We start from the raw sequence: 72,089 nt of genomic DNA, 5'->3' as shown, positions 1-72,089 counted from the left end.
CACATGATCCTGTGTCATGGTTTTGTCATGTCAATTTTTATGAAGTTGTAAAGACAGTCAGATCTAGCTAGGCACCACTTTTGTCAAATGTTAGTAAGATATACCACTCAACTATCTTTAGTAGTACTTCTCCTTAACAGAAAGCATGCAAGAAACAGATAAATTGGTGATAATACACTAGAGTTAATATTTAGATATATTTTCTAATAAGTTTTACTAGTTTGTATCACACAACGTTAAAAAATGACATAGAAACCACAAATGCGTACACACAGTTAAGTTAACTCATAGGGAAACCTATCACATTTAGACAAAAAATACATGATCAACTTAAGACAAAACTGTGATGTAGGCAATTTTGTCTTCTTCTATGCAGTCTTCCCCTGCTCTACTAGCAATTTCATTTCCCCCGCTGCAAGTGTCTGGTGGGCTTGTGATCTTATTCACAAGTATTCCCATCTTAGTGTGGTACCTGTTCAAGTTGTCTGCATCTTTACTTAGGTTTGAGTTAAAGACTATCTCTGCATAGTATCTGGCATCCTCAAGGGAGTAAGAAAGACGTTTTGGAATGCAGTGAAGCTGTCTTCCCTTACACCCTGAAATCACTCACATGTGGGTAGTTTTCTGTTCTACTTACGCATAAGGATTTCTCTACAAGAAAGATACCCTTTCTGCTTGTATAACTGAATCATTCTCCTGAATTTACAGCTTCAACCCCTCTATCAGTCATTGTGACAGCACTTCACAGCAATACAACAAGAGAGATTGAAGACAAAGACAACTGATCTGCCCACCAGTCAGATGTGATTACAGCTCTGCACATCAATGTTTAGACTACAAGGCAATGTATACCATCTTTATCACAATCAGATGAGCCACTTACTGTTCATTATCTGGGGAAAGCATAAAAGAGAACACATAGTACCAGACATATTGTGTCATCTTTCTTTCATTGAAAAGTAAAACTGGAGGACAGAAATGAAAATTAACCAATTTAGGGATTCAGAACTTAGCTGAATTTGTTATTTAACATCAGAGATATATCACCTTTTTATTTTAGTTCTTTGAAGAAAAGATCTAGCTAAGAATACAGGGAGGGAGAGAGGACATTGCAATGCCTCTAATTTTGTTTCAATTTTTGGTCATGCTCAGTGTCAGGTAGGAAATACTGAGATGCAATAGAAAGCTGCCCTTTCTTAGGTTGAATCTTTCAGAGAAAGAATAACATAAGGTTAGCAAGATCCTGTTTGAAGCACACCTGGTTATGTAAGAGTCCCAGAAAGGGTAGTATAAAGTCAGTAGAGGACATAAATGGAGTTGATAATGTCATCTAAGTAAGTTCTATTACCCATCTTCCCAGGAATTTGCCCTAACTGTATTATCAACAGAGGTATTATTTAAAAATTGGTAGTTTTATACAGCTCAAGTCATCTTTTAATCATGATGTTCTATTGATGGACTTTTAATGGCAATGCAGAATAATTAATTGACTACACATTGTACACACCTACTTGGCTTTTAAAATTAATGGTAATAAGTAAACAATGTGATATTTTGTATATTTTAATAATTTAAGTCAATTAAATTTTTAGCCTAGGTTTATTTATTTCTTTATTTTGAGACAGAGTTATGTCTGTCTCCCAGGCTGGAGTGCAGTGGCACGATCTCGGCTCACTGCAACCTCCACCTCCCGGGTTCAAGCATTATCCTGCCTCAGCCTCCCAAGTAGCTGGGACTACAGGCACATGCTGATATATCCGGCTAACTTTTTTTTTTAATTTAGTAGAGACAGGGTTTCACTGTGTTGCCCAGGTTGGTCTTGAACTCCTAAGTTCAGGCAATCCTCCCCGCTTGGCCTCCCAAAATGCTAGGATTACAGGTGTGAGCCACCACGCCCAGCCTAGCCTAGGTTTATGAACAATAAAATAGTACCATTTTCCATTTATTTGGCTCATGTTCAAAACCTTATTCTCTTGCCTTTGCACCCTACATGTAATCCATCAGCAAGTCTTAAGAGTTCCACATTTAAAGATACCTCAATCTACCATGTCTTACCACATAGCCACCTTCACAACTTTTAGGTTCTTCTAGGAGCCTCCTATTGCCTCTCTGAGATTCCACTATTGCTTCACTTCTGACAATTTTCTGCATAGTAACCAGAGTGAATATTATTTTTAATCACATTATTTCACTTTCTTACTTAAGACCTACCAATGTCTTCTCTCTTCTCAGCTTATTCAAAGAAATTTCAAACTCTTTATGATGGCCTGAATGCCTAGTATAATCCAATCCCAATGACTTATTCTATTCAAGCCACACTGACTTCTTGTTCCACTTTGAATATGGCTTTCTCCTTAACAAAGTAAGGTTTATGTTTCAGAAGAAAATACAATGATTCGATATGACATTAAATCCTTCTATATGATATTCCCCTTGAACAAAGCCAAGTAATACCTCTTCAGGAATGAGTGGTGGGCAAAGTAATGCCAAGTTCTCTTACTAGGTGTATTAGTCATGGTTCTCTGGAGAAACAGAGCCAATAGCAGATAGATAAATGATAGGGATGGATAGATAGATGAAAGATAGATAGGTAAATAGATAGATAGATAAATAGATAGATAGATAGATAGATAACAGAGATTTATTATAAGGCAATGGCTTATGTGATTATAGAAGCTGAGAAGTCCCGTGATCTACTATACACGAGCTGGAAACCCAGAAAAGCCAGTAGTGTAGGTCAAAGGCCTTAAAGCTGGAGGGTCATGGTGTAGAGTTCATGCTGAGCCTGAAGGCCTGAGAACCAGGAGTACCAAGGGTAAGAGAAGATCAGTGTCCCAGCTCATGAAGTCAGGAGTCAGGCAAAGAGAGAGAAAATCTAGTCTTCCTCTGCTCTTTTATTCTATTTAGGCCCTCAAAGGATTGGATGACACCCATCCACATTATGGATAGCCATCTGGTTTACTCAGTCTACCAATTCAAATGCTCATCCTTTCCAAAAACACTCTCACACATACCCAGAAATAATGTTTAATCAGATATCTGGGCTTCCCAGGGCCCAGTGAAGTTGGCACATAAAATTATCACATTAGGTTACGAAAATATGAATGAGAATCTCCTATGTATCAATGAAACCATTAAATAGGAAAAAAAGGTTTGAAATCAAATTGAATGCACAATTATTCATATCAGTTGGCATCTAATTGGATTACAGCATCTTTTCCGAATCAATCAATACTTAACTTCATATCTAATCAATTGGTTAGCATAATCAAATATAAAGAAAAATGAATTAATTTTTTAGAGAAGCCATCTAAATCTCACAATCATTTTATTAAGTCCTTTGCTTAATAAGTAAAAAAATGCTGAACAGAGAATATGAACATTCATCTTAACCTTACATCAGAAAAAGAAATTAGGCATTTGAAAATATCCTTATCATACATTATCTATTTGAGCAAATCCTTTGAAGTACAATGGGATTTCCATGCATGAGGAAATGATTTCCTTGTAAGTATTAAATAGAAGTGGCTTAAAGTCTACTTCATGATATGTATGAATAAAATGTTCAACATATATTTTTACTTTTTACAATGCTCAGTGGTTTTTAATTCATGGGCTTTACATCATAATAGTAAATCCTCATTGTGTATGTTTTTAAAATGCTACCTGTTTATTAAAGTTCTAGTCCCACTCTGACTACTGCTCTAAGATTAAAATGGTTTCTTTAACTCAAAAGAGATATTTTCTAAAAAGCTTTAAGTATATAGTATTTCTGAGAGAAAAAACTATAATTCTAGAGCTGATAAGAATTGGAGAGATTTAGTGATAATCAATCCAGCTTAAAATAAAGTTGCTGTCCTGTCCCTTCCTGTGGCTTATGTCTCTGACAGCAAACATAATTAAAGCTATAGAGAGAGGAATCGCCAGTTGTTCTGAATCAGTGAAACTTGACAACCAAGAAAATAATGCAAAGCTTTTTTTGTCCCAAGTACTGATTCTGCCCACAGTCTCCTTTGTCTCTGTGTCATTCTTAACAGCAGATATAAATACAGAACAAGCATGAATCAATAGAAAAGACTAGGGAGAGAGAGAGCAATCTGGGGAATTTTGGATGCATCATAGTTCACACACTTGCAACCATTCAACAAGCCTGATGTCCTCCACAGCTCTGAGATGCTGGCACCTGCTTCATTCTTCTCATCAGCTCCACGGTTTCCTGTCTCCTTCACTCCCATAGACGGAATGTCAGTTCAGATACAAGAAAAAGTCGGGCTGATAATTCAACACCTGTTTCTTACTAAAGTCAGAAAAACTGTTTCTCAATTGCCTCCTTTTGGGTCTTTCCAGTAAAGGATGAATATAAAGAAGGAGAGTGGTACAATTGGAGGAAGCAGTTTTAATTTTTGTCATCATCAATAAATATGCCTTTCCCCAAAATGGCCTATGGAGTCATTTTGAACCAGTTTCTCTCTGGCTAGCATGTTTCTGATTCACTCGCATTATCCTCCTATACATCAGGAACATGGCGTCTTTAAAGCAATTAGAAAGAATTCTCACCATGAATTCAGATTGTGTTGTAACTATTGACCATATATAACATGTATGTTTGAAACAGCCATGAAGATTATAATTTTCCAGAGATGGTTTCAGCATGCTGCACAATGCCTTGGCAGTACCTTAGAAAGCAACCTAGAAATCATCAACATGATCCTGCCTCTGGTTCTTGAGTGCAGAAGTGGGCAGCTTTGTAGCGCTTTCTTAAGAGAGCCTGCAAGTCCACTGGGTTTGTTAACAATTATGCCCTCCTGTAAGTCACAGGCCAGTGGGATTTTAAGGACTTTAAGGACATGCAAAGAATTATTATTATACTATTAACTATTATTAAGTCCATTAATATAAGTAACACACAATATCGTGCCACCTTGTTACCTTTTAACACACTACAGAAAACCTAAATGCTGCATAATATTGTAATTCAATTTATAACAACTGAAAAAATATGCCATTTTTATCATCATTGTTTGTTTAAGAATATGAAGGACTATACATCTTCCTGATTAGATGATTTAAGTTCAAATCTTCCTCTCTTCATAGCAATTCCAACAATGATTTGTTTAATTTAATTTGGTTTGTTTTATTATGTTTGTGTCTGTGGTGGATGAAAAAAAAAGAGATTTAACATCTAGACTTGAGTCTTTCACTTTTTTTACCATGGTACCATCTATACATCACCTTAGTTTTGTTTTCTTCATCTATAAGATGGAAATGACAATTCCAATCTCACATAAAACACAAAATATAAAACTGTAAGTGCTAGATAGATGTAAAATGTTTGCATGAGTTAAAACACATATGAATGAGTATGTGCTTATAAAATATGCATTTTACTAAAAACATGTATGTTAGTAAAATAAGTGTTTTGGCCAAAAGCTGGCCCATGACCACAGACTCATGCTCCAAATAACGAACACCAAGTGGTTTGAGAAATAACTCACACAGGATTCACATACATTATATATGATGGTGAATTTTATGTGATAACTTGACTGGGCCATGATACCCAGATATCTGGTCAAACATTATTCTGGATGTATCTGTAAAGCTGCCTTTGGATGAGATTAACATTTAATTGTATGTGCTTGAAATAAAGTAGACTACACTCCATAATATAGGTGGGCTTCATCCAATTAAGTGAAGGCTTGAATAGAACAAAAGACTGACCTTCCCCAAGCAAAAGGACATTCTGCCAGGCACATGGCCTTCAGACTTGAATCCAACTTTTACTTGGATCTCCAACCTGATGTCCCACCATGCAGATCTTGGATTTGCACATCCACAATTGTATGAGCCGATTCCTTAAAACAAACCTCTCTTTATATATGTAAATGCACACACACGCACACACACACACGTGTATATATACACATACACATACTGTTGGTTCTGTTTCTGTAGAAAATCCTTACTAATACATCCCCTCACATCTGTGTGGGGTCATGTGACTAATTCTGGCCAATGGAATATAAGGAATGTGAAGTGCATCACCTCTGCATCTGCAGCAAGGTATTTAATTATCCGATGTGCTTTCTCCACTTTCTCTGTCCCACCTGTGGTAAATTGGGGAGTCATATATAGAGCATGGGCACATGCAGACCACTAGATGGACAAACCTGAAGATTGCCCCACTAAGAGATATTTGCATTAGATTTCGTGTGCATGAGAAACAATTATTGTCTTGGGCAATTGAAATTTTGGGATGGTTTGCTACAGCAGTTGGAACTCTGTTACCCTGGTAAATACAGATATAATTTGTTGTGCACAAATTGAACAAAAAAGGAAAAGTACTGTAGTATTTGGAGTGAAAAAAGCAGTCCTGACACCTGGAAACTGTCCTGGTACACACAGCTGGGCCATGATGTTCTCCTGTTAGAAACCACTTTCTCACTGAACACCAACATCAACCGGGCATTTCTATGATCATGATTGATCAAGATGAAAACAAGACCACTTTGTAATCATGTCTGAACACAGACAACAAAGACAATAACGTCAACATTGTCCACACCAGAAAAAACACCAAATATCTCTGTCTTGGGTAATAGAAGTGGGTGTTGCTATAACTTTGGCCACACTCTAGTTTTCCCTTCCTTTCAGTAAGATTTATTAAGACAATCATAGAATTATCCCCACATACACAGCATCCAATCTAGAACAAAGCCCACATTGTTAAATGCTCCCCTAAATTGTAACAAAAATCAAAGTCCTGTAACAAGCCCTTTCTAACACTCTTCTTGAGATTCCCTGCAGTTTCTCATAGCCAGGTGTATTGTCTGCCTCCTTCCTTCACTACAATGAGCATACATCCAAATCATTCAGCTACAGGTGTGTGCCTAATGGTCTTTGGCTAGAGGACATTGATATGAACAAAATCTTACCCTTACAAAACACAAGAATTGGGAAAAAATGATTTTTATTTGACTGTAACTGCCCTTGGTCATGCTGATTTTCAGAATAAGCAGATGAAACCAGCTTTGCTCTAAACCACATAGTGAGGCAATGTAATCAGCAACAACATTGGATTTATATTTAATTGCTATTTTTAAAAAACATGTTTGTTCTGATTTTTCACCTTGGGAAGTCTCCAGATATTTGTTAAAGCTTTGTTACATTAGTATTTAATCTCCTTTCGCTAAAAAATCTGTAATGGAATATCTAGAGAGCTAAAATTTATATTATGACAAACCAGTTCTTTACTTTTCTTTAATAAAACTGGAGGAATATTACCCTTCAGGAAACTTTAAGTTGTCGAGTTTAGAATGAGAAGTTTGAGGGGAAGTTAGAAAAGGTTTGAAAAATAATAAATTTATGCACCAGATACATCTGCATTAATGTTTATCTCAAAAATATCATTCTTGACTTTTTAAAGTTTTAGTATGAAAATTTATTACCTATATCTGGAAAGCTTGCATATATATGCCAGAGTGTTTCACTCTTCAAAAATGGCTTTCATATCCTTATAACCTATATTCTCAAACTGTAACGTCACTAGAAATACCTGGTAAATTTCTGTAATCCCAGCACTTTGGGAGGCTGAGCCAGGCAGATCACGTAGTCAGGAGATCAAGACCATACTGGCCAACACGGTGAAATCCCGTCTCTACTAAAAATACAAAAATTAGCTGGGCGTGGTGTAGCATGCCTGTAATCCCAGCTACTTGGGAGGCTGAGGCAGGAGAATGGCTTGAACCAGGGAGTCAGAAGTTGCAGTGGGCCGAGATCGCACCACTGCACTCCAGCCCAGTGACAGAGCAAGACTCCATCTCAAAAAAAAAAAAAAAAAAAAAAAGAAAAAAAAGAAAAAGAAAAGAAAATAACCTGGTAAATTTCTAGTGTGACTAAAAAGTATCTGGTAAACTTTTTAATAATTTGTTTGACGACAACCAAAAAGCCCTTTGGCTAATGATAAAATTGAATTTGCACCTCACATCACACACCAGGTTAAATTTCAAAAGAATCAAATATAAAACATAACATTTCTATTAAGTGGAAAAAGAAATGGATGAATGCCTTTTTCAATCCAGGATTGGGGAAACCTTCACAACTACTTCAATATCTAGTTGTAATTCAAGTAAAAAGAATAAACCACTGACTAATTGTTAAAAAGTATTCTGCTCAGCAAAAGCATTGTAAACAAAGTCAAAATGTAAATTTAAAACTTGGAGAAATTATTTGTAACTTATGTCACAAATTATTTGTAACTTATGTCAGAATAACTAATAACAAAAGAGCTCCAGAAACTCCCATAGAAAAAGACCTGTAATTCAACAGAAGTATAGGCAAAAGATACAAAGGTAGTTCACAGAACAAGAATTTTAAATGACTCTTAAAAACAACAAAAAATGGTCAGTCTAAATTAACAAGAGAAATTAAAAGCAAAACTATAAGAAAATACCACTCACCTATTAGATTGGCAAAATCTAAAATCTTCATTATAATACATATTAGGGAGAATGTTAGGAATGGAAACTCATAGATTTTGGTAGGAATGCAAACTGAAACAACCACTGAGATGATAATTTGACAACATATAGAAAAACTGCAGATGCATATATTTTTTGACGTTTCTACTTCTAGAAATTTATCTTACATATACACTGAAAGAAAAATGTGAAATAATTTGTGAATAAGGTTATTTATTGTAAAAATGTGTATTATAGCAAAAGTTTACAAATAACCAAAATATCTATCAGCAAGGAACCAGCTCAATAAACTAATGCATTCACACAATAGAATACTACACAATAAAAACAAGAATAAAATAGATTCCTATATGTGAATATAAAATTGTCTCCTAGACACAGTAAGTGAAAAAACAAAGTGCAGAAGAGTATGAATATTGTTTCCTTTACGTGAGAATATGTGTGTTTATTTGCTTATATTTATAAAAATAAAAACTTATTAAATATTATTATTCATGGTGATAGAGGGGGAACAGGAAAGAGAACCCAGGGAGAGAAGCGCGATTTTTCTAAATCCACCTCATAAAATGTTTTGGTTTTATTTGTAGGAATTTAAGGGGTACAAATGCAATTTTGTTACATGGCTATATTGCATAATGGTTAAGTCTACACTTTTAGTGTGTCTATCACCCAAATAATGTAGACATTATACCCATTGTACCTTCCTGCGAACCCTCGGTGCTTTTGAAAACTGGGGTGAAGGTATGTTCCAGGGACCCAACAAATGTTTCTTCTAAACCAGAAATGCCAATATTCTCAGCAGAACCATGAGTCAAAGAACATGAAGGTCTAACTACATCTTTTGGATACAGAGGGGAAATTTTACAGTGACAAACAAGAAGCCCAAATCAACACTGTGTATATAATTTAAATAAGTGACACAGCAATAAATGTACCCTGAGAAGGCAGCACTGTTAAGCAGCAAGAACACTGAGTGTGGAGCTATCACACACAGATTTGAATCTTAGGCCCGCCATATGCAGCAAGATGACCTGGGCAAATACTCATTCTTTCTCACCACTGGGCTTCTCTACTGTAAAGTGGGAATGAAAAAATAACCATTCTTTTTTTTTTTTTTACCAAACCAGGGAGTGGTTTTAAAAGTTCCATCACGGTAGATATGTGAAGATACTTTGTATATTGAAAAGCATTTAAACAAATGTAGGCGATTGGATACTATACATATAATAGGAAGTAAGAAATCAGTGTGTGTTAGAGTTGTCAAAGAAAACTTCTACACTACAGGGCTATAGTAACCAAAACAGCGTGGTACTACAGGAACAAAAACAGACACATAGATCAATGGAACAGGATAGAGAATCCAGAAATAAGGCCACACATCTGAAACTATCTGATCTTCGACACATCGGACAAAAACTAGCAATGGGAAAAGGATTCCCTATTCAATAGATGCTGCTGGGATAACTGACTAGCCATATGCACAAGATTGAAACTGAGCCCCTTCCTTACAGCACATACAGAAAGTAACTCAAAATGAATTAAAGACTTAAATGTAAAATCCAAAACTATACAAACCCAGGAAGACAACCTAGACAATACTATTCTGGACATAGAAACAGACAAAGATTTTATGATAAAGACACCAAAAGCAAATGCAACAAAAGTAAAAATTGACAAACGGGATCTTATTAAACTAAATAGCTTCTGCACAGCAAAGTAAACTATCAACAGAGTGAACAGACAACCTACAGAATGGGAGAAATTTTTGCAAAACATGCATCTGACAAAGGTCTAAATATGTATAAGGAACTTAAAAAAATTTACAAGAGAAAAATGACTCCATTAAAAAGTGGGCAAAAGACATGAACAGAAACTTTCAAAAGAAGACATACATGTGGCCAACAATCATATGAAAAAATGTTGAGCATCACTGATCATTAAAGAAATGCAAATCAAAACCACAATGAGATACCATCTCATGCCAGTCAGAATGGTTATTTTAAAAATTAAAAAAAAAACAAAAAACAAAAAACAAAAAAACAAAAAAACAGGAGCTAGCAAGGTTGTTGAGAAAAAGGAATTGCTTCTACACTGTTGGTGGAAGTGTAAATTACTTCAACCATTGTGGAAGACAGTGTGGCGATTCCTCAAAGACCTAAAAGCAGAAATACTCTTTCACCAAGCAGTCCCATTACTGGGTATATACTCAAAGGAATAGAAATTGTTCTATCATAAAGGCACATGTACATGCATGTTCATCGCAACACTGTTCACAATAGCAAAGACATGGAATAAACCTAAATGTCCATCAACGGTAGACTGGATAAAGGAAATGCAGTATATATATATACCATGGAATACTTTGCAGCCACGAAAAAGAACAAGATCATGTCATTTGCCAGAACATGGGTGGAGCTGGAGGCCATTATCCTTAGAAAACTAACGCAGGAGCCAAAAACTAAATGCCACATGTTCTCACTTATAAGTGTGAGCTAAATGATAAGAACACATGGACACATAGTGAGGAATAATAGACACGGGGGCCTATTGGACAGTGGAGGGTAGGAGGAGGAAGAGGATCAGGAAAAAGATCTAATGGGTACTAGGCTTAATACCTAAGTGACAAAACACTCTGTACAAAACCTCTGTACAAAACAGTTATGAACAAAACCTCCATGACACAAGTTTACCTATATAAAAAACCTGCACTTGTACCCCTGAAGTTAAAAGTCAAATTTTTTTAAAAAAGAAAACTTCATGAAAGAGATAGAAGCTGAGTTAAATGTTTTAGAAGTGATAGAATTATACGGAAAGAAAAGAAAATATTTTGTAAAGAAACACAAAGACAAGAGTAAACAGGGCCCTCCGGAAGAGCAGGGCAGTCACCATCCTTTAAAGGGTGTTTGTACTTCTACCACTGACCAGTCGTAGATTAGGGCTTCCCCTAAAAAAGGGTCAACAGCTAAGGTAAGGAGGTATTCTTTGGCCTAAACAGGACAATTCCTGCAGAAGGATGCGAAAGTGAGCTATCTATTTCTAAAAAATGCAGATCGAGGCAGCCTAGTATGGTATCCACCTCAGGGATACTTGTACTGAAAGACATCACTGAGCCTGGTATCCTGAACCCTAATGTTCGGTTTTCTGTTGTGTATGTGTGTGTGTGTGCATGTGTGTGTGTGAGTGTGTGTGTGTGTGTGTGTGTGTGTGTGTGTGTGTTTTAATGCATGGACTTAATATCAATAGCCAGTAAACAAGAGCATCTTATTTTTCTCCACTGAAAAATGAATGACAAAAAGAAGTTCTATATTACCAAAAGCATATACAAGTACCTATTTAATTTCTATGATCAGTATTGATAATATTCTTTGCCAATAGTAGAAAGTAATAAAAATAAGGCCAATAATACAGAATCAAAGGCAAATGTTGACAGTACTAGCACAAGAGTAAGTGAAGAGAGAAAAACGTGTGATTTCTTTCCTCCCCTAAGGATTTTCATAAATCCAGAGAGGCAACAGTTGGCATCAGCTTGTTGTTTGATTGCCACAGGAAAGTAAGGGCAATGAAGGATTTTGCTTTTACAGCCTGTTCTCTGACTTACTGTTTATTTGTTTTACACAGATGCATCAGCAGTGTATGCATCAACTTATGAATGCTGTTTGCTCAATTTTAATAAAAATAAATGTCATCCAGCAGTCTAATTCTCTTTGCCAGGACAGATAAAGCCGAGAAATCAGCTTCATAAGGAAAATGTTACACAAATCTTCTTTGTGTTAGCTCATTGGTCAGGCGTCTGTCTTGATGTGTTCTCTCACATGTTCCACTGTCCTCTAAACTGAAAGTGATGACTGTGGACACACAAGAAGACAGATGGGGACAATGTCACCATTAAATTTCAGAAAAGAACATATTGTCAAAGTTATTGTTTCAGGTGCGGTGGAACAAGTGGTAGTCCCAGCTATGTGAGGGTCTCTTGAGTCCTGGAGTTCGAGACCAGTCTGGGCAACATAGCAAGACTTTCTTTCCTAAAAAATAAAAAATATATATACTGTTTCAGCATCTGTGAATATCTCTGTAGTTTGATAGAATATGAACAACAGCTTTGTTTTGCTTTGTTTTGTTTTAAGGCTTATTTGTATTTATTCTCTGTGGTGCTGCTATTATCTGAGATAGTTTTGCAAGTGAAAATGTAGACCGATAGTCTAACTTTTAGGAGAAAGCTCTGAATTGTGCAAATACAACATTGGAACATCCTCATTCTCATTGGATAGCTAAAATGTCAATCTACATTTACCTATCATTGCTTTCCATTATATAAAGTATTTGTGATCTATTTTGGTCACTGATATACATCAACATTACTATGCATTAAATTCAGCAGTCTTGTATTATGTGAGCTTCAGTTCATATATATTCCTACATATGCTACATATTAGTTCCAAGAGTTTTACTATAAAGATAGCTATATAACTGGGCACAGTGACTCATGGCTCTAATCCCAGCACTTTGGGAGGCCAAGAAAAGTGGACCACTTGAGCCCAGGAGTTTGAAATCAGCCTGGGAAACATGGGGAGACCCATCTCTATATAAACAAATTAGCCAGGCATGGTGGTGCATACCTGTAGTCCCACCTACTTGGGAGGCTGAGGTTGGGGGACTGCTTAAGCCCAGGAGGTTGAGGGTGTGGTGAGCCGAGATCACACCACTGCACTCCAGCCTAGGTGATGGGAGTGAGACACTGTCAAAAAAAACAACAACAACAACAACAACAACAACAAACAAAAAACAAAAAAAAAAAACCCCAGCTATATAAGGCTGAAGGTCAGATCCTCCATGCAGTTTTTCTTTCCTCAATTTCTGCACCAACAAATTTTCTAAACTCACATTATCATAATGGCTTCTATAGCTGCAAGTCTAATAGTAAGACAAGATAAGAATAGGACAGAAATGTTTATGCTTTCTTTTTACATCTGGATCCATCTATAAAATGTTTTTAAGTCAGACGCTGTCTGAAAGCTTCCTTTTTATCTAATGGTACTGTGACTATTCAATAGGAGCACAGTTTGCTTTGGGTGCCTTTTGGGCCATAGCCGTATACATTAGCTCACCTTATCAAACATACAGAATACACTAGAAAACAGATGGTAGCGATTATCTCCTTTCTATGACTTTGTAAACCTCATATAAGAGCTGGAAGTTCTGGGAAGCGTCAGATAGGGGATTTTATCTTTCACAAAATAATCACAAACATAGTTAAACCAACTACACTCTGGAGGCCCATACTGATTTGTAATGGGAACTAAAAGTCACATGGCCCTGGTCAGAATGTGGCTTTTTCAATCCCAGGATAGCTGATCAATGTAATAATTTTGGCAACTTAGGCTATCTCAAAATAGCTTACAGCAATGTGGACTGTAACTAACATCCAAATTTCTACATCAAATAAATGAAACTGTTTTCCCCACCTCCTTTCTGCCTTCATTACTTCCCTCTCCCTCTTTAAGTCCCCCTAGGGATTGTTTGTCATCACTCCAAACCCAAATGGCTGACTATAAAAATATATGTTTATAAAACACTTGTGCTATGCTCTGCATCTTAGACTCCCTTGAAATAAAGCAGCCATAATCCCCATGACAGTTGCCACCATTAATGCTGATTATAAATGCTGGTAAAGAGGCAGAGATGCTGATTTACCACACGTTGCTATGCTTGTGCGTCCTTTTTCTAATAAAAATGAGCGGAATTATTACTTTCTGAAAGCTGAGACCCTCAACATTTGTATCACGAACCTCGTCTACTGGGAGATTTCACTGCTCCCCATGCTATTTTTTTCTCCCCAAAAAGCTGCCAATGTAAATGTGCCACACTTGAGCTCCATGGCAGACTGAGCTGAAAGAGCATATGTCCTATATCTATAATGGAAAATTTGGTGTTTAGGGAGCAATGAAGTAAGTTATAACTCAGACTTAGAGATAAATGCTATTTGAGGCTCCTATTCTGTCTATAGATATAATTTGAAAAGCTTAGAAATCTTTCCTGTAAGAACTGTTACTCCCAAGATTTAGGTAAAATGAGTGGTGCTACAATGTTTAATATGAATAATATCTTATTATTTTTTGCTTTATTTTTTATCTAACACATTAATATAGATGAAGTCAGATAGCACTAAAGGTATACAGCAATAAAATGTACCAAATGCTAGAATCATTGGCATATAAATCTGGATAAGATGTAGGACTCCAAGAGTATATGGTATTAATTTTATTTAACTTTATACTTTATGTGATATTTTCATTAAACTCAAAATTATTTTCCAGAAACACTACGAGTTTTAAAATAAGCTTTTGGCCTGGCCATATTATCACTTATAAAACTGGTCTTCAGAAATCCAGAAATGTATTCAATGGAAAGTGATTCCTGGGTATCATAAACACACACACACACACACACACACACACACACACACCCCAAAACCAACAAAAAAATAAAATAGATATTCAAATAAGTACTTTGATTCACATTTCTTCAATATAATCATAACCTCCCCAAGAAAAACAGTCATAAAGTCCATTTCACAGCTAGTTTATTTTTCTTTCCTTTAACAAATGTATATTGAGTACTTACTATGCAAGGGTCACTTTGCTGATGTTACAGAAACAATGAAGAACAAAACAAATACAATATATTCTTTTATGTATTTTATTTTCTAAGAGTATAAATTCACTGTTAGAATTTATTCCTAATAGTGGAGATAAATAAAAAGCAAAGTTAAATAAAATTGTCTTAAGAATCATAAAGACAACATAGAGTATTATTTGATTGATGTAGTCTGACTGTGTCACCACCCAAATTTCATCTCAAATTGTAATCCCCACAGGTTGAGCAACAAACCTGTAATCCCCACATGTCAAGTGAAGGAAGTGATTGGATTGTGGGGACAGTTTCTTTCATGCTATTTTCATGACAGTGAGTGAATTCTCACGAGATCTGGCAATTTTATAAGGGTTTGACGTTTCCTCCTACACACACCCACTTTTTTTTCTCTCCTGCTAGCAGAGCTTAGTTCCCCTGCACCCTCTGCCATGATTATAAGTTTCCTGAGGCCTCCCCAATCATGTGAAACTATGAGTCAGTTAAACTTCTTTCTTTACAAATTACCCAATTTCAGGTATTTCTTTATAGCAGTGCAAAAATAGACTAATACAGTGATAGACCACACTGTCATATTCACTGCTACTTGGTCTCACATTATGTAAATATTGCATGTGTCATTTCATCTCCCCAGTAAATTCACCATCACTGCTCCTTCCTAGTGATCAAACTGTTAACAATTAAAGCCATTGTAGTAAAGCTTCGTACTCCATTCTGTCTAAAATACCATGGGAAGGGATGTGGAAAGAACTGAAGAGTTGTGGAAGTGGACTCAGAAGACCAGATTGTAAGGAATTTGCTGGGAATGAGAGTGAGTCTTGAGTGGTGTCAGGCACACAGCACACATTCCAGGGTGAACTGATCAGGAAAAGAAAGGAAAAATCCTGAATTTCGACACAAACAACAAATGCTAACTGCTTGTCTACTGTGATCCATGGAGATAATCAGAATTCAAAGCCACACAATAATATTAGTATTAGTTAACACTTACTGAGCATTTACCAAGTGCCAGGTACTGTGCTAAGCACTTTTACATACATTGCCTCCTTTAATATTCACAGCAATGTAATGTGGTAGTTAGTAATAGCAACTTCATTTTGCAGATTTGGAATTAGAAAGGATTTTTCAAAATTAAATTGCCAAGGTCACACTGTTAACACATAGGGGTTCAAAGATTAAAATCTGAACATTCTGGCCATTCTCCTAAAGTCCTATTTTCTTTTTTTTTATTTTTATTTTTTTTTTTTATTTTTGAGACGGAGTCTTGCTCTGTCGCCCAGGCTGGGGTGCAGTGGCACGATCTCGGCTCACTGCAAGCTCCGCCTCCCGGGTTCACGCCATTCTCCTGCCTCAGCCTCCCGAGTAGCTGGGACTACAGGCGCCCGCCACCGCGCCCGGCTTATTTTTTGTATTTTTAGTAGAGACGGGGTTTCACCGTGGTCTCGATCTCCTGACCTTGTGATCCGCCCGCCTCGGCCTCCCAAAGTGCTGGGATTACAGGCTTGAGCCACCGCGCCCGGCCTAAAGTCCTATTTTCATAGCTGTCTTATCACTTTATAATCTATTGAGGGGAAGGGTTCTACATAAATATAAGTTAGTCAAATGAAAGTAAACACCATGATATGCTATAAATAAAGTTATATGTTGTCTTGTTGAAGTAAACATTCAGTGATCATACTCACCAACTCATCCTGGGTTCTACAAAGCTTTTTCTTTGAAAAAACTTACTCTAAACTTCTATCAATTTTTCAACTAAAATACACTATTTCTCTTTCTTCTTCATTTAAAATGCAGAGTTAATCTTTTACTTCTCTGTTTCTGGAGTTCATTGTACACAATTTTTTAATTATTATGTATTATGTACTTCCCCCAGTAGATTAAATTCTAGGCAGGTAAGAACAGTATACTTTCTCCCTAACCTCACTGTGAGGAACTGTCATATAACAAACATCCAATGAAATGTGCATTCAATAAACTGCAAGGTTCCTTTATGGCCACACAGATGTGACACAATAGTATAGCCTCAATTTAAATGCAGTAAATGGAACTTGGATACAGATTAAATGACTTCTTAATGAACAAAGACTCTTGAGATGACAGACTTTCAGGTATTATTCTACTACAGTTGCAAATGGACTATTATTGTACTATAATGAAGAGAATGATAGAGCACTTAAAACCACTAATATTTTCTCAACCGTTATGTGTAAATCTACATGGAGCCAGACTATAAGTGGCAAATATACCACTACACCCTTCATCTACTCTGCAAGAGACACTGCTAATCAATCATGACATTTGCTGCTTCTGTGCTTGGACTCATCTTTTGCATCAATTTCAGCATGACATTCTAGCAGTCACTACCAATTGACAGGCCTTCATCATCAGTTAATGTGCACATGTCATGCTTGACCTGGATCAATGTCACATAATTTTCCTATGTGTAACATTTTACCACTTGGTACTTCTTCTAGGGATGAAAGAAAGCATATGGGCATCTCAGGGAACTCTTATATGACTAGAGTTCCAGATTTTATTTGAGCCAGCTGGGTCCCAAGAGCCAGGCTATAGACCATTACTGATCTGCAATTGATTTTCTCACTACCTCATGAAAAAAGAAAAAAAAAGGAAAATAAAAGAAAAAGAGAAAAATAGTCCAGATACTAATCTGACTGTCTGTGTTAGAATCACCTGGAGAGCTTTGTAAATACTGCTTATAGATCCTCAATCTATAATCAACATCACTAGAGATTATGTCTGAAAACTATGTGAATATATGTATATTATGATGTACAGTCTGGTTTAGGTACTGCTAAATTTTTGTGTCCATAGGTATAACATTTCAATTGTATGTCTTTGAAAAAGAAAATGTTTTTCTTTAAACAATGTCATTCTTACTTTTAATTTTTAGTTTGAAAATATCTTTCATTTTTGAAATAATGGAAATAATAAACAGTAGTAGTAAGAGTATTTTTGGTTGCTTTTTTTAATGCCATACTTGAGAAAATAAAGAGTTGGGAATCCTATGGAAGTCTCATTTTTCTGAAATGGTGTCTGTCCTTTCAACAGGCCTATTGGTACACAGCTCTCCGATCAGACAAGTCTGAGCATTCAGGCTAAAGTGGCCTGTGGAATAAGCAAGACAGAAATCTGCATTCATTCAAAACTGAAGAACCTCCTAGGAAATATCTCAGGCCAAGAGGAAAAATGTCAAGAGCATAAGCTAGGCTAATCAGCAAATCCTTCTTCTAGGAAGTGGAAGGAGAGGATTCTAGTCTTTGGCACATGCCTTGTCCTGGTGCAGCCTCGCACATGGTCTTCAAGTCTAACTGCCACGCAGTGGGGCTATGAAGAGAAAGGGGCAAGTTATACGATAAGAAATAAGAAGACTCAACTCTGTCATTAAAACTTCTGCAAGATATTGAGCTTTGGGAAAATCCTTAACAGTGTCATGCCGAGAGGGGACAGAGGCATCCCTCCACTTTCCACGGGTCATTGAGTAGCTTTGGAACCTTCAGCATATATGTGGCAGTGGCAGCAGTGAGAGACAAAGGAGATAACTGCCATGAACTGGGAATCAGCAATGTCTCAGAGACAGCACTCTTAGTGGTGGAGGCAGAGTCCAGCAGCACCAGGTCCCCCAGCAGACACAGAGAAGCCAGCAGCCGTGTTCAGCAGAGAGTGGCATTCAGAGAATGCTGTGTGGTTCTCTTGAACATTTATGAAAGGCTTCCCAGAAACACATGAGATAAAGAGGGAGAATTCTTTCTCTGGAGCTTAAACCTGACATTAGTAGGCTCCACCAAGAGCTCAAGAAGTTTTGAGACATAATGTGACCGTTACCCCTTTTCAAATCCCAGTTTGTGTAGCCCACAGAGCAAGCAGCCTCTATGAAATGAGAATAGGAGGTACACTGGTAAGTTCTGAAGGGCAGCTTCTCACAATACGTCAGGTTCTGAGCCTCTTTCGGTCACAAACACACAGGTTCAAACTAGCCCATAGAAATAAAGAATGATTCTAGTAGGAAAAACACCAAAACTAATTTGAATCATTAACTGAATGGTCACAGGGAAATATTTTTCACATCTATTACATATTTATAGTAGAAATTAACAGGAATGGCTGCCTGTCCTTCAGAAATTATCCACCCAGTGTATGGGTGTTATCCCAATTGGTCTACCAGAAAGAGCCCCACTCTTCTTGTCAAAGCAGTGCAGTTGGTTGATCCAATCTTTTCCCCTCGCTGAAGCAATTAGTATAAGAATCAAATTAGCATTCTTTCCTAGCTTTATGTTAAACAGGAGCTAAGAGAGATTCTTCTGTTTTTTTGTGTGATGTTTTGTTTTGTTTTGTTTTGTTTTTTCAAGTGAACACCCATGCCACCAGGAGAAAGTTCATCTTCAATAGGAATAAATGAAGTTGACACAGAAAAAGGCAGAGAGGAAAAATGGAGAGGGAGAGTATGCAATGATGTTCAAGAACCTCATTTCCATGTCTCGGGTCCTTAGTGCCGTTGTGTTCCTGTTGCAATTCCTTTGACTCCATGAGCTGCCCTCGATGACTGATAAATTCCCTAGTTTGAGTTGGGCTTTTGTCATTTGTAACCAAAAGAATGCATAGCTGAAGTATCAGTTAAGATGTTTTCAGCTACAATTGAGAAAACTCTACTAATAGTAAATTAAACTTTAAACATATTTATTGTGAACAATCTAGAGATAGTCCCATATTCAAAATTACCATCAAGTTTCTTTTTTTTTTTTTTTTTTTTTTCTATTCTGTCACTCTCAGAATACAGGATTTTGCCTCTGGCTTGTAGCCTCAAGGTCACAAGATGGCTGCCACACCAGTAACCATCATATCTTCATATCACAGCATCCAAAGCAGGAAACAAAGAAGAGGAAAAATGAGCTCTGTCATTCAAAAGAGAAAAAATATAGATTTTCCAGAAGATCCCCATAAAATTTCCTTTTACATCTCACTGGCTAAAACTGGATTATATAAACTGATAACCAACGAAGGGGAAAGGGAGAGCCTGGACTAGCTTATGCCTCACAATTTACCCTCCTGGCTAGGAACTTTGCTAACAGCATCCTGTTATTGATTTATATTGAATTGAACAGACATCAGTCTCTATCTTAACCATGTAGAGATCTGAGGTTTAAGAACTATAGTTGTGATCATATTCCAAACAATTATTTTATTTTTTAGTTTCGGGGGTGCATGTGTAGTTTCATTACAAGGGTATAGTGCATGATGCTGAGTTCAAAATGAATTCTTTTTTAAAAAATAATTTCAATTTTTTATAGATTTAGGGGGTACATGTGCAGGTTTGTTACATAGACAAATTCTGTGATGTTAATGTTTGGGATACAACTGATCCCATCACCCAAGTACTGATCATGGTACTCAATAGTTTCTCTGGTCTTTCTTCCCTTCCTCTTTAGCCACTTTTGGAGTCCCTAGTACCTATTGTTCCGATCTTTGTGTCCATGTGTATCTAATGTTTAGTCCCTAGTTATAAGTGAGAACATGCAGTACTTGGTTTTCTATTACTACATTAATTCACTTAGAATAGTGTCCTCTAGCTGCACCAATGTTGCTGCAAATGACATGATTTTGTTCTTTTTTATGACTGGATAGCATTCCATGGTATATATGTACCACATTTTCTTTATTCAGTCCACTGTTGATGGTCACCTATCAGCCTGAAATTTTAAATGATGATGTCAATAATGATGATGATGATAATTTATAGTTCTAAATCTGGACCAGGCCTATTCGAAGCATTTACTTAATTCTTAAAACAATTCACTGAAATTTCACAACATCCAATGAGATAGGCATTATTATTATTATTATTATTTGTATCATTATTATATTACCATCATATTAGACACGAAGAAAATGAGGCATCTTAGAGCTAAGTAACTCATGCAAAGTCACTTGGCTAAAAAAGTATGGTGTTGAGATCTGAACTTTGGAAGACTGACCTGGAGACAGATCTGCTACACTATATTATATGACACTCTTCTCTCTCCAAAATCAAATGTGATAACAGTATTATGAAGATATGAATTTTATGCCTAGGAAACATATTGTTGTAAAAGTATTATTTGCCCATAGGCTGACCTTGAAATTATAGCTACCGTATTTCCAAAAAGAATACGTTAATTCCAAAATGTGGATCACTTCCACTAACCTCTTTTCTGTTTCTTTCTATGCACACAAATGACTGGGTATAGGATCAGAAAATCCTCTGCACAGGGAAACACAGAACAATTCAATTAATAATTTCAATTTCATTTGGCATTAAAGGTGTTTTAAAAATAGATGTCTTTATCTCAATGAAAGCAAGACCATTAAATGAAAAGAAGTCCCTCTGAAGATTGAGAGCTCAATGGCACTAAATTAGTCAATGAATTTAAAGTTACAAAGACTTAAAGCCCCCCAGGCAAGATTTTATAGTGACTTTTATCCAGTGACTTTGGATATTAGGCCTTGGGAGAAAGACAAAATTCATTCTAAAGAAGCATGAAAAGCTGAAACTTAAAAAAATATATACATATATATATTCTTGCAACTGTAAAAAGGCAAATGTCATTGAACAGTCTAATACCATTTTCCAATTGGAGTGCATTAAAAGCAGAGGAAACAAAGTAAATTTAGACCAAGACTTTCTTAAAAGTTAAGTAAACAGAATTTATTAGAATTTAGGAAATTTAACTTTTTGTTCTTATTCTTAATGATGTGAACTCCAAGTAGTACAGACAAAATTTTTAAAAGCAAGTATAATCCTTGTCTCAACAGTTTCTCTTTAATTAACTCTCCGGTCGAATGTCAGCCAATTGCTTTCAAACGGTGATTAGCTTCTCCTCCATTGTGTGAACAGTGACCAAGCTGTGCCTCTACAGCAGCTGTCATTTCATACCTGAAGGGGCAAAGTATATGACTGCCTGTTGGATTGACATAATAACTGGGGAACATAAAAATGAAAATGTCCTTGAAATCTCCAACAGACAACATTAGTAATTTCTACTTAGCCACAAAGATGAACTGTCCCTCCATCTCTAATAGAAAACAATAAGAGAGCAGGATTATCAGTATAATTCTAAACATTAAATAAAATCAATTGTAAACTTGACGCTAATCAACCAATGTTACTCAAACAACACGTACACAATAAATAATTCAGTCTAGTTCAGTTACTGGAGAAGTAAGTGGAGAAAAAAAGAAGTTTCCTTGAGGAACCAACTTATTCATTCAGATTAAGCACCTCCATGTGTCCAAGCACTGGACTAGGGATCGGGAATCAAAATGAGGTAGTCCCAGATCTTGCCATCTAAGTAATCATAGAATCCACCGAACACCAAGAAACCAGAACCCCATTTCCCCCTAAAACCAATACAAAATTTTACCCTTAATTCAAAAATCTACACATTCCATTGACTATACATGTAACCGTTCTATCTTAGTTTTTTAGTATAAAAATGCATTTTTTTTTAACATGGAGTCTCGCTCTTGTCACCCAAGCTGGAGTGTGATGGCGTGACCTCGGCTCACTGCAACCTCCACCTCTTGAATTCAAGCAATTCTCCTGCCTCAGCCTCCCAAGTAGCTGGGATTACAGGCGTGCACCACCGTCCCTGGCTAATTTTGTATTTTTAGTAGAGACGGGGTTTCCCCATGTTGGCCAGGTTGATCTTGAACTCCTGACCTCAGGTGATCCACTCACCTTGGCCTCCCAAAGTGCTGGGATTACAGGTGTGAGCCACCGTGCTCAGCCTTAAAAAGTGACATTTTTATATACCCATAAAATTTCAAGAAATTTTAAAAATTACTGAAATTGTCTTCCTAGCATTTTTAATAGAAAGCCTCATGACAAAATATCTTTACTGACCCTTCTGTCTAATGAACAGGTTCTACTCAACACTAAAAATGCAGATGTTAAATTATCTCACCAGTCACCTGGATGTCAAGGTGATAGTCCACCTATTAGCTGGTAGTTTCTGTTATCTAGAGGGAACGAGATGCTTGACATCTGATTACTAAAATATTCTAATGACTACCAGCTAACCAGCTCTTAATAGCCATCTCAAAATTTTGGTTTACAGTAGAAACTAAACATCAAGAAATTCTTTTTTAGAATGAGTTCCTGTCCTTTGCAGGGACATGGATGAAACTGGAATTCATCATTCTCAGCAAACTGACACAGGAACAGAAAACCAAACACCACATAGTCTCACTCATAAGTGGGAGTTGAACAATGAGAACACATGGGCACAGGGAGGGGGACATCACACACTGGGGCCTGAATACCTAATGCATGCAGGGCCTAAAACCTAGACGACGGGTTGATGGGTGCAGCAAACCACCATGGTACATGTATAGCTATGTAACAAACCTGCATGTTCTGCACATGTATCCCAGATCTTAAAGTAAAATAAAAAATTTTAAAAAAAGTAATTTTAAAAAAGAAATTATTTTTTAACTCAAATTTTTCATGCTTTAACTTGATCACTTGCTTTCTCCTTATTTTGTTGTGAAACAGAAAGAATAATGGTTATAATTTTCTATCTCCTGGTCTTAAGAGAAAACAGAGGTCCTATTGGTTAACATTGGTAATGTATTAATGTAGGATCAATGGAAACTCTACTACATTATTGAGATTATTAATCTATTTACTATTTAAGAATTTATCAGTGTCAATATAAACCGTATGCTATGCTACATCCTGGAGATATAATGGTGAGGCACAGTCTTATTTTCTTGAAATTTTTAGCCCTGTGAGAAAGACAGACAAATAATTGCACAGGCATGTATAGAACTAAGACAAATGATTTAAGCAGAAGGTACCCAGAATTGTGAAAGCCTAATGTAACAGAATATGGCCTTTTAGAAGGAATCAGAGAAGGCTTCCAAAGGTAAGTGATCTTCAAGCTGAGAAAAGAAGAAAAATTGGGAGAAAAGAAAAAATTGTCCCCAAAATAAGAGCATATGAAAAGGCCCTGTGGCAAGATGAAGCATATTAGATAACAGTTTTCAAAATGTAGTCAGAACCCCTATGAAAATAGTCAAAAGGAGAGTCATGATAATATAAGATGTTTCTTTCACTTTTCACTATGATTGTCTTACAGGTATACTGTAGAGTTTGCCAGGGGCAACATGAAATGTTATACTGCAACAAATTAAATACAAGAGCAGATATGAGAATCCAGTTGTGTTTTATTATGCCAGACATTAAAGAAGTTTGCAGAAATGAAAAACAGAGCTATTCTTTTTACTAATTTTCTTATGCAGGAATATATAGTTTATCATTATTATTATTATTGGACGCTTAATATGTAATAACCCAATAATGTTACTCTTAATAGATTAATAAATGAACACTTTTTGAAGTTTTAAATTTTCATTTCCAATTATGGTAAGCAACAATAGATATAACACACAAGAACAAAAGCTCATTGGCATCCTTGATAATGAAAAAAAGGAGCCCTAAAACCAAAAAGTTGGAAACCTACTGATAGGAGGAAATTAAAAATGAACAGTGTGACTGAAACAGAGAGTAAGGGAGAAGATGTTCATCAGGGTATTGCTTCCTCTTTCTCTGATCCCTCACACTAGCATTCTGCCTATTTCCTTTCAATTGAAAGAAAATAACTTACCAGGTCTGTCACAAATGCATATACATATGTGTGCATGTGTCTGTGTGCCTGTGTGTGGCGTGTGTGTGTGTGTGTGAGAGAGAGAAAGAGAGAGGGAGACAGAGAGAAATAAGGAAGATGAGCAGTAGCTCTTTGATTCTTAAAATCAGGGCCAGTCACATACTTTGCAGGGCTCAGTGCAAATTGAAAATGTGGAGTTTCTTATTTAGAAAGCAGGGGTGAAGGGAAATGCTGTAAAAGATACTGAAATATAATATTTTTGCTTTCTTCAGTGATTCCTTTCTCTCTCATCTGGTATTTGTTATTTGCTATTTGACATCATTCTACTTAAAGAAAATTAGAATTTTTAATATTATAATAGTGTTTTCTATTCATTTTATATAGTACAGTGCCAATTTTAAATGCAAATATAAATTCAATAAGAAATATCTATTTTTAAAGCTTTATAATTGATTCTGATGATTGCCGTGGTTAAGAAACACTGAGAAATTCCATGGTTTCAAAGTGTCATAAAACCAATAATCAAAAGTAAGAAAGAGGCCAAGATAGACACCTCTGAGAAGCATTTTTAATAGCCACCCAAAATATTTAGTGAATCCAAAATAAGCCACATACGAGTTGGCATGCTTAGGTCCAGATATTTCTTTCTGCATAAGAAATTGATTATTGGAGGTAAGAGGTGGTTTGAAAAATTAACAAAGATATAAGAGAAAGAAAAAAACTATACGAAGACTCAGAGAATGAGCAAAGCTCTAAACCTAACTTAGTTGAGAAACTAAGAGAAAATTTTGGAAAACATTATGATACCTTCAGGAGCTTGAAATAAAATGTGACCATCAAAGCCAAGGAGTCTAAGAAAAATAAAACAATAAAATGAAAGAATGGTTAGAAGAAACACAAAGATAACAAAGTATGATTTAAAGGAATATCAAAGAAAGATTTCAAAGGAAACCAAAGTTATAATAGCTGAATACAAAATTTGCATAACACTTTTTAAAGAGCATTACTGATAATGAAGACATAAAATGAAAACGATAGACATTTGATGTAGAGAGAAAATTAAAATCAGCCCAAGAATTATGAGTACTTTCAAGAAATTTGGAATCAAAGTGGCAATCAAGACATAATCGAAAAAATAAGGTGAAGTAAGAAAAATAATTAAAAGAGATCATTGTTGAGAACTATTCAGCTAAAATTTTTCATAATTTACATTATCAAGAAGAGAAAATCTTATGTAAAGGTAGAAAAAACTAAGCAGATTAACCACTAAGGAATTAAAACCAGGTGGATTCTAATGTCTCCAAAATTATATAGCAGAAAAGTAATGAAACAATATACATAAAATTTTCAGAGATATAGGCCCAGTAAAAATATCATTCACTTCTGAAAACAGCAGAAAGACATCCTCAGATATACAAGAACTCAAACATAACGTCTTTGTACCTTTCTTGAAACTATCTTGTATAACATACTAAAGATATCAAATGTTAATCGAAATTGAGTCAAAAAATGAAAAAGTCAGGTTATATAAATGCAAATGGTGTACCCCGAGAATAGTTTAGCAAAGTTAAATTTAAATAACTGTTGCTAGTTGGAGTAAAAAGTTGAATGCAAACATCAAAAATAATCATTGTAAGAGGAAATATAAAAGGTGGTATATATTTAGTTAAGAATGGTTATCTGAGTTACAAACCTCAGATTGTATTAATATTAATAAGAACTACAACTTTTAATTACTGGAGAAGATAAAACTAAAGAAAACAGTCACATTTTATAGGGCAAAGAAAGCACAAAATGAGATGGAGTTAAGATAAAATATTTGAGTGTAGTACAAAAAGTTTAAATTCCTCTATTAATCTAAATAGTCTCAAATTAAATTGAGACACAATGTAAATATATGCTGCTTTCAAGAGACCTACCTAAAATAAAGTGGCATTAAAATGTTTTTAAAAGATAGGCAGAGATTTATCAAACTGAAAACAGACTGCCTGCAACAATGGATCTAATAGAATCAAGAACTAATTGTCTACATTAACACATTTTTACTATTCCAATGAATTCTTGCCTAGGAAAATAAAGTTTCAAATAATGTAACTGTTTGTTTCATGAAGTTCTTAAAAATTCATTTACCTTTTCCGCACCTCTCCTTCCTTCCACCAGTAATCCTCAAGTAGACCCCAGTGTCTGTTTTTACCTTTGTGTTCATGAGTTCTCATCATTTAGCTCAGAAAATATAATTATTGGGTACTGGGCTTCATACCTGGGTGATGAAATAATCTGTACAACAAGCTCCCATGACACAAGTTTACCTATGTAACAAACCTTCACACGTACCCCTGAACCTAAAATAAAAGTTCAAAAAATAAATAAATAAAAATAAAAATCAATTTATCTGAAAAAGAAACTGTTCAACTTGCCTCCTCCTCCTCAGGCATTAGAGAGGAATAGCCTCTTTCTGAAGAAAACAGATTTCTTAAATGGGCAAACTTCTCCATTATCAAACAAATGTTCATTTATCAAGACCTACATTAATACTCTCATTTTTCTATGCCCACCAATTATAATTAATATCAAAAACATTGCACAATTCTTCTCAGATCCCTGCATTTAAAAATTTGCTTTAAGCCAAACCCAAAACTCCCTAAATATCCATCCATAAGTGATATGCTCCCTTACTGTAGTAGGTAATAAACTTGTATTTGCCTAAACTATGTGTTTTGGGGTGAGTTTTTTTTTTTAATTCGCAATCAACAAAATAACCTCAAAAAAAGTTAACATTTGTTTTCGAATAAACTAAACAATGATTTAAAAAACTAGCTGGGTGTTACTTTCTGTTCAAGAGATATAATCCATAATAAAGATATAATAGTCATAAACCTTTAAGTGCTAAATAACATAGTGTCACATATGAATAAATTTCAAACTGTTAAAAGTGTGGGAAGAAATTGATGGATACAGAACTACAATGGGAGAACTTAACTTTTTGCACATTGAGTAGTCAAAAAAAGGAAGACAACAGACAAATGCAAATAAAAAGAAAAAATAAGAATGACAATGTCAGACAAAATCAACTTTGAGGGAAAACGCAAAAACATATAAGTATCATTTTTTATAAGATTAGAGTAATTCAACTAGTAATCTTAAATTCATAACTATAGATTAAATTCAGTAGCCTACAAAAAAAGCCTTTCCAAGTGTATATAGAACACCAATTTTTTAAAAAAATGATAATATATTAAATACTGACTTTTTAAATGATGATATATCCATAATATAGTTATATAGTAATCTCCATAATAGAGAAATTTTAAATTCCTTAAGCAAATGCTTTTCAAGCCATAGTTGCTAATCACAGTGCCATAGAACAGGAAATTAATAATTTGTTTAACTAATCAAAGTGAAAATGTAAAACATATATCTACATAGTTATTGGCTTAAAGAGAATTAAAACAATTACATCTCATGTACAAAAAATTAGAGAACTACTTATCAAAGATATGAGCCATAGCCAAAGCTACTTTAATCCTAATAATCATTTTCTATTTTCGGAGAATGAAGTTGCTATGGTTTGAATGTGCTCCCCAAAAAGCTTATATTGGAAATTTAAACTCCAATGCAACAGTATTGCGAGGTGGGGCCCAATGGGAGGTGTTTAGACCATAACGGATTCACTCTCATGAATGAATGGATGACAATTACAAAAGGGCTTGAGTTTGCAAGTTAGATCTTTTGCTCTCTCATACTGTCTTGTCCTTCCACCTCTACTATGGAGTAACACAGCAAGAGGCTCTGACCAGATGATAGCACCTTGGAGACTTCTCAGCCTGCAGAACGGTGAGAAATAAATTTATTTTCTTTGTAAATTACTCAGTTGGCAATTTTCTATTATAGAAGTATAAAATGGACTAAGAAAATTTCTAAACACATTATATGCATTTTCTCATTTAGTTTTAACGTCTCTTTGAGGGAGGTATCATTATTATTTTTATACATGCAGAGACTGAGGCTTAGAAAGCATAAGCTAGTAAAATAATATTAAATTTAAATTCAGGAATCTATTAAAAGATCATATAACTCAAAGTAAAGATAAATACACACACACACACACACACACATAAAATTGTGAAAAATACAGAAAACATGAATTTCATGAAATGCAATGTGCATTCCTGATTTTTAAAACTTAAAGTGACTTCATGAACTAGAATAGTATTTTTGTTAGTATTATTAGAATAGATTACCTATTTAAAACCAAGAGATTATACCTAAAATTTTTTATGAACTGAATGTTTATACCCCCGAAAATTTATATATTGAAATCCTAGTACCCAGTGTGATAGTATCTGGAGGTGAGACCTTTGGGAGTTGATTAGCTCATGGGCATAAAGCTCTCATCAATAGAAGTAGCACCCTTATAAAAGAGACCCCTTTTTTATAGGGGTCTCTATAAAAAAGGGCAAGATAGCTCCCTTGCCCTTTCCACCATGTAAGGACACAGAAAAATGATTGTCCTCATCTTTTTGATGAGTCCTCATCAGACATTTAACCTGTTGACATCCTGATTTTTCTCAGCCCCCAAACTGTGAAAGATACATTTCTGTTGTTGATAAACCACCCAACCTATGGTAGTTTTTTATCACAACCCAAATGAACTAAGACAAAAGTGAAACCCAAGAGAAGTATTTCCCAACATTTATTTCATAAGAGATTTTTATGAAAATTTTCAAGGATTCAGCACTCACATAAGTTTGAAAATGTTTAATGCTATAAAGTCTTCTTCTGTATTGCACAATATATATAAGGCCCTGAAGTTCCTTTAGGTAAAGAAAAATAAACTTTATTTAACCTTGTGTTTCTCTAACTTTCTTGACCACAAAACACTTGTCACACATTTCATCTATTAATATTCTCTCCTGGGCACTTTAGAACAGACATTCCTATTGAAGTACTAAGCCAAACAAGGATATCTACAATCATCACATTTAACAGTATTTTAGATCTGTAACTCACAAAATGAAATAAAACAGAAATGAGTTAAGTTATGCAAGATGAATACACTTGTTAAACATGCACATAAAAATAATGACTGCAAGAGGTCTGGTGCAGTGACTCATGCCTGTAATCTCAGCACTTCAGGAGGCCAAGGTGGGTGGATCCCCTGAGGTCAGGAGTTCGAGACCAGCCTGGCCAAAAATGGTGAAACCCTGTCTCTACTAAAAATACAAAAATTAGCTGGTGTGATGGTGGGCATCTGTAATCCCAGCTACTGAGGAAGCTGAGGCAGAAAAATCACTTGAACCCCGGGAGGCAGAGGTTGCAGTGAGCCGAGATCACACCACTGCACTCCATCCAGGGTGACAGAGCAAGACTCCATCTCAAAAACAAATAAAAAAAAAACTGTAATAAAGCACACCAGAATGATAATAGTGCTATCTCTGTAGAATCAAATGACAGCTGATTGTATTTTCCCCTTTATATTTTCTGTATTCCCTATGATAAGAATGTATTATTTTATAAAAAACATGTTGAGACTCTTTGTCCAAAGCATAAAGGCACAAAGTTTTTTCAAACAAACAAAAAAAAAAAACCATCAGAATCAAAAATACAAATAGTCTACAAAAATACAGATAAAACCAATGTTAAGCACATCTGAGGCTCTCAACTGAAACCTGTTCAATTGGTCTCTTATTCTAAGCTCATTTGATATGCAAAAGTGAGAACAAATAATTATATCACCAGAAAAGAGAAGTTAATTACAAATAATGGAAGAAAAAAAATGTGACACAAATAATCAAGAACGAACCTAAGTAGGAAAACAAGGCAAAGTAAGTCAGCTACAAAAAAGAGCTAATATCTAAGGAAAGAACAAATCAACATTAGTCTAATTATTTGAAATTTCAAAAAAAAAACCATAAAAGCATAATATCTGAAAAGACAAAAACCAAAAGATGTGCCAAATCCAATGCCTCTATGTTACGATGCCAATATGTTTCCATAGTCATTAATTTTGTATTGTTCCTTTCTCTATTGCCGGGTGGATTTCTGTTGGCACTCCAACTGTAGAAATATGCCATTGATTCCATTTCTCTAAATCAGTGTAATAATTAGAGGCAGAGAGTGTCAATCAGTAAGTTAATTCCTGAATTAATCAACTATTTAATTATTTAGTTACAACTAACTAACAAGCCAGAATGAAAGGTGAGGTGAAGCAGGAGAAATGGCTTAGTTTATAAAAGAAAGTAACAGTATGATTATTGTTTTGAATGAGTTAAAATTGATTTTCAGGTGGAAAAAAAATCTTAAAACTATTAAAAATGTTAACAAAATATAAGTACTGGCAAAACTTTTAAGTAGCCATTTTCTGTCTTCTTTTATCTTAGGCCCAAAAGTTCTAAAACAAAATAAATGGCAAGTATTCCCATATTCCAAATCAAGTGCTAAATCAACTAACTGGAAATTGTAAGATCATTGAAAGGTTTTGCAAATCTTAGCACTTCAGCCTCTGAAAATGTAAAAAAAGAGTTCAAATTAAGTCCAGAAGAATGAACTTGATTTCTTTAGTTTAAAAAGAAAAATCTGTGACTTTTCCTTCCACCATCCCTCACTCCCATGGGGAAATAAAGAAGGGCCTTTGAGCATCCACTGGAGCACTTGAAATTTGCCCCCTGAAGTTTAAGAAGAAACACAGGATTAAAGTTTGACACGACTCTGAGAAATGTTCAGGCAAAGATCACTGCAAGATTCCAGGCATGAAGGGTTTTAAGAGTCTGCTACTCCAGTTTTACAAAGAAAAAAAAGAAAAATTTCCTATGGCATTCTAGTACTTCACTCTACTGCTTTATCCCCTTTTATCCATCAATTTATTTTTACCTATCCCATCTTCCTATTCACCTACTTCCAGCTCGCCTTACCCACATTTAATTCAATGTCCTACCTCTTCTGCACCCAGGCTTTTGTCCCAAGATAGTTCATATGAACAAGAATAGTTTTCTTTCATCCTCTATGCCAATTCCTGGCTGCCATTTTGCCTGCCCTTCAAATAAATATTGAATCTGTTTTCTACTTGAAATGCTAAAAATTCAAGCAATGATCATTTAAAAGCTGAAGGATATCATTTATATTCATCAAATCGTTCTCCTAAGACTTCTGGCTGAGACAGAAGACCTTTTCCACTAAAGGATATAAACCTTTTTCCCCACACAAAATATGAAATGGCTCTGATTCCATACCGACATCAAGATCTATCTCTCTACTGGATCATGGTTCAAATAAAACTAGGCCGCATACTTTTTAAAACACTTAAAAAAGAACCTTATCCTATTCTCTTTCTTCATTTCAATGTCTCAAATTTCTGTAAAGTGAAAGAATAACACACCCAGAAGAGTTGTGCTCCAAAATTTAAAGATAAGTAAGTAGGTTATGTAAAACACACCCTTTTATCCTTGTAGCTTTATTTTGTCCAGTGTCATGACAAGAAGGAATCAGAAAGGAACTGGTTTCTTATGAAATTTACTGCAACTAATTTACATTAAGAGACTAAATTGAAGAATCAATGAGAACTGCAGCTCCATTAAAACAATAAATATCAATTACAGATATATGTGTCAAAAACACAGATTGAGATGGCATACAGGTTGCTTTTGATGTTTTGTTTTTTAACCACGAAGATCTCATGGTCGGTGTTTTAGTTGCCAAAACAGTAATGTGATTGCAAAACAGAACTGCCAGGAACCTTTCATAATTGAATCTGGCATCACACAGTTTGTCATGTTAGACAATTGAAGCTTCAGAAACTTCTGTTTTTTCACAAACCTATGAACTGTGCCATTCTCCAGTAACATTACAAAAGCCATGAATTTGACACATCCAGAAACACAAACAGCAGGCTTCCCAGAAAAGGAGCATGTGCCAGGGCATGTAAACATTTAACACACTGTCACAGAACTGCCTACAGTTCTCCTCTTGTCAAGGATTCAAAATAACTTAAAAGCATTCTATGTACAGGAAGCCAAAATGATTACCAAAAAAAAATCACTTTAACCTCTGTTGCATTTACAATGAGGGTTATGGGTGTTGATTTTTTTTTTTCAAAAACAAAAATCATAATTTTTAAATACTTTAATCTCTAAGAAGTTCCAGAAACATATAATATGAAACGAGAGAACAAAGGAGAACCAGGATCCACATAAGTGGGCAGAAAAATTTTGTGTGGAGTGCTAGAGGTAGAAGTGGAAGCCCCATTTTCTGACTTCACAGTATTGTTGTTAGATTGTGGGTTCTAGAATTGACTTTGTTAGATGTGAGTCCTGGCACAATGTAGCTGTGTGATCTCAGGCAAGTTATCCCATATCTCTTATTTTCAGTTTTTTCACCTATAAAAATGAGAATAATTCAAGATTCTACTTGATTGAATTGCTGTGATTATTAACTAACACATGTAAGATACTTACTATAATGCCTAGAATATATTAAGTACTTGTAAATGTTAGGTTTTATAGCCATTGTTATTCCTTCTGTAACTTGCTACCTCAGGCTTAATATCCTTGAATTGGTACAAAGCATCTTTTGTAAACATCTTTTTGAAGCCTTAATCTAGAAAAAACTCTCTTGCTGTAGCATCATCAAACAGAATAAAGGCAGTTGATTTGGGCCTCTTGTATTTTTTTTTTTTTTTTTTTTTTTTTTCTGGAACAAAGTTGGAGAAGGGCAAGAAGCTAAAAGTCTTTTCAGTATCTCTAAGAACTTAAGATACAGACAACAACACAGATCCAGACAGACCTCCATATACACAGGTGTCTGTACACAAAAAATTGAAACTAGCCTATGTATTTTACACTTCATGCAAGGAATAAGATACTCACAAAATATTTGGGAAGACTGGAGGGACATGTGTATACGAACCATTGAATTCAAAAGCTTACTAACTAAAAGCTACAATCCAGGATCAGAAAGCTGATGCTGCTTCTCCAACCACCTCAAGACACTCACAAAGCTGCTGAGTAGGCATTGGAACCTGAGCCTTGCCATCCTGCCTCTATCACTGCCATGAGTGGGTGAATGACAATTAAAACCCTGAGTCCAGCTGCCACTGCCACCTCATGTTTCCACAATCCTGTCTGCCTACACAAACAGCAGCAGGCAGAAAGCACTGGCCTCATGTCCAAAATCCAAATTAGTGGAATCCTCCTTGCATCTAGAACCCTAGAGGCAAGGGAGTCTGGAAAATGTAGCAGTGAGCCTCTTATGCCCTGGTAGGTAGATAGAATGAGTTCAGAATGATATTCAACATGGTCCCTCTCTTTGACTTCTTAACTTTCATATATGCCATTTGATATGATATTAAGATTCTACACAAAAATAGTAAAAATGATATTGATGCACCTAGAAAAATACAAATATTCCTCACAGAAACGTAACAGAACTCATTCTTTCCCCAAAAGATGAACCCTAAGACTTTCGGTCAGAATTTAACTCTCTCTCTGGGTGACATTTCTTCCTGTTATAGTTCAGTCACAATCTGGCTTTAATAATCCATTAACTGAGGACTAAACTATAAAACTAAACTACCACTAATACAATTAATGTAAAGCAATGAAACAAAAGGATGGAGGAAAAATATGTTTATTAACATATTTATATACTACATATATATATATATACACACACAAACCCACATATGATTAGAGTCCTGTTTCGTGAAACTGGCCACAAGACATAAATGGAATTTAAAACCTCCTTCCTCAACCACACATTCCATTTTCCCTTTGCTCTCAACAAGATATTAGCTAGTATGTGGTTTTTATTTGGCGGTATATGAAAACCTTCAATCTTGAGATATCCAGCCATTAATGGCTCTTCCAGCATTGAGTTGAGACAATTGTTTTATGTTATTTTACTTTAAGTTCCAGTATACACGTGCAGAACATGCAGGTTTGTTACATAGGTAAACTTGTGCCATGGCAGTTTGCTGCACCCATCAACCCGTTAACTAGTTATTAAGTCCCAAATGCATTAGCTATTTGTCCTGAGGCTTTCCCTCCCGTTTTGCCTCCACCAGGCCCCAGTGTGTGTCATTCCTCTACCTGTGTCCATGTGTTCTCATTGTTCAGCTCCCACTTATGAGTAAGAACATGTGGTGTTTGGTTTTCTGTTCCTGCATTATTTTGCTGAGGATGGTGGTTTCCAACTTCATCTATGTCCCTGCAAAGGACATGATCTCATTCCTTTTTATGACTACATAGTATTCCATAGTGTATATGTACCACATTTTCTTTACCCAGTCTATCACTGATGGGCGTTTGGGTTGGTCTCATGTCTTTGATATTGTGAATAGTGCTGCAATAGACATAGGTATGCATCTAACTTCTTTATTTTTATTTTTTAGATGGACTCTCACTCTGTTACCCAGGCTGGAGTGTAGTGGAGTGATCTCAGCTCACTGCAACCTTTGCTTCCCAGGTTCAAGCCATTCTCCTGTCCTAGCTTCTCAAGTAGCTGGGACTACAGGCATATGCCACTGCACCTGGCTAATTTTTGTATTTTTTAGTAGAGATGAGGTTTCACCATGTTAGTCTCGCTGGTCTCAAACTCCTGACCTCAGGTGATCTACCCACCTCAGCCTCTCAAAGTGCTGGGATTACAGGTGTGAGCCACCATGCCCAGCCTGCATGTATCTTTATAATAGAATGATTTATATTCCTTTGGGTATATACTCAGTAATGGGATTGCTGGGTCAAACGGTATTTCTAGCTGTAGATCCTTGAGGAATCACCACCATCTTCCCAATGATTGAACTCATTTACATTCCCACTAGCAGTGTTAAAGTATTCCTATTTGTCCACAGCCTTGCCAGCATCTGTTGATTCTTGACCTTGTAATAATCACCATTCTGATGGGCGTGAGATGGTATCTCATTGTGGTTTTAATTTGCATTTCTTTAATGATCAGTGATGTTGAGATTTTTTTCATATGTTTGTAGACCACATAAATGTCTTCTTTTGAAAAGTGTCTGTTCATATTCTTAGCCCACTTTTTGATGGGTTTGTTTTTTCTCTTGTAAATTTGTCTAAGTTCCATGTAAATTCTGGATATTAGAACTTTGTCAGATGGGTAGATAGCAAAATTTTTCTCCCATTCTGCAGGTTGCCTGTTCACTCTAATGATAATTCCTTTCGTTGTACAGAAACTCTTTCATTTAATCAGATCCCTTTTGTCAATTTTAGCTTTTGTTGCAATTGCTTTTGGCAATTTTATCATAAAATCTTTGCCTATGTCTGTGTCCTGAATGGTATTGCCTAGATTTTCTTCTAGGGTTTCTATGGTTTTAGAATTTAAGCCTTTACATTTAAGTCTTTAATCCATCTTGGACTAATTTTTGTATAAGGTGTAAGGAAGGGGTCTAGTTTCAGTTTTCTGCATATGGCTAGCCAGTTTTCTGAGCATCATTTATTAAATAGAGGATTCTTTACCCATTGGTTGTTTTTGTCAGGTTTGTAGAAGATCAGATGATTGTAGATGTGTGGTCTTATTTCTGAGGTCTCTATTCTGTTCCATAGGTCTATGTGTCTGTTTTGGTACCAGTACCATGCTGTTTTGGTTAGTATAGGCTTTCAGTATAGTTTGAAGTCAGGTAGTGTGATGCCTCCAGCTTTGTTCTTTGTGCTTAGGATTGTGTTGGGTATATGGGCTCTCTTTTGGTTCCATAGAATTTTAAAGTGATTTTCTCTAATTCAGTGAAGAATGTCAATGATAGTTTGATGAGAATAGAATTAAATCTATAAATTACTTTGACCATTATGGTCATTTTCATGATATTGATTCTTTCTATCAATGAGAATGGATGTTTTTCCGTTTGTTTGTGTCTTCTCTTATTTCCTTGAGCAGTGGTTTGTAGTTCTTCTTGAAGAGGTCCTTCACATCCCTTGTTAGCAATTGGGAATGGGAGTTCATTCATGAGTTGGCTCTCTGCTTGTCTACTGTTGGTGTATAGGAATGCTTGTGATTTTTGCACATTGTTTTTTTATCCTGAGAATTTGTTAAAGTTGCTTATCTGTTTTAGGAGTTTTGGGGCTGATATGATGGGGTTTTCTACATGTAAAATCATGCCATCTGCAAACAGAGATAACCTGACTTCCTTTCTTCCTATTTGAATACACTTCATTACTTAATCTTGCCTGATTGCCCTGGCCAAAACTTCCAGTACTATGTTGAATAGGAGTGGTGAGAGAGGGCATCCTTGTCTTGTACTGGTTTTCAAAGGGAATGCTTCCAGTTTTTGCCCATTTAGTATGATTTTGGCTGTAAGTTTGTCATGACTAGCTCTTATTATTTTGAGATATGTTCCATCAATATCTAGTTTATTGAGAGTTTTTAATACGAAGGGATGTTTAATTTTATGGAAGGCTTTCTCTGCATCTGTTGAGATAATCATGTGGTTGTTGTCATTGGTTCTGTTTATGTGATGAATTACATTTATTGATTTGCATATGTTGAACCAGACTTGCATCCCAGAGATGAAGCTGACTTGATCATGGTGGATAAGCTTTTCGATGTGCTGCTGAATTCGATTTTCCAGTATTTTATTGAGGATTTTTGCATCGATGTTCATCAGGGATATTGAAATAAGTTTTCTTTTTTGTTGTGTCTCTGCCAGGTTTTGGTATTAGGATGATGCTGGCCTCATAAAATGAGTTTTCTGTTGTTTGAAATAGTTTCAGAAGGAATGGTACCAGCTCCTTCTTGTACCTCTGGTAGAATTCGGCTGTGAATCCGCCTGGTCCTGGGCTTTTTTTGGTTGGTAGGCTATTTATTACTACCTCAATTTCAGAACTTGCTATTGTTCTATTCAAGGATTTGAATTCTTCCTGGTTTAATCTGAGAAGGTATATTGTCCAGGAATTTATTCATTTCTTCTAGATTTTCTAATTTATTTGCATAGAGGTGTTTATAGTATTGTCCGGTGGTAGTTTGTATTTCTGTGGGGTAGGTGGTGATACCCCTTTATCATTTTTTAATGTGTCTATTTGATTCTTCTCTCTTTTCTTCTTTGTTAATCTATCTAATGATCTATGTTATTAATATTTTCAAAAAATCAGCTCCTGGATTCACTGATTTTTTGAAGGATTTTTTGTGTCTCTATCTCCTTAGTTCTACTCTGATCTTAGTTATTTCTTGTTTTCTGCTAGCTTTTATATTTCTTTGCTCTTACTTCTCTAGTTCTTTCAGTTGTGATGTTAAGATGTTGATTTGAGATCTTTCTAGCTTTTGATGTGGGCATTTAGACTCTCACACAATGATAGTGGGAGACTTTAACACCCCACTCTCAATATTAGACAGATCAACAAGACAGAAAATTAACAAGGATATTCAGGATTTGAACTCAGCTCTGGATTAAGTAGACCTGATGGATATATATAGCACTCTCTACCCCAAAACAACAGAATATGCATTCTTCTCAGTGCCACGTGGCACTTACTCTAAAATTCATCACGTTATTGGAAGTAAAACACTTCTCAGCAAATGCAAAAGAACTAAAATCATTACAAACAGTCTCTCAGTTCACAGTGCAATCAAATTAGAACTCAGGATTAAGAGACTCACTCAAAACCATACAACTACGTGGAATTGAACAACCAGCTCCTCAATGACTCCTGGGTAAGTAATGAAATTAAGACAGAAATCAAGAAGTTCTTTGAAACAAACAAGAACAAAGAGACAACATATCAGAATCTCTGGGACACAGCTACAGCAGTGTTAAGAGTTGAGACAAATTTTTATTAACTTTTCCACTGGGTAGGATCATTAGAGGTGCTGCAGAGGGTATCTTGAGTTTCAGACATATTTTTTCTTGCCTTCACAGTGTAACTGATACAGGATAGCCGAGTCCCGCAACTGGGGCTTATCCCAGGAAGGTTTTTGGCTTCACACAGGAAAAAACTCAAGGGCAAGCTGGTGGTGTTACATAGCAATCTTTTATTAAACAGTACTGCTCCTTGCAGAGCAGGGCTAACTCATAGGCAATGCACCCAGAGTAGGCCACATATGGGCTCTTGGCAACTGTATTTATACTCACATAAACCTACTTTTAATTACTTGTAAATTAATGGGTGGGTCAATGCAAATTAAGCAGTAGTTTAATGCAAATTTAGGGATGGATTATTTAAGACTTTCTATTAAATAGGTGGCAACTTCTGGGCCATTGCCATGGAAAGGACTGATAAGTTGGGGGTCATTGCTGTCGTATTTGTAAACTGTCATGATGCTGGTGAGAGTGTCTTATGCTAATGAGCAAGGAAGGTGGCTAAGGATCACTTTCATTGCCACTTGCTGGTTCCTGGCTTCTTTATCCTGTCTGGGCTAGATTCTACTTTAGTCAACAGGGTTGTAACCAGAAAACAAGTCCTGCCAGTCTCCTGCCTCATTAAAACCACCTAATAAACCTATGACCGTCAAGATCACCTAGATAACACAGTAACCATTTTTTTGCTTGTCAGTTCGGTGGCATAAGAGTCCAAAATGGCCAGGTGATCACCTCAATATTCAGTTTATATGGAACCAGCTGTTGTGTTCTCTGGCAGAAGCATGCATCTAAATCTTCTAAACAATCAGAATTCAAGGTTTCTGGGACATTTGTTAGGTGCGAAATGACCAAAATGACTAGACATCGTGGCTTTGGTCAGATAAAGTCTATTTCAGGATGAGAATCTCAGGTCACAGGGTGACTTGTCTCCTATGATCAGCCATTTAGACTCCATCAGGACCCAGCAGTTAGCTAGGAACTGATTTACAGCATGAGAATTGTTATTTGCAAAAGGAAATGTGATGATCAGTTTTATGTGCCAACTTGGCTAGGGTATAAGTTCCAGTTATTCAATTAAATACTACTCTACACATTGCTGTAGAGGTATTTTGTAGATGTAGTTAACCCCTATTATATCAATTGACCTTAAATAAAAGAGGTCATCCCCAATAATGTGAATGGGCCTTATTCAATAAGTTGAAAAATTTTAGAGCAAAACTGAGCTTTGTGTAAGGAAAAGAAATTCTGTCTCAGGAAAATAGCATCAACTCCCATCTAAGTCTTTCCAGCCTTCTGGCCTGCCCTACAAATTTCAGACTTGCCAGACTTCCCATAATCATGTGAGACAATTCCTTGAATTAAATTTATCTATCTATCTACCATCCTTCCTACTAGTTTTGTTTCTCTCTGAAATCCTGACTGATACAACACCCATAACTTTATTCAAAGTCCAAGGTAATTGCAAATGATTCTCCACACAGAATCCTCTCCTGTCATTTCAGACCCGTGGTTTAGTAGGTTTAGTAGGTCATAAGGTTAAGTGGAAAAGATTCTGGGAAATCTGATTACATTGCAGCCGGAAGCAGCTGAAGAACCATTTCTGGCACTGGGACACACTCAAAAGAGGCAACCTAATGGAATTACTGGATGATAGAAGAGGACCAAAATATGATTTAGGTTGCATTCAAAATATACAAAATGCAGCAAGTATTGCACATGTATGTGAAATTGTGTTTGTGTGTTTTAGGAATTACAAAGTATATCAAATTGTCTTTTGCTTTGAATGGGGATATCTTCACATGCCCCAAACAACTGGATTCCCAAAACCTTCACTGAAGTGGCAGATCCCTTAAGTTATAAAGAGTATATTTGTCCCATCCTCTGGCAAACATAGGTCTCACAAATACACATACAGTATCACTAATCAAAGTGTGGTAGCATATTGGTGCTGGTCTGTGAACTCTTTGTTACTGATTCTCAATGCCTACAGAAATTGAGAGAAAGTACTTAGAAATGTTTATAGTAGTTGTAAAGACTCTAATAATTAGATTTGTACTTTTATACTCTTTCTTTTTTTAATTATTTACTTTTATTATAACTTACAAAATCATTGGTCTGAATAGATTGAAAACTTTTTGAAAACTGTCCATCATCCTTGATTGTTTGAGAAACACTGACCTAGCATACCTACTTTCTGCTCATCAGATTCTATCAGCTTGATGTCATCAATATGGTGGAAAAATATTCTATCCTATGGGATGATAAAATGATCAAATGTCCCAAGGAGTAAATTATGACAGAGAACCAGAGAGATGGCCTACCCCTGAAGTAAGATGTATCTTCTTTTTCTTTTCAGGTTAAGATCTAGTTGCTTTGGTTTGTAGGGAAAAGAGAAGTACTCATCAGAAATGCGGTTGCATACAAGGCGCCAGGGACTATGTTGATTGGCTCTTACAAATAAAACAATTCAAATTATCATTTGATTACATTTAAAAGCATGTGTGTCATTCTCTAAGACGAATCCATATCCATTCCATCTTTGGTGGCAGCACTAATCTCTGTTATTCTCTCCCTGAGAGACATAGTACTGCTTTTGATTTACTACTTTGAACAGGAGAAGTTTCAATGGTCTTTACTTAGCTTTTAATATGAAAATAGCCCTTAATCCATTATTCACCTGATTTTCAAAAAAAGGCAACTCTGACATGGGGACCAAAATGAGATTATCACTTTGGATTATCAACAGAACCTCTAAGGATTATCATTTTTTACGGTCACTAATCAATAATTCTCAAAACAACTAGTTTTTTTTTTTTCTTTTTTCCAGTATTCGAGTGTTACAGCAAATGGCAAATCACTGGGGGAGGACTAGGAAAAATACTTATTGAATATTGCAAGTACTTTTTCAAAAGGACTCAGCCATCCCTTGAGTCAAGATGCTGTGGAGTAAGAGAGCTCTCTCAAATCTGGGATTTGGTCATGAATGTCCTCAACTCTACATTATGTTACCTCAAGTCAGTTTCCATTCACCAGACCTAAAGATTTTATTTCGTTTTAGTTATAAAGATCAGATAGGACCCTAGTAGCCTACTCATTGGATTCAACATGGAAACTATGATCGGTTAGCCCCACAAGGATGCAGCACTCAAATAATTCCAATTATTATTCTTGCTCTGCCCTGTATTAGGGTAAAATGCTCTTTTTTCATCTGGTGGTTATCACTTGAATTCTGACCCTCTAGAACACTATCACATCCACTGAAATCAAAGATTTCAATAACAGCATCTTCCATGGTTATCCCCAATCTACAGAGAATTTCCACTGTTAGAGTCTGAACTGTACGGCCCCCAAGTTTTTATGCTAAAGCCCTAACCCCTAGTACATCAAAATGTGACTGTATTTGTTGGAGACAGGGCTTTTAAAGAGGTGATTAAGTTTAAATGATGCTATTAAGATCAGTCCTAATCCAGTCTGACTGACATCTTTATAAGAAGAGGAAACTTGAACACACAAAGAGACAACAGGGATACACAACCTCAGAGGCAAGGCCATGGGAGGTCACCACGAGAAGGTGGCCATCTGCAAGCAAAGGAGAGAGGCTCAAAATAAACCAAAGACCATGATCTCTGACTTCCACCCTTCAAATGTGAGTAAATAAATTTCTGTTTTTTAAGCTACTCAGTCTGTGGTATTTTACTACGACAGCCCTAGCAAACTCATACATCTACTAATGCCACTGCTCCCTTTATCAATATAGTTTTCAATTTCCATTGTGAAAGCAACTTCTTTCCTTTGAGAAGACACACTTAGGAGGAAGAGACCAAGTGACATGTGATAAATACATTGCAATGTTCTCATTAGCCTAAATCTTTGCATTCCTTCCTCCACAGGTTATCTGGCAAGTCAACTTTATTTGGTGTTTACCAGCACTGAATTCAAGTCTTCATTAATCAAGTAAAAGATAAGGGTTAACTAGCCAAAGGCTGGTTCCCTGAAGCAGAATAACCTCCTGTAAAGTTGCACAGAAAATGGCTGTGCTCAAGCACGTTAAGAATATTAAATTAAGGGGCCGGGTGCGGTGGCTCACGCCTATAATCCCAGCACTTTGGGAGGCCGAGGCGGGCGGATCACGAGGTCAGGAGATCGAGACCATCCTGGCTAACAGGGTGAAACCCCGTCTCTACTAAAAAAAAAAAATACAAAAAATTAGCCCGGCATGGTGGCGCGTGCCTGTAGTCCCAGCCACTCGGAGGCTGAGGCAGGAGAATGGCGTGAACTCAGGAGGCGGAGCTTGCAGTGAGCCGAGATGGTGCCACTGCACTCCAGCCTGGGCGACAAAGCGAGACTCTGTCTAAAAAAAAAAAGAATATTAAATTAAGTAAAATGTTCAGCTGGCATTTAAGACTATTGGCCACACCCTTGTACTGCTGCAATTGTGGGGTTTGGTCTTGTATCAGTCAGCTCAGGCTGCCATCATAGAATACCATGGACTGGGTGGCTTAAACAACAGAAATTTATTTTCTCACAGTCTGGGACCTAGATGCTCAAGATCAGGGGACTGGTATGGTCATTTTCTGGCTAGTTTCTTGGCTTGTAAACAGCTACCTTCTCACTATGTCCTCACATAGCCCTACCTCAGTGAGTGTTCTTGTAGAAAGACAGAGTATGAGCTATCTTATAAGAATACCAAACCTATTGAATCAGGGCTCCAACCTTATAGTATCTTCTAACCTTAACTACTTCCTTACAGGTCCCAACACCAAATATAGACACATTGAAGGTTAGGGCTTATACAGCTTGACTGGTTGAATTTTGAGGGAATACAATCATTCAATCCATAACAAACCCAAACTCCTTCATCACAGTAAGGGAGGAGTTAGTGATCTCCTATACCTGAATGCTAAGTTAGCAGCTAATGGCCATTTACAAATTGTTAGAATAATTCCTATATCCTTGAGCTTGCACACTGAATTCAGAATCTCTTAAATCTATGCATAGACTTAAAATCATCCCAAAACAATAATGTATCTTTCCTCTCTGGCCTAGCATACTTAGCATCCATTCTAACAGATGTTTTTCAGGTTTCTGGTGACATTTAACAATTATTTTTATGTGTAAATCCTTTGCTTTAGATCAGACTTTATACTTGTCCCAGGACATGTTAAGATTGACTTATTTCAAGATAATTGAGAAATGGTAGGGATGTCGCATAAGGGGAGCTGATATTTCCTTTCAAGGTAACTGCCTCAGAGAAGTCATTACAGGTTGTCCAATAAATACAAGACCAGCCCCACAGACAAGGAAAAAGGGATGCTTCTGGTGGCAGGGGAAGCTCAAGGGGGTTTGGTTGTTTAGTCTACTTGGATTCATTTTAGTCAGCCCAGATGTCCCCATTCTAATTCTGAGTGTCTTCATCTTTCCCAATTAATCAATTTTAAACATCAACAACAAAAAAAAGACCTGCTAAGGCTGCAAATTGAATTATTCAATTATGTTGTAATTTAGCAACCTTCAATACCAGATTTTGGTTATATCAACCATTAAGCATTAAGGAACATGAAATTTGATCAGGAACCACAGTTTTTGTATTCTTTGTCTCTCCAGTAAGAGTCTCTCATAGAAGCCCTTCAGTTACCAAAGCTCTGCATTCTGTAGAGACTTTATCCCTAGGGTTGCCATATAATAATTTAAGGAATTATTTTTCCTGTGTGTGCCATTGACTACCAGAATCCAATTTTTCAGTAGTAACAAAAATACTACTGCCTTCAAATATTTCTTAAGCAAAGTCAAATAATCAATCCAAATTGCCATCAGTCAGAATTTTGTCCAAGAGACAGACTCAGTACTTCTAACAGATTGCAACCGAATACAGGAAATCAGATATCTACAAAGCTTTAATGAAAGCTGAAAACTCGGGAGTCAGAATGACACCACTGGAAATTTTGAAGATAGAAACACAGTGCTGAAGCTCCATCCAGGAAAAGATAAATTGCTACCACCACCACCATCACCATAACTTTCCCTTGACACCCATGAATCTAGTGACTAGACTCTGAAACTCCAAACTAAGGTACAGCAGTTGCCTCCTGACACTCCATGACCTTACTTGCCAGCTGAAATAGCACCGCTGACTCACTTTCAAATTGGTCTAGAGTGCATGCCACCATAAGGACATCATTTCTTTCCAGAAATGGAAAGACTAAATGGGCTGACTAAAATGAATCCAAGTAGACTAAACAACCAAACCCTCTTGAGCTTCCCCTGCCATCAGAAGCATCCCCTTTTCCCTGTCTGTGGGGCTGGTCTTGTATTTATTGGACAACCTGTAATGACTTCTCTGAGGCAGACATCATTTCTTTCCAGCCCAGCTGCAATGGATTCTTGGAAATGTATTTTTAACTTTTCAGCATGTATAATACAGGAAGACACATAAAGGAGTAAGCACAAGATGGTGTTAATTTACCAACACCAGCAGAAGTTCAACCACTTAGTTCTCCTGGTCACCCAGAAGTTCTCTTCAAACCAGCAGGATTCCTACCTTCTTCTCAGCCTCACTTTATACAGAGCTACCCTAACAAGAGCAGCATTCTCAGATTTTGGGTTGTTTCATATGTGAAGAGGTCACTAGTTTTTGGTTGTTTCTCCTCTTTTCAAGTGTTTCTGTCATAGCCTATTTACAACAGCCCCTTTTCAAAAGAAAGTATAGTCAATCCTTCACTGGCTCACAAGTTTACTTTGTTTTGGCATGCTAGCAAGGAAGCCTGGAGTTAAGTACTAATGTGTGTCTATTTATGACAGCAAAAAAAGAAAAATTGAGAACGAAACTGTATTGTTTTCCTAGGGCTGACACAACAAAGTACCACAAGAGGGATGACTTAAAACAAGAGAAATTTATTCTTTTTCATTTCTTCAGGGTAGAAGTCTGAAATCACAGCAGTGCCATGTTAACCTCTCAAACACAGGGTAGAATCTTTCCTTGCCTTTTCCCAGCTTCTGGTAGTACTCATCAGTCCTTGGCATTGCTTGGTTCACACTGTCTTCAATCTCTGCTTCTGCCACCACATGACATTCTGTCTGTGTGCTTGTGTCTCTTCTCCTCTTCTTATAAGGACACCAGTCATATTAAATTAGGACCTAACCTAATGAACCATGACCTCGTCTTCACTTGATTACACCTTCAAAGACCCATTTTCGAAGAAAGTTATATTCCTAGGTGCCGGGGAGTAGGACTTCAACATATCAATGCAACCCATAACAGAGGCAAAGACAGTAAGTCTCACAAAAAGGGCCAGAATCATTAGTAACAGAAACTTTCCTCAGAAATTTCAAGGCAAATGGCAAGTCATGGTCTGTCATGGCATCAACTCTGATTGTGGGCTTGAGTAATTTACATTTATGTGCAAAATTATACAGACAACATTGAGATAAAGAACACCAAAATGTAAACTTACTTAAGAGAATGTTCATAAGAAATAAAAGGAATCTTCCTCTAGATGTTATGACCCTTCCATAGCATTAGTTTTATTTTAGATAAATATTAAAATTCTAACACAGACTGATTTGTTGTGATATAGCCATACAAAATATATTAATTATTAACTTCCATTCAGATATAATTTAATTTCCCAGATTTCAAATTTAACCTCCATTTTAACCTACTAACAAAGATATAAAGTCCATGGTGTATTTAATCACTCAGAAAATGTTTCGTAAGCACCTACTATAAGCTAATTATTTCATACTCAGGATTCAAAATTTTTAAAAACATGGTTTCTGCTCCAAGATACCTCTTGATAGTCTTAAGTGAGTCAATACACAATTAGAGTGCTACACTGAAATTAATAACAGAGTGTTGTGGGATCAAGACAATAGCTAATAACCCACACTGGGGTTGAAGTGATTAGGAAAATTTTCCCACCTAGAGGAAGAAATTCTAGAACTGAATCATAAAGAGTATAAGAGTCGGGAAAGGTGTTTTAGGCAAAGGAAGCAACATACATATTTACAAAGCTGTGAGAGATAGCACAGCACATTCTGAGAACTGCAAAAAGTTCAGTATGGCTGAATTTCATTGAGAAATGGGGGTGAGATGGTAAGGTAACAGAGTGGTGCGGGGAGCAGTTATAGTGAAAGCAAAGATCAAATTATGGAAAACCTCTATGACAAGGGCAACGGACAATATAGTAAACTTAACCAGTGCTCACCAATATCTGTTCTCTCCTCCCGGACATGTGACTGTACTTCACATACCTTGAAGTTTAAGGGGATTGTGGGGTATCTATATGACTAGTTCTGGTCAATGGGCTGTGAGTGGAAATGCAATATGTCACTTCTGGTCCAAAGCATAGAACGGCAGTTGTGGCATCTTCCTGTGCTACCTACTCTTCCTGCAGCAACCAGCAATATCCAGATGGCAGATCCTATGTCAGGCTGGATTCTTGAGTGACTTCAGGCAGAATATCCAACCCATATACCTAAGCCACAGGTAATATGTAGAATAAGTAAGACTTAAGCCTTTGCTGTGCTAAATCGTTGAGATTATGAGTTAATTTGCTCCTGCACCATAATCTAATACTAACCTGGTAATATAGAGTGCAACCGCAAGAAAATTTAATCAGGAGAATCGCTTAGTATGATTTGTGTTTTAGAAAGATCACATTAGCTAAAAGGTAGAAGGCATGCCAATAGAGCCAAAGACGAGTACAAGTAGAAAAATCCAAAGATATAACAATAATTCAGAGTCCATGGGTGCTGTCTGCCACCGTAGCCAAACTTATCTCTTTCCAATTAAACCTCAAGATACCAAACATTGGGAAATCCAGGGCCATAGCATGACAAATGAGGTTTCCTTGGGCCCAGCCCTCTTCCAGAATTATTACATGTAGCAATTCTCTACCAGATTTCTTGCACTCTCACAAAGAACTTAAGACCAATAAAAGGGTCTGGATTTCTGGTTAGGATGATAAACTCTGTGCTAGTAGAGAAAAGTGTATCTAACAACTTGCACGAAATGACTCTGAAATCGTTTTTGTGCAGCATTTATTCTAAGCATTTAGCATTTTGAAATTCAGAACAAAAGAGTCAAAGGAAAAAAGTTTTCATGTACCACACATTTCCCAACCATCCATAAGTGGATCAAAACTCCAACCCAGGCAGGGCGCAGTGGCTCAAGCCTGTAATCCCAGGACTTTGGGAGGCCGAGACGGGCGGATCACGAGGTCAGGAGATCGAGACCATCCTGGCTAACACGGTGAAACCCCGTCTCTACTAAAAATACAAAAATTAGCCGGGTTCGGTGGCGGGTGCCTGTAGTCCCAACTACTCAGGAGGCTGAGGCAGGAGAATGGCGTGAACCCGGGAGGCGGAGCTTGCAGTGAGTGGAGATCACACCACTGCACTCCAGCCTGGGCGACAGAGCAAGACTCCGTCTCAAAAAAACAACAACAACAAAAAACAAACAAAACAAAACAAAACAAAACAAAACAAAAAAGCTCCAACCCAAATTTCCCTGAGCATCATGTGAAACATAAAGAAGTTACTGAGATGAAGATATAAGGAAGCCAGTATAGAAATCATCAATACATTTGCGTGTTTAATGCCAACAATAAAACTGCACCACAGTTACAACCCACATAGTTGTTAAGCCAGTTGGAAATATAACATATCTAGAGATAACTCTAGTTTGGAATTTGGCCATCAGGCTACTTGGCTAGCCTAACAATGGGTCCTTTAGTGACCTTGGACAAGCCACTCACCTTCTATATCTCCCTTTCCCTTTCCCAGCTTAACAAAAAAATTACTTTTCCCCTCAGAAAGATCATGTGAGAAGTTGTAACAGAAGCATTTATGAAGCACTTTGTATCTCTTTCATACAGGGAGCCTGAAGTTCAAAGCAGCTCTGCATATGCCCAGACAGGGACCCATAATTGCACTTGGTCTACACCAAGGGATGATTCTGCCATGTGTTACTGTTGAGAAATGAAGGACTTGCATTAAAATGCATAATTTAATCAAGAGAAAACCACTAATCAGTAGGAAATATGCAACCTTGATGTTATGGGATTTTTTAATGCTCGTGTTATTAGAGCTGCCACAGTTTCTCATGGATCTATTGAAATGAAAATTAATGTAAAGGAGAGGTTTTAAAAGATAAAATGGGCTCAAACATGAGGTCCTCAGGAGGGTTTGGCACTTCTCTAGGGCAAATGCAGAAAAGCAAAAGCACCATGACAGCAGCCAGGGCTGGCCCTGTTCCTGATGAAACGTACAAATTTGCAAGGTAAGTTTTGCAGTCCTTTGGAGTTCTATAAACTCTGTGGCCATTCTACTGAACCAGGGTCCAAACAGTAATAAAATATACAGGCCACCCAATAATACAGCATCAGTAACACACAATAACAGAACATAGGCCACTCAATAATATAGCATCGGTTTGTCATTGTCTTCATCTATTGGGGCTGCTATAACAAATAACTAGTTAAAGTTAATTTGTGAAGAGCAGAAATTTGCTTCTTCCTGTTCTGTAAGCTGAAAAGTCCAAGATCAAGGCACCGGCAGATGCAGTGTCTAGTGAGCACTACTCTCTGCTTCCAGGATGGTCCCTTGTTGTTGAGTCCTCAGGTGGACGAACGGGTAAGTACTGTGTCCTCAGGTGGCAGAATGGGTAAGCACTGTGTCCTCAGGTGGCAGAAGGGCAGAAGGACAAAAGGAACAAATGCTGTGTCCTTTCATGGAAGAAGAGATGAAAAGCCAGGCAGCTCTCTGAAACCTCTTTCATAAAGGCATTAATCCGTTCACTAAGGCAGGGTCCTCATGATTTAATCACTTCCCAAAGGCCCCACCTCTTAATACAACTACAATAGGGATTAAGTTTGAACACATAAAATTGGTGGGACACAAACATTCAAACTATAGTAGCTATGCACTCTTCAACTTATGAGTGGAATTGGTGAAATAATTGAAAAATGTCAGTGATAGTCTCAGGCCTGCCCGTGAGTCAGTGATGAGGTACAATCTTCCAAACAAGTGTTTATGAGATGCAGCAGGGAGCCTCAGCTGAATCCAAGGAAGTCATGAATGAGCACATGTGACAATTTCATTACCATTTTACTGGTATAACACTTGTTTGGAGGTTTAGGGCTGGGACAAGGGATGTGTATGGGTGGGTGGGTGGGTGAGTGGGTGAGTCTGTGTTTATAGCCTCTTTTTGTGTTTTTCTCTTTGTGTGTGTTGCTGAGAGAGAATGTAGTAACAATATAAAAGCCAGCAAATCGGAAGAACAAAATGGTCTCCAGCTTATTCCGATTAACTCATGTCTAAGCTTTAAAAAAAGAGAGGCTCAAAACTGCTGCTAAAGTAGTTTTCTTGAAAGACTCTATATGACGTGTAGCCACAAATAGCACCACTTTTGCTCCCTGGTGCCTACATAGAATAGGGAAAACAGAACAATGTGCCCCCTTCTTCATGGAACACACTTTGGTGTGATGAAGATCTATCAGGTCTGTCCAAGATCATCCAATTTTTGCCCATTATTCCAGCATAATTATCAACTGCATTCTTTTTCACTCTCAGAAGTATCTCTAGTTATAGAGAATGAATAGAACCTTGATGGGTAGACCTTTGAAAGCTTGGAGATAGGGCAATACTCAGCATGAGAAATATTCTCAAAGAGTGGCACTGATTAGCGATGATGATGGAAAGTAGCAAACTCAGGGCCTTTGTGAGCAATGGACATCAACAGAGGCCAATGAGAGCAGATGGCAATGAGATGACTACTCATGGGCACCTGTGTGACACTCTTCTGGGAGAGAGGACTGTATATTTCAGGCCTGGATTCAAGAATTAGGGAAACCATTGGCTTTCTCCACCTACGCACATGGTAAATGTGACAATGTTAATGACTATTTCTTTAAAAATATGTTACATAACTATATGTAACTTTTAAAGTAATCATTATAATGTTTTTATAGCATTTCATTATGCAAATTGGTAATAGAAAAAAAAATTATCTAACCAAATGTCATATTACAGAATTCTTGTATTTCCTTTTCATTTTAAATCTTTGTGTATTTATGCTTTGTTTTCCCAATGTTAAGGTCTTAGAGTATAGAAATAAAGACTCATAACATAGGGCAAGCACATACTATCTTCATAAAGACAGAATTTATTGTTTCCTAACCAAAGAAAATAAGATTTGTATTTGTTAAACTTGACATAAAATAGTAATTGTTTTCAATTTAAAAAATAGTTGATATCTTTCCAATTTACTCCTCATTTTCCAAATACTACTTTTTCAATTCCCATCAAGGCTATATATTATCATTTCTCATGGTGATTTATGCCTTATGCAGAAATTTCCCACAGTGATCCTGAGGGGAAAATTAATCCCATTCTATAGATGAGGTTCCTAGACCCTAGAGATGTTAAAGTATACATTCAAGGTAACACAGCAATGAAATACAACTGGAAATATCCCAGTGCAACTAAAACTTATGTTTCTCCTAGACTCTTTTCCTCCATGTCTTCCTTCTGTCCCTCCCTCTTTCTTTATTTCCATCACCCTTGTTTCCTTTCATCTTATTGTTTTATTTTACTCTTTTTAATTTTTATTTATATGTATATAAATATATATATATATATTTTTTTTTTTAATGTTTTATTATACTTTAAGTTCTGGGGTACATGAGCCCAAAGTGCAGGTTTCTTATATAGGTATATATGTGCCATGTCGGTTTGCTGCACCCATCAACTCATCATTTGTATTAGGTATCCCTCCTAATGCTATCCCTCCCCCAGCCCCCCCAGCCCCCGATAGGCCCCAGTGTGTGATGTTCCCTACCCTGTGTCCATGAGTTCTCATTATTCAGCTCCCACCTATGAGTGAGAACATGTGGTGTTTGGTTTTCTGTTCTTGTGATAGTTTGCTGAGAATGATGGTTTCCAGCTTCATCTATGTCCCTGCAGAGGACATGAACTCATCCTTTTTTATGGCTGCCTAGTATTCCATGGTGTATATGTGCCACATTTTCTTAATCCAGTCTATCAGTGATGGACATTTAGGTTGGTTCCAAGTCTTTACTACTGTGACTAGTGCTATAATAAACATATGTGTGCATGCGTCTTTATTGTAGAATGGTTTATAATCCTTTGAGTATATACCCAGTAATGGAATTGCTGAGTCAAATGATATTTCTAGTTCTAGAACCTTAAGGAATAGCCACACTGCTTTCCATAATGGTTGAACTAATTTACACTTCCACCAACAGTGTAAAAGCATTCCTATTTCTCCACATCCTCTCCAGCATTTGTTGTTTCCTGACTTTTTAATAATTGCCATTCTAACTGGCATAAGATGGTATCTCATTGTGGTTTTGATTTGCATTTCTCTGATGATCAGTGATGATGAGCATTTTTACGTGTGTTGGCTGCATAAATGTCTTCTTTTGAGAAGTATCTGTTCATATCCTTGGCCCACTTTCTGATGGGGTTGTTTTTTTCTTGTAAATTTGTTTAAGTTCTTTGTAGATTCTGGATATTAGCCCTTTGTCAGATGGGTAGATTGCAAAAATCTTCTCCCATTCTGTAGGTTGCCTGTTTACTCTAATGATAGTTTATTTTGCTGTGCAGAAACTCTTTCATTTAATGAGATCCCACTTGTCTATTTTGACTTTTGCTGCCATTGCTTTTGGTGTTTTAGTCATGAATTCTTTGCCCATGCCTATATCCTGAATGGTATTGCCTAGGTTTTCTTCTAGGGTTTTTATGGTTTTAGGTCTTACACTTAAATCTTCAATCCATCTTGAGTTAATTTTTGCATATGGTGTAAGGAAGGGATCTAGTTGCAGCTTTCTGCATATGGCTAGCCAGTTTTCCCAGCACTATTTATTAAATAGAGAATCCTTTCCCCCATTGCTTATTTCTGTCAGGTTTGTCAAAGATTAGATGGTTGTAGATGTGTGGTGTTATTTCTGAGGCCTCTGTTCCATTCCATTGGTCTATATATCTGTTTTGGTACCAGTGCCATGCTGTTTTAGTTACTGTAGCCTTGTAGTATAGTTTGAAGTCAGGTAGCATGATGCCTCCAGCTTTGTTCTTTTTGCTTAGGATTGTCTTGGCTATGTGAACTCTTTTTTGGATCCATATGAACTTTAAAGTAGTTTTTTCCAATTCTGTGCAGAAAGTCAGTGGTAGCTTTATGGGGATAGCAATGAATCTATAAATTACTTTGGGTAGTATGGCCCTTTTCACAATATTGATTCTTCCTATCCATGAGCATGGAATGTTCTTCCATTTGCTTGTGTCCTCTTTTATTTCATTGAGCAGTGGTTTGTAGTTGTCCTTGAAGAGGTCCTTCACATCCCTTGTAAGTTGGATTCCTAGGTATTTTATTCTCTTTGTAGTAATTGTGAATGGGAGTTCACTCATGATTTGGCTCTCTGTTTGTCTGTTATTAGTATAGAGGAATGGTTGTGATTTTTGCACATTGATTTTGTATTCTGAGACTTTGCTGAAGTTGGTTATCAGCTTAAGGAGATTTGGGGCTGAGATGGGGTTTTCTAAATATACAATCAGGTCATCTGCAAACAGAGACAATTTGACTTCCTTTTTTCCTAATTGAATACCCTTTATTTCTTTCTCTTGCATGATTGCCCTGGCCAGAACTTCCAATACTAAGTTGAATAGGAGTGGTGAGAGAGGACATCCTTGTCTTGTGCTGGTTTTTAAAGGGAATGCTTCCAGTTTTTGCCCATTCAGTATGATATTGGCTGTGGGTTTGTCATAAACAGCTCTTATTATTTTGAGATACGTTCCATCAATACCTGGTTTACTGCGAGTTTTTAGTGTGAAGGGCTGTTGAAGGCCTTTTCTGCATCTATTGAGATAATCATGTGGTTTTTGCCATTGGTTCTGTTTATGTGATGTATTATGTTTATTGATTTGCATATATCAAACCAGCCTTGCATCCCAGGGATGAAGTTGACTTGATCATAGTGGATAAGCTTTTTGATGTGCTGCTGGATTCTGTTTGTCAATATTTTATTGAGGATTTTCGCATTGATGTTCATCAGAGATATTGGCCAAAAGTTCTCTTTTATTGTGTCTCTACCAGGCTTTGGTTTCAGGATGATGCTAGCCTCATACAATGAGTTAGGGAGGATTCCCTCTTTTTCAATTGATTGAAATAGCTTCAGAAAGAATGGTACCAGCTCCTCTTTGTAACTTTTATAGAATTCGGCTGTGAATCCGTCTGGTCCCGGACTTTTTTTGGTTGGTAGGCTATTAATTATTGCCTCAATTTCAGAACCTGTTACTAGTTTATTCAGAGATTCAACTTCTTCCTGGTTTAGTCTTGGAAGAGTGTATGTGTCCAGAAATTTATCCATTTCTTCTAGATTTTCTAGTTTATTTTCATAGAGGTGTTTATAGTATTCTCTGATGGTAATTTCTATTTCTTGGGATCAGTGGTGATATACTCTTTATTATTTTTTACTGCTTCTATTTGATTCTTCTCTCTTTTCTTCTTTATTAGTCTTGCCTGCAGTCTATTTTGTTGATCTTTTCAAAAAAACAGCTCCTGGATTCATTGATTTTTTGAATGGTATTTTGTGCCTCTATCTCCTTCAGTTCTGCTCTGATCTTAGCTATTTCTTGCCTTCTGCTAGCTTTTGAATGTGTTTGCTCTTGCTTCTCTGGTTCTTTTAATTGTGATGTTAGGGTGTCAATTTCAGATCTTTCCTGCTTTCTGTTGTGGGCATTCAGTGCTATAAATTTCCCTCTACACACTGCTTTAAATGTGTCCCAGAGATCTTGTATGTTATGTCTTTGTTCTCATTGGTTTCAAAGAACATCTTTATTTCTGCCTTCATTTCATTATTTACCCAGGAGTCATTCAGGAGCAGGTTATTCAGTTTCCATGTAGTTGTGCAGTTTTGAGTGAGTTTATTAATCCTGAGTTCTAATTTGATTACACTGTGGTCTGAGAGACAGTTTGTTGTGATTTCTGCTTTTTACATTTGCTGAGGAGTATTTTACTACCAATTTTGTGGTCAGTTTTAGAACAAGTGCAATGTGGTACTAAAAAGAATGTATATTCTGTTGATTTGGGGTGGAGAGTTCATAGATGTCTATTAGGTTCGCTTGGTGCTGAGCTGAGTTCCTTGTTAACCTTCTGTCACATTGATCTGTCTAATATTGACAGTAGGGTGTCTCCTATTATTATTGTGTGGGAGTCTAAGTCTCTTTGTAGGCCTCTAAGGAGCTGCTTCATGAATCTGGGTGCTCCTGTATTGGGTGAATATATATTTAGGAGAGTTAGCTCTTCTTGTTGAATTGATCCCTTTACCATTATGTAGTGGCTTTCTTTGTCTCTTTTGATCTTTGTTGGTTTAAAATCTGTTTTATCAGAGACTAGGATTACAACCCCTGCTTTTTTGGGGGGGGAGGTTTCCATTTGCTTGGTGGATCTTCCGCCATCCCTTTATTTTGAGCCTATGTTTGTCTTTGCACGTAAGATGTGTCTCCTGAATACAGCACACTGGTGGATCTTGACTCTTTATCCAATATGCCAGTCTGTGTCTTTTGATTGGGGCATTTAGCCCATTTACATTTAAGGTTAATGTTGTTATGTTTGAGTTTGATCCTGTCATTATGATGGTAGCTGGTTATTTTGCCCATTAATTGATGCAGTTTCTTCATAGTGTCAATGGTCTTTATCATTTGGCATATTTTTACAGTGGCTGGTACCAGTTGTTCCTTTCCATGTTTAGTGCTTTCTTCAGGAGCTCCTGTAAGGCTGACCTGGTGGTGACAAAATCTCTTAGCATTTGCTTGTCTGTGAAGGATTTTATTCATGAAGCTTAGTTTGGCTGGATATGAGATTCTGGATTGAAAATTCTTTTTTTTAAGAATGTTGAATATTGGCCCCACTCTCTTCCCATATCTAGGGTTTCTGCCAAGAGATCCACTGTTAGTCTGATGGACTTCCCTTTGTGGGTAACCCAACCTTTCTTTCTGGCTGCCTTTAACATTTTTTCTCTTCATTTCAACCTTGGCGAATCTGACAATCTGACAATTATGTGTCTTTGGGTTGCTCTTTGTGGTGTTCTCTGTATTTCCTGAATTTGAATGTTGGCCCACCTTGCTAGCTTGGGGAATTTCTCCTGGATAATATCCTGAAAAGTGTTTTCTAACTTGGTTCCATTCTCCCCATCATTTTCTGGTACACCAATCTAAAATACATTTGGCCTTTTCACATAGTTCCATATTTCTTGGAGACTTTGTCCATTTCTTTTCACTCTTTTTTCTCTAATCGTGTCTTCTGGCTTTATTTCATTAATTTGATCTTCAATCGCTGATATCCTTTCTTCTACTTGATCGAATCAGCTATTGATGCTTGTACATGTGTCACGAAGTTCTTCTACCATGGTTTTCAGTTCCATCAGGTCATTTAAGGCCTTCTCTACACTGTTTGTTCTAGTTAGCCATTTGTCTAACCTTTTTTCAAGGTTTTTAACTTCCTTGCGATGGGCTAAAACATGCTCCTTTACCTCAGAGAAGTTCGTTATTACCGACCTTCTGAAGCCTACTTCTGTTACCTTCTCAAACTCATTCTCCATTCAGTTTTGTTCCCTTGCTGGTGAGGAGCTGAGATCCTTTGAAGGAGAAGAGGCACTCTGTTTTTTGGAATTTTCAGCTTTTCTGCTCTGGTTTCTCCCATGTTTGTGGTTTTATCTACCTTTGGTCTTTGATGTTGGAGACCTACAGATGGGGTTTTGGTGTGGATGTCCTTTTTGTTGATGTTGATCCTATTCCTTTCTGTTTGTTAGTTTTCCTTCTAACATTTAGTCAGACCCCTCAGCTGCAGGTCTGTTGGAGTTTCCTGGAGGTCCACTTCAGACCCTGTTTGCCTGGGTATCACCAGCAGAGACTGCAGAAGAGCCAATATTTCTGCCTGATCCTTCCTCTGGAAGCTTTATCCCTGAGGGGCACCCGCATGTTTGAGATGTCTGTTGGCCTCTACTGAGAGGTATTTCCCAGTCAGGCTACATGGGGATCAGGGACCTGCTTGAGGAGGCTTTCTGTTTGTTCTCAGAGCTCGAATACCATGCTGATAGAACCACTGCTCACTCCAGATCTATCAGGCATGAAAGGTTAAGTCTGAAGAAGCTGTCTGCTGCCTTTTGTTCTACTATGCCCTGCCCCCAGAAGTGGAATCTGTAGAAGCAGTAGGCCTTGCTGAGCTGCAGTGGGCTCCACCCAGTTCGTGCTTCCTGGCCTCTTTATTTACACCGTGAGTTACTCAAGCCTCAGCAATGGCGGACACCTCTCCCCATGCTAGGCTGCAGCCTCACAGGTGGATCTCAGACTGCTGTGCTAGCAGTGAGCAAGGCTCAGGCTCCATGGGCATGGGACCCACCAAGCCAGGCACGGGAGAGTATCTCCAGCTCTGCTGGTTACTAAGACTGTGGGAATAGCACAGTACTTGGTTAGGAGTGTACTGTTTCTCCAGGTACAGTCTGTCACAGCTTCCCTTGGCTAGGAAAGGGAAATCCCCCAACCCTTTGTGCTTCCCAGGTGAGGCAACGCCCCACCCTGCTTCAGCTCACCCTCCATGGGCTGTACCCACTGTCCAACCAGTCTCAATGAGATGCACCAGGTACCTCAGTTGGAAATGTAGAAGTCACCCACCTCTGCATCGATCTCACTGGGAGCTGCAGACTGGAGCTGTTCCTCCTATTCAGCTATCTTGGAAGTGACACCCCATTTTATTGTTTTAATGCTTTTCTTTTAACATGTGGAAGCTATAAGGATTCTAAAGGCCTCAAACTTACTTTTTCTTTAATATCTTGATAGAAAATTAGAAGAAATGAAAATTTAAAAAGAGGAAGGGAGGGGAGGGCAAGGTAGAAGAGGGGAGAGGAGGCAAGGTAGGAGGGGGAGGGGAGGGGAGGAGAGTGGAGATTATCTTTACCCATCTTTTGGCTCTGGCTAGTCTTCCCTGTACAGTAAAACTTCTTGAAACAGTTCTCTGTACTCACTATATTCAATCTTTTCTTTTCCTTCTCTCTAGTTCTCTCTAACCAAATATCTCCTCTATTATACCATGAATACTTCTCTTGATAAAGCCACCGAAGGCCTCCACATAAACAATTCTGAGACCCCCATCTTAGCTGACCTATTGACAGCAGTTGATACTGTTGGTCAGTCTTTCTGCTTTAAAACAATTTCTTAACTTGGTTTCTGGGCCATTGCATTCTCCTGGTTTCCCTTTTTCCTCTCTGGATATTTTCCCTAAGTCTTCTTAGCTACCTATCATTATTTCCCTAATCTTCAGATTTGGAGTATCTGACAACGAAGTTTTTCCATGTTTTTAGTTTTCTATCTTCTGATTTCATAGCAATAAATACCATCTATGTGCTGATCACTACCAAATTGATGTCTCCATTAATGACCTCTCCTTTGAATACCAGTCTGGTATATCCGACTGTCTGTTAGATATTTCTACTTGCATGCCTCTTAGCCATCCCAAAGTTTACATATATGAAACTAAACTTTCACCAAAATTTGTTCATCCCACAATCTCCTCATTTCAATATCAGGCCAAACACCTTGGAGTCATCCTGAACTTCTCACTTTCTCTTACATCTTCCACACTCCACTAGCAAATCTTGCTAGCTGTACTTTCAAGATGTTTACAGAATCCAACTATTTCTCACAGCTTCCTCCACTGCCTCCCTGGTTCATGCCACTGTGACATCTGCTTGGACTGCTGTAACAGCCTCCTGACTAGAATTCCTGCATTTGTCCTCAACTGTCTTCAATCTCTTGTCAAAACATCAGCCAGGGTGATTCCTCTGTTCAGAACCCTCAAATGACTTCCTGTCTTGCTCAAAGTAAAATCCAAAGTCATCACAAAGACCTTAAAGTCCTATGAAATCTGTTGCCTCTTTCTTACCTGGCTTCACCTAGTCTACTATACTCCCCCTTCCTTACACTGGCCCACTTGCTACTATTCCTCAGAGGCACCAGGCACCCTCCCATCTCAAGGCCTTTGTCCTTGCTTGTGGTCACTCTTCCTAAAATGTTCTTCCCATAGAAATTTGCACAGCTTGTTTCCTTGCTTCAGATCTTGACTCAAATGCTATCTCCTTAGTGAGGACTTCCTGACCACTCCATCAGAAACTTGCAGTCATACACACAATTTCTTTTATTATTATTATTATTATTATTATGATTATTATACTTTAAGTTCTAGGGTACATGTGCACAATGTGCAGGTTTGTTACATATGTATATATGTGTCATGTTGGTGTGCTGCACCCATTAACTCATCATTTACATTAGATATATCTCCTAATGCTATCCCTCTCCCCTCCCCCCTCCCCACAATAGGCCCCAGTGTGTGATGTTCCCCTTCTTGTGTCCAAATGATCTCATTGTTCAATTCCCACCTGTGAGTGAGAACATGCGGTGTTTGTCTCCCTCCCCTACTTCAGTTTTCTCCTTGGTGCTTTGTCACTATCTAATACACTGTATATTTTTGTATTTCTCATATTTAAGGTCTGTCTCCCCCATTAGAATACTGAGTCCAGGGAGCTTTGTCCACTTTGTTCACTGCTCTATCTTCAGCGCTAAGAATAACAATGACACTCAGGAAATATTGTGGAAGGTAGATGTGTTACAGTTGGCAGTTAGTCACACATGAACAGGGCAGGAGACCCTCCCCACAACCCCCGCTAGGAATACCAGGTAACCATCAGGTAATGATCAGGCAGTTGTTAACTGTCTCTCTAAAATAATAATTGCTCACAGCCAGCACCAGAGAAAGGCAGTCTCCCAAGAGCTAGAAACACCTGAAACTGGTGATCAGCAGCTTCCCAATAAGATTTCACGATTTGGGCGAGTGGGCTCAAACATGCGCATTGAGATGCAAAATGGTGGAGTTTAACTGTTACATGACCTTCTTCTAGGAAAAGTTGACTGGTAAGGGGAAAATGCCCCAAGTGAGCATATGCAAAATTTCAGTAAACACACTGCACAGGTGCTGGCAGGCCACTACTCAGGCAGACAGCCCACCCCAGTGGAAGAACTGGGGGAGAAAGGATGTAACCCCCAGGAAGCATGCCAACACGTAAGATCCCAAGTCAAAGGTCAAACCACGCACTTGGTCTTTCATGTCCCTCGCTTGACCCTCTTCCCAGTGTACTTTACTTCTTTTTGTTGGTGCTCTAAAGCTTTTTAATACACTTTCACTCCTGCTCTAAATCTTGCCTCAGTCTCTCACTCTGCCTTATGCCCCTCGGTCAAATTCTTTATTCTGAGGAGGCAAGAACTGAGGTTCCTGCAGACCTATACAGATACACCACTGCTAACAGATGGAAGGAGGGAAGAAGGGAAGGAAGGAAGGATTGCAAAATGGTTACAACATTAGTTTCCCTTCTCAATGTAAAAACAGCATTTATCTAGCTTATGATAAACTTAAGTTGCAGGTGGCATGAGCCTACCCCGTTGCTTCCTGAGTAGATTGAGAGAAATAGAAACCATCAGCGTCTAAAGAAAAAGTGGCATCCTCCTAACTAAATGTACTTTTTAAATGCCCATATGAACCAATTAAAATACGAAGTGATTTTAACTTCAAAAGCTTTTTTCTTGACAACAAACTAGGAACAGAGGCCAATGCCCAAGCTGCCAGCAACTTCACACCATGTTAAGTGCAATGCTGGCTCTAGATAAATGTTAAATTGCCGCTATATCCCTTTTACTTCCTGAAACTAGCTTTTGATTTATCTTACTGTGGATTTTGAGCGTCTGGAATTTTCCCAAGTGAACTAAAACCCTGCCATCGGTAAAACTACTGCTCATTACCTGTGTTAATTTCATCTCTTTCTCTGCATTCAATAACCCCATTTGTTGCAATTCCAGCTGTGAGAAGGGAAAGGAGCAAGAGACTGAGCAGACCTAACACAGAGACTCTGTGGGGTAGCAATAACTCCTTCCCACGAAAAAGGAAATTTATAATTCACAGTGGACATGACTAGATCCACCAAAAATAATTAAGTGAAATGCAATCTTAGGGTTAGTCGCTCAGATTTTTTAAGTTTTCATTTAATAATGTCAAAATATCCAGTATAATTTACTGATAAATTCATTTTTATAAATATATTTGTCATATAATACCCTATATTGTAAAAGCAGATCCTGCGTCAAAGTGCATATAACCTAAGTTTCAGCAGGAAGCTGCCACAACCAAACACCGTATTTTTGAATTGCGGTTTGCAGAACTGAAAAAAAAAAAAAAGGCAGGCATAATATGCCATATGGTAGATGCCCAAGAATTGTTAGTTCCCTCTGCCCCTTCGAAGAAACAACCAATTCTGGTCCAGCTTGATTGTACTTTGTGACAAAGTTTTTCAGCAATTCCCTGCTTCGGAGGAGCCACATCTGGCCCACTACATTCCTGACCCCTGCTGTCTTCTAAGGAGCTTCCTGAGGCTCTGAAAAGCTGCTGAAACTGAGTGAAGCATGCATTTTCTCCTCTCTAGATTGATAAGCAAGATTGTAGTGATTTAGAATGACACTTCAACAAGCTCAATTAATATCTGATAGACAAGAGAATGGTTAGTTTCAAAGTTGCCCCTACCCTAAAGGCAAATGCTGTGCATGTAAAGGAAGTGAGTGTTCTTGCAAGCTTTGCTCCCTCTCCTAAAGCAAAGCTTCTCTCTCTCTCTCCACCCCTCAGCACCAAGGAAGAATAAGCATTATTCAAAGAAAAAATTAGCAATGAAAGGAAAGGGGGAAAGAGAGGAGAGTTACAAGCAAAGAGAATGACATGAACAAAGGCACAGATGGATGAAAATCCATGCATTTTGGAGAAACTATGAATTGCATTAGTACTAAAGTATGAAATATATAAAACAGAGTAGCAGTGGTGAAAATTATGAGATTAGTGGGAGCAGATTGTGGCCCTGTATGCTGAGATCAGGGATCTATTGCTGCAGATCTCTTGGAAGGTTTAAGCAGGAGGTTGGTGTGGTCTGATTTGTTTTTTAAACAAATCGCTTTGATAGCATTGTAAAAAATAGTTGTGAGAAGGATGTAAATGAATGCAGAATTACTTCTTAAGTTGCTAAAGCATGCTGGAGATGATGAGAAACCAACTGGGATAAAGTGAGAGAGGTACAGAGTTGGACTCAAGCTTGGTAAATATTTATGAGAAAAAGAAATACAAGGATCTGGTAAACAATGAGATATAACGGGGAGAGAAAGAGGAGGGATCCAGGATTACCAATGAGCTCTCCTTGGATAACAAGACTGGTGGTCAAATTTCATGCACAATGAGGTCAGGTTAGAGTGGAAACAGGAGGGATGTAATGAGTTCAGTCAGGAGAAGATAATTTTCAGGTGCTTGTGTAGCAACGCTTTGTCTCTAAAAATAAATAAATAAAAATAAAAAGATACATATTTTTAAATAAGGAGATATGTAGTAATATATGAATCAGAGGCTCAGGAGAACAATGTTAGAGAAAAAGATGCAACAGTTATGAGCACAAAAATACATGTTTACCAATTAAGGTTGTTTACTTGGTTATGCTAGAAAACACAAAATAGCAGCAGTTTTAACAAAATTAAAATTTATTTCTCTAGATCCAAAGGTGGGGAGTTGGGGCTGTAATGTTGGCTACAACCTGTCCTCAGGAAGCCAGGCTCCCAGCTTCCTGCACCACCATCCTCAGTGCACAGCCTCCATCCTCAAGGTCACCTGCTGTTCTGGTATGGCTGCTCAAGCTCTTCCCACCATGTTCATATTTCAGGAAGCTGCAAGAAGACAGGAAGGACAAGAGAGGGCACTTTCCAGCACCTTTTAGGAGCTGCCTCTGAAATCTCACACACCACTTCTGCTTGCAACTCCTTAGCCAAAGAGTCAACACATAGAGCACTCATTCAAAGCATGGCAGAGACTGGGAAATGTAATCTTATAGCTGAGTCCATTAACTCCTTGCGTAAAATTGATACTCTGCTACTAAGAGGGGTGAGTGGATATTGGTTAAACAAAGAGTAATCTCTGTTATATCATGCAGATGACTAAGATGGGGGAATAACTTGAAGCATAAAAATAAAGTGGGTCAAGACAGACCTAAGAGGTATGATTTAAGGAGCAGACAAAGGGAAGGCACTGAGAAGGGAAAATACTAAAGGGAGGGGAAGAACCCAGGGGAGGAAGTACCTTTTCCACGGTTTTCCAAATAGTGATTCATTAAGCCTTCTGCAGTTGAAATCATATTACATTCTCGTGAACTAAGCTGATGCTACTGTTATTTTTAAATTGATTATTCAGATTTCTAGCTGTAATTTTTTATTATATACTTATTTATGCCTGATACCTGTGATCATGATATCTGTGGTTGTTTGGCTTCTTCCAAATAGACACCTTTGGAAACTGCATTAGCTCCTTCAAGTCATCAAAATATACTGGAGCAGCAAGTTCCTAAACAGTATCTTCACTTTCAGATACTGAAATAATTTATGACTCATTCAAAAGCATTAGGTTAATGAGAACATTAAAAGTAACAACAGATGTCAAGTCAGAATGCAAAGCCAGAGCAGAAACAAAGTTATACTGATACTCCTTAAAAAAATAAACAGTTCTTTACTGAAGCTTGTCTTTTAAGCAAAATTCTGATATTGAAACCATATTTTTCTCATTCACTGGTACTTCCTAAGGGAAAAAAAAATCAGCCCTAAGACGTTTAAAACAGAATGTACTCCGGAGCCAAGTATCTCCTTCACTAATGGGAATGAGGAAATGAAACAGGAAAGAGGAAAAGATATCATTAGTCACAGTATACTGGCTTATACTCTCTAGATAGAAAAGAAGAAATTAACAAGTCTGTCAAGAAAAGGAAAACTGGGGCTAAATGTAGGCCAGAAAAGAGAAAAGAGACTCACAATCATCATTGCCTACCAAAACGCAGCAGGAGTGAATTTTCAAAGTATGGTATAGCATTCCTTAAATGGCCATATATCAATCATCGAGTGTTGTTAAGGAATAGTGCCTTCCAGCCAATTCAGAGCCCTATGTGTTAATAAGAACCTTACACATCTAGAGTATACTAAGTTGGCAAAGTACTATAAATGCAATATGATATTTTAAGTCACCTGAAGTTATTAGAAAGATGATATTACATAATCGCATTTTACAAATAGAAAAGCAGATTCAAAAAGCCCATCCTTATCTGTCATATGAAAGGAGTGCTGTGGTCTGAATATTTTTGTCCCTTCCAAACTCTTGTTGAAACTTAATCCCCCATGCAACAGTGTTAGGAGGTGGGACATAATGGGAGGTGTTGAGGTCACATGGCTCCACTCTCACCAATGAATTAACGCTGCTATTTAAAAAGGGCTTGCAAAAGTGAGTTTGCTGTCTTCTGGTTCTTCCACGACGACATCCAAGGTGCCATCGTGGAAGCAGAGAATCTGTTGGTATCTTGATGTTGGACTTCTCAGCCTCGGTAATTGTGAGAAAATACATTTCTGTTCTTTATAAATTACCCAGTCTGTAACAGAATATCTTCTCCGTGGCAGAACGGATCTTCTCTTGGCAGGACCAAGACAGAGTGTAACTGAATTTTTCACTCTAAAAGTTCTATAAGACTATGAGAACTACACAAATATTGAGAGATAACGTTAGAACTTGAGGTTTGCGATTCCAAGACCTCAATTCCCTAAAAATATCACAAGAGCACTTAATATATATGGCTCAGGTGGACCGTCAGTATTCAAACCATTAGCAAAACACCATAAGCAATAATGTTACCTCATATCAATCATTAGAAAATATGTTAATGTATCGCAGGTCTTCAGAAACATCATTATAAGGATCAATTGTGCTTATAAGTATACACAGACATACTAAAAAATACGCTCTGATTAAGGCTGTCTCCAATAAAAGAGCACATTATTTTTAATCTTTACATTGAGGTACTTGTTATATAATTAGGGATCTCAGAAAACTTATATCTAGAACATAGATCATCCTACGTTTTTCTTAAATTATAAGGCATATGACTGATTTTCATTTTAATTAACTTTCCTAGATAAGCTTCCTTCTTTTCTCCTCAACTCCCCATTTTGACAGTCTTTCAGCATTTGATTATGACACAGTTACACAAAGCACCTCTCCAGATGGTTTATCAACCCCACATTTTTCATATCAGAGGCAAATATGGAAATGTGGAAATCCATAGTAAGTACTAGTTTCCTATTGCTATTTTAACAAATTACTACAAACTTAATAGCTTAAAACAACTGCTATTTTACAGATTTTAAGGGCAGAAGTCTGAAATGGGTCTTAGCTAAAATCAAGATGTTAACAGAACTACATTATTTTAAGCCTCCAGGGGAAAATCTATTTCCTTTCCTTTTCTAGCATCAGACTCCTCCTGCAATCCTTGGCTCATGGTCCCTTTCTTTATCTTTAAATCCAGCAGAGTGGTATCTTTGAATCTTTCTCTTATTCTAAGCATCACTCTCCTCCCTCTTTTTTCACTTATGAGGACCCTTTGGATTACAGGGGCCCACCTAGATAAGCCAGGATAATTTCCCCATCTCAAGATTCTGAACTTAATCACATCAGCAAAATTTCTTTTGCCTTGTAAAGTGATATATTCATGAGTCTGGAGATGGAGACATGAATGTCTTTGTTAATGTAATAAGCATTATTCTGCATATTACGATAACTAAGAAAAATTGGTAAGAGAATATGACTGGATCACCTACACTATTTAAAGAAGAAATCAAACTATTCTGGGCAAGTTTATCATTATGTTCTTTATTAAGGACACTGCTTCCTATTTACCCAGTCTCTTCAAATAGTTAATCATCTTTTAAAATGCATAACTTATAACAGGGTGTTGTATGACCCTTAAAATGTGCAAACCTAAGTCAGCAAACCAAAACGTGTTTTTCAAAAGTAAAAAGCATAGCTAAGAGCACTGCTCAGACATATAATCAAAGGTCTTATTTAGGACAGGAGCTAAAATCTTTTATTGTGACTGTGCATTGGCCACAGAATTGGTTAGTAATCTCTCCAGGAAAAAAATAAAAATATATATATCAGGGTTATCAGAGAACAAAGATGATCTACTTTGCTTTCCGCATTCAGGAAGGTAAGAGAATTTCTTAAATTTCTTTAGCCTTAAATTTCTTCAGATATTTCTAATTTTTTGTGAAATGAACATTTGTCAGAAGGAAGGTGTGTGTTTGTGTGTGTGCATTGTATGTGTGTGGTTAGTTTATTTAAAAGGTCTTCAGCGGAGAAGAAATAATTCACCCCGTAACCTTTTAAAATGGGAAATAACTTTGACTTTCCTTATGTAGACTAACCTCTATGTGGCTGTCAGAGGATACCATTTAAGTAGAAGACAAGAAAAAGAGGTCAGAAACCCATTTCGCTCTTTCTCAGAATAGCAATAGAAAGAGAGAAGAAAATATCAGGACAGTTCTCACCAGTCTCTTCTTTCTGATACAGGAGAAAATCTCAGTTTAAAGCAGAATGGATTTTAATCCTTTCTTAATTTCATTTGTGGACAAGAAAATTTAACAAAGTCTTTAAAAATGTACACATGATATCGTCAATGAGAGAGACACAGACATAAATACAACTCTTATTCTAAATGGCACAATCATAACTGTTATTTTAAACGCCCAGCTGTCTGTATTCTTGGAGTCAGAGACGAGGCATAGTGCATGACTGTGGGTGGGGCTCCGAGCTTCTAAAACAGTTTCATTACCCTCCACCAGTATGAACCATCAGCAAACTACCTAATCTTTCTCAACTCCATTTCTTTGTCTATAAAGTGTAGATAATGGTACCTGTCTCAAAGGGTTGTTGTAAAGTGCTTATTGCAATGCCTAACACCTACTAACAGCTCAATAAATGTTAGCCATTATTATTATCTAAAAGTCACTCCAGAATCAAGAAGAGACATATCAAAAATAAGCATCCATATGAGCCCCAAATGCAACCTTAGGATATGGAGGAAAATTAAAGAAATGCATATGAATTGGTGAGTAATTAGTCAAATTCTTTTTCAAGTCCTACTTTGACACTGCAGAGGCTTCCCGTTTCAATTTATGCTTCTCAATGAAAAATCTACTGAGAAAAATTTTTATCAGAGATTTTATTTCTTTGATGCCCTGAGTAGGAGGAACTGACAAAGCATAAAACCACTGAGAGCTGTCCGCTTCATTATTATTAATGAATTAACCCTTAAACAACCCAGGATTATAAAACAACCACCACCAACTGGAGACTGGTTAATTACCAAAAATCACACAGAATTAGCTTCTTGTTTGCTTAAAATCGGGTATGGTTTCAGAATAAAATTAATATCCAAATGCAACAAAACTGTAGGAAAAAGTCCTGGCATATAGAGGGTGATCAACAACTATCGTTTCATGGCAGTCAGGAAAAATGGAGGTGGAGAGAGGAAGGTAGGGGGAAGATGGGAGAGAGAGAGAAAATAAGAGAGAAAAGGACTGACTCCTGTTCTCCAGAGACACGGGATGGCCATAGCCAACCCTATTGTTTCTTGCTCATTCCAAACCTCATCTTTTCCAGCCTCCCCACTTTCACACTCTGACTACACACACACACACTCAAACACTTCAGTCCAGAAACAGTCTTGTCTTAAATTCATGAGATTCATCTTGAACTTAATCCTGGATATGTAAATCACCTTGATACAAGCCATTCAAGTTTCTGCCTTTGAACTTGAATTGCTCTGCCAAAACTCACTTCTTCTGTAGCAAAGATCCAAATCTATCTCTCCAACAAGCAGCCCTGACTTAACAATAGCCCATTTATACAAATGGTTGTCATCACTCTCGTCCTACTCTGTACTTTACTGGAGCATAAAAACCATCCAGAAAACACTTATATGCTCATAGAGAACCTATTTGTTTGGAAGAAAGGAGAGAAAGAAGTTATAAAAATGTAGAGCTTTAGTGACTTTCATCCTGAGATCAGATTCCTAGGTGAGATTGAGCCAGCCTTCTTATGTCCTGCATTGTTACTAAACCGGCCAATTTGCTTATAGTCTTACCTTGTTCCTTCGTCTAAAATTCTATAAATAAGATATTCATCTGGGTTATCTGGGTTATCGTGAACACATTTGTTTTGAATTAACTCAATCAGATGGCTTTCCTCATAATTTCTGGAAAGCATTTGCATTAAAAAGAGTTTTGATTCTGGAGAAAATATGAAGACAATGTAGAGGTATTGAGAGCTTTTTATTGATCTATCTATTCATTCATTCAGATATATTAAACGCTTCTAGGTGCCAGACCCTGTTCCAGGCAGGAGCACTTAGTGGCTAAGGTGGTCATAGGAGTTGGGGGGTGGGTATGCTTAATATGCCACAGCTGAGGGCTGAGGACACAATGAGAGCACCAGAAGCTGTAATGAGAATTCCTGGGAGGTCAAAAATATATTAAATCAAGGCAACAGAAGGAAATAGAAGGATAACAGTGACAAATTTTATCTACTTGAAAAGTTTGTCTCAAATTTTCCTACATCAAAGAAAGAGAAAAAAAATACATTTTTCTTCCTTCCTTGAATAACCCACTATTTCTAGGATACAAAACATAATAGAAATAGTTTTATAATTTACCCATCTTCTTGGTCCTATGATAAGAATGTATTCTGGGTGGGAAAGAGAAACTTGCTATTGATTTTATACCCTTTTAAAAGTGTTTTAAATTTTATTTACTTCCATTTAAAACAATCCTACAGTTAGTTATACACTCTAAAACCATTATGATCATGAACTCTTCCTGATAACTGTATTGGTAATGACCTCAGAAATTATTTAAGGAAGTGAAGCTGTGTCTCAAATGCCAAAACATTCTGGAATCCCATTTATAAATTATTACACTTATTATATTGTTTTTATTACCGACTCATTCTCAGGTGTCACTTCTTGTGCTCTACCTCTGGCTCTTCTTGTGCACCTACCTCTAGCCCATCTCCTGTCTAACTTGCTATTCTACTTCACATAATCAAGACTGTGTGATGTGCATGAAACAAGGGCAAATAGGACCAGGCGCAGTGGCTCACATCTATAATCTCAGCACTTCCAGAGGCCGAGGCATGCAGATCACTTGAGGCCAGGAGTTCAAAACCAGGCTGGGCAACATGGGAAAACCCTATCTCTATTTTTTAAAAAATAATTGTAAAAAGTAAATAGGAAGCCTGAAAAATTCTGAAAAAAACAAGAAAAGTTTATAAGTTTCAATGCATCAACTTTGTGACATTTATTTTAATGTTTAGAGGTTTTCATACATAACTTTTCTGCTTTGTTCTGGGTAACAAAGGATTTCAAGTAATGACCTCCAATTAAAGAGAAATTGTAATATTGCCATTTACCATAATACGATCAGAAGAAAAGCTCACTATGGAACAATAAATCTATTTATGCAGCAATCAAGATATAATTTTCTTTTCGAGCACACGTCTGAACTCCAGTCTTGAGACGGAGTCTAGCTCTGTCGCCCAGGCTGGAGTGCAGTGGCCGGATCTCAGCTCACTGCAAGCTCCGCCTCCCGGGTTTACGCCATTCTCCTGCCTCAGCCTCCGGAGTAGCTGGGACTACAGGCGCCCGCCACCTCGCCCGGCTAGTTTTTTGTATTTTTTAGTAGAGACGGGGTTTCACCGTGTTAGCCAGGATGGTCTCTATCGCCTGACCTCGTGATCCGCCCGTCTCGGCCTCCCAAAGTGCTGGGATTACAGGCTTGAGCCACCATGCCCGGCTAATTTTCTTTTTTAAATAATTTCTTATCTGCATCTACCTTTGCTGTATTCTCAGTCTCACATTAATGAATGACAATTGACCTATAGGAATAGGCAGCCATGGTTAGGTCAAAGGACAAAATACAGTCTTTGACTCATGGATGGAAAAAAAGCCAACACTTAATGCCTGGTGTTATATTTGAGATATGCAGAGAGAAGTTTTGTTTCCCTAAAATATGTTTCTTACCTAATAGCTAATTCTTTGACAAAGCCCTAGCTTAAAGACTCTTATTCTTGCTATTAGGCAAATATTCTTGGAATACTTCTGTTTTTCAAATTAAAAAGTACAATAGTCTCTTTAGCAATCTCCTTAGCAATGCAAATGCATCCCACAAGGTAATAAGCTTTCAGTCATAAGCATAATCGTTTTGAATTAGCTAAATCAGATAGCTTTCCTACTAACCTCTGGAAAGTCTTTGAAATAAAGCGATTTTTCATTCTACAGAATACGTATTCTTCAATACATAATTGAACGCTTCCTCCTGTGTGAAAAGAATTCTGCAAACTCTCTGCCAAATCCTTCTCCCCTTCTTACATAGAAATAAAATGTAGCAAACCATTGGCTGGCTAGGTAGACTACATTTCCCACTGGCCAGATATACTACCTCTCTTGTAGTTGAGTGTGGCTGTGTGACATGGTGAACGGAAGTGATATTCTCTTTCCTGGCCAATGTCTTAAGATAGCAGGCATACCTTCTCCACACTCCCTTCCCTCTTTCAGAAAGCAAACAAGACACAATGGAGACCCACCACATATAAAACCATATCCTAGGGGATGAAGAAAAGCAAGGTACAAAATACTTAGGTTCCTGAATGACCTTATGGAGCCAAGCTACCTAGCAAACCAGCTGCACTACAGTGTTCCATGGAAATGAACTAAACATCTATCTCATTTGGGCTATTGTATTTTAAGGTCTCTTTGTTGCAGCAGTTTAGATTTATTCCAGTATACATAGAAGCTATGATATGCCCTTCTGGCAAATCAAGAAAAGTAAGTAAGTAAGTTTTGCTGATTCTCAAAACTTACTGATGTATAAGTTTTAAGCCGGTATGACTGCCTGGGTTATTTTTGTTTCAATTTCTTGTGGAAGTCTTTGATATTAAAGAAACTCCTCCACCCGTGCTCTGAGCCCAAACCACCTCTCAGAGGCAGCTATATGGTTTATTCCTTTCACTTCTGTTGCTTTAGCTTCTCCCTAACTCCTTCCTCTCAACATTTAAACATCCTAGGACAATATTAAAACTAATCTTCTCTCAACTCCATGGCCTCCACCATCTGCAACTCTATCTCTTTCTTCTTTTTTTCATTGCCAAACATCTTCAAAATATTGTATAAACTCTCTTTGCTTCTCCAACTTTTACTCAAGCATATTATCTGACTTCTGGCCCCATGAACATCTTGAGGATACATTGCTGTTATCTTGCTTTTATGCCCATCCCCTCTCTTGAAGGCTTTACCTCACCATCTGTGACTCCCACTGTCCTCATTTCCCCTGCTTCTCTACCTACTTCTGCACAGACTCCTAGCAGATCTCTTGTCCTTTCCCTGTTCTTAATGTTAGGATCACTCAGCATTGTGTCCTGGGCCCTCTCCTCATTCATCACTTTATACTTGCCCATGCCTAATACTTTTCTCTCTTGTGACTCTCAAATAAGCAGCTCCAGCCCAGGTCTCTCTCCTCAACTTCTGGCCTTTAATGCAACTGCTGCCTGCCCCTCTCTCCATGAAAGTTTGCTCCTTTCTAATATTCTCTATATCCAAAATATCCACCCACTTTCCTGACAACCAATGATCACCAAGCACTGAATCTCCTAAGTAATTTCTACTCTGTTTACTTATTTTCCTCTCAAAAAAATACTCTAGTAATTCCGCCAGTCCATTATAGTGATTAAGTCAAATTGCCTAATTTTAAAGCTAACTGTGTGATACTGGGCACATTTCTTAACCTCTCTGTACCTGTTTCTTCATCTGTAATGTGGGGATATGTATAGCGTCTACCATATAACATAATTTTAAATGAGTTATCATACATATAAAGTACCTAGAGAAGTGCCTGTCACATTTTAAGTGCTACTTAAGCATTAGCCATCATCGCTTATGAGATTATTACAGTAACCTCTTAATTAATCTTTCTTAACAATTATTTATCCCTCACCAACACTAACCTTAATATGAAATTTCTTCTTACACTTCCAGTGGTTTCCTGTTGCCTTAGTTTAAGATGCTAATTCCTTAACATAACTTAAAAGATCTTTCATGATCTGACTCTCTGACCCTGCTCCCCACTTTAGCTTCTTCTTTTTTTTTTTTTTTTTTTTTTTTTTTTGAGACAGAGTCTTTGTTTCCCAGGCTGGAGTGCAGTGGCACTATCTTGGCTCACTGCAATCTCTGCCTCTAGGTTCAAGCAACTCTCGTGCCTTGGCCTCCCAAGTTGCTGGGAATACAGGCACATGCCACCATAACTGGCCAATTTTTGTATTTTTTGGAGGGATGTGGTATCGCCATGTTGACCAGGATGATCTTGAACTCCTGGCCTCAAGTGATCCACCCACCTTGGTCTCCCAAAGTTCTTCTTACATTCTGTGCTCTCACCGTTTTGGCCCCATTTAGGCTCCTATAACACCTCGTACTTTCTGATGTATGACATTTAGCA

This window comes from Piliocolobus tephrosceles, chromosome 3 (assembly GCF_002776525.5).
Source record: "Piliocolobus tephrosceles isolate RC106 chromosome 3, ASM277652v3, whole genome shotgun sequence".
In the NCBI taxonomy this organism is placed as follows: Eukaryota; Metazoa; Chordata; class Mammalia; order Primates; family Cercopithecidae; genus Piliocolobus; species Piliocolobus tephrosceles.
Note: the sequence above shows the minus strand (reverse complement) of the source record.